The 65,884-nt window shown below is 55.6% G+C and overlaps 1 long non-coding RNA gene across 1 annotated transcript; it reads left to right on the forward strand.

The window, feature by feature from the left end:
• The first annotated feature begins 6,752 nt into the window (after positions 1 to 6,752).
• Positions 6,753 to 50,030, forward strand: LOC129525769 (uncharacterized). The gene is made up of 17 exons (XR_008670237.2): positions 6,753 to 6,896; positions 7,124 to 7,181; positions 7,275 to 7,507; positions 10,362 to 10,419; positions 10,513 to 10,745; positions 13,922 to 13,979; positions 14,073 to 14,305; positions 17,160 to 17,217; positions 17,311 to 17,543; positions 20,720 to 20,777; positions 20,871 to 21,103; positions 24,763 to 24,820; positions 24,914 to 25,146; positions 33,474 to 33,531; positions 33,625 to 33,857; positions 49,629 to 49,686; positions 49,780 to 50,030. It is a non-coding gene; the product is annotated as an uncharacterized lncRNA (long non-coding RNA).
• The last annotated feature ends 15,854 nt before the right edge of the window (positions 50,031 to 65,884 follow it).

The following is a 65,884-nucleotide window of genomic DNA, read 5'->3' on the forward strand; positions in this document are numbered from 1 at the left end:
GGTTAGGCTTGTTTTAGTGCCAGGGCCCAGGGTTAGGGTTGTTTTAGGGTCAGGGCCGGGGCCCTGGTTTAGGGTTGTTTTAGGTCAGGGCCAGGGCCGAGGGTTAGGGTTGTTTTAGGGTCAGGGCCAGGTCCCAGGGTTAGGGTTGTTTTAGGGTGAGGGCCAGGGCCCAGGGTTAGGTTTGTTTTAGTGTCAGGGCCAGGGCCCAGGTTTAGGCTTGTTTTAGGGTCAGGGCCAGGGCCCAGGGTTAGGCTTGTTTTAGGGTCAGGGCCAGGGACGAGCGTTAGGCTTGTTTTAGGGTCAGGGATAGGGCCCAGGGTTAGGGTTGTTTTAGGGTCAGGGCCAGGGCCCAGCGTTAGGGTTGTTTTAGGGTCGGGGCTAGGGCCCAGGGTTAGGGTTGTTTTGGGGGCAGGACCTGGGCCCAAGGTTAGCCTTGTTTTAGTGCCAGGGCGCAGGGTCAAGGTTGATTTAGGTCTGGGCCAGGGCCCAGCATTAGGGTTGTTTTAGGGTCAGGGGCAGGGCCCATGTTTAGGGGTGTTTTAGGGTCAGGGCCTGGGCCCAGGGTTAGGGTTGTTTTAGGTCAGGTCCAGGGCCAAGGGATACGTTTGTTTTAGGGTCAGGGCCAGGGCCCAGGGATAGGGTTGTTTTAGGGTCAGGGCCAGGGCCCAGGGTTAGGGTTGTTGTAGGGTCAGGGCCAGGGCCCAGGGTTAGGCTTGTTTTAGGGTCAGGGCCAGGGCCCAGGGTTAGGGTTGTTTTAGGGTCAGGGCTAGGGCCCAGGTTTAGGCTTGTTTTAGGGTCAGGGCCAGGGCCCAGTGTTAGGCTTGTTTTAGGGTCAGGGCCAGGGCCGAGCGTTAGGTTTGTTTTAGGGTCAGGGATAGGGCCCAGGGTTAGGGTTGTTTTAGGGTCAGGGCCAGGGCCCAGGGTTAGGCCTGTTTTAGGGTGTGGGCCTGGGCCCAGGGTTATGGTTGTTTTAGGGTCAGGGACAGGGCCCAGGGTTAGGGTTGTTTTATGGTCAGGGCCAGGGCCCAGGGTTAGGCTTGTTTTAGGGTCAGGGCCAGGGCCCAGGGTTAGGCTTGTTTTTGGGTCAGGGCCACGACCCAGGGTTAGGCTTGTTTTAGGGTCATGGCCAGGGCCCAGGATTTGTGTTGTTTTAGGGTCAGGGCCAGGGCCCAGGATTTGGGTTGTTTTAGGGTCAGGGCCAAGGCGCAGGGTTAGGGTCATTTTAGGCTCAGGACCTGGGCCCAGGGTTAGGCTTATTTTAGTGCCAGGGCCCAGGGTTAGGGTTCTTTTAGGGTCATGGCCAGGGCTCAGGGTCAGGGTTGTTTTAGGTCAGGGCCAGGGCCCAGCATCAGGGTTGTTTTAGGGTCAGGGACAGGGCCCAGGTTTAGGGGTGTTTTAGGGTCAGGGCCAGGGTCCAGGGTAAGGGTTGTTTCAGTGTCAGGGCCAGGGCCCAGGGTTAGGGTTGTTTTAGGGTTAGGGCCAGGGCCCAGGGTTATGGTTATTTTAGGGTCAGTACCCAGGGTTATGGATGTTTTAGGGTCAGTGCCCAGGGTTAGGGTTGTTTTAGGGTCAGGGTCAGGGCCCAGGGTTAGGCTTGTTTTAGGGTCAGGTCCAGGTCACAGGGTTAGGGTTGTTTTAGGGTCAGGGCCAGGGCCCAGGGTTAGGCTTGTTTCAGGGTCAGGTCCAGGGCCCAGGGTTAGGGTTGTTTTAGGGTCAGGGCCAGGGCCCAGGGTTAGGCTTGTTTTAGGATCAGGGCCAGGGCCCACGGTTAGGGTTGCTTTAGGGTCAGGGCCAGGGCCCAGGGTTAGGCTTCTTTTAGGGTCAGGGCCAGGGCCCAGGGTTAGTTTTGTTTTAGGGTCAGGGCCAGGGCCCAGGTTTAGGCTTGTTTTAGGGTCAGGGCCAGGGCCCAGGGTTAGGCTTGTTTTAGGGTCAGGGCCAGGGCCGAGCGTTAGGCTTGTTTTAGGGTCAGGGACAGGGCCCAGGGTTAGGGTTGTTTTAGGGTCAGGGCCAGGGCCCAGCGTTAGGGTTGTTTTAGGGTCAGGGCTAGGGCCCAGGGTTAGGGTTGTTTTAGGGGCAGGACCTGGGCCCAAGGTTAGCCTTGTTTTAGTGCCAGGGCCCAGGGTCAGGGTTGATTTAGGTCAGGGCCAGGGCCCAGCATTAGGGTTGTTTTAGGGTCAGGGCCAGGGCCCAGGTTTAGGGGTGTTTTAGGGTCAGGGCCAGGGCGAGGTTTAGGGTTGTTTTAGGTCAGGGCCAGGGCCAAGGGATACGTTTGTTTTAGGGTCAGGGCCAGGGCCCAGGGATAGGTTTGTTTTAGGGTCAGGTCCAGGGCCCAGGGTTAGGGTTGTTGTAGGGTCAGGGCCAGGGCCCAGGGTTAGGCTTGGTTTAGGGTCAGGGCCAGGGCCCAGGGTTAGGGTTGTTTTAGTGTGAGGTCCAGGGCCCACGGATACGCTTGTTTTAGGGTCAGGGCCAGGGCCCAGGATTAGGCTTGTTTTAGGGTCAAGGACAGGGCCCAGGGTTAGGGTTGTTTTAGGGTCAGGGCCAGGTCCCAGGGATAGGCTTGTTTTAGGGTCAGGGCCATGGCCCAGGGTTAGGCTTGTTTTAGGGTTAGGGCCAGGGCCCAGGGTTAGGGTTGTTTTAGGGTTAGGGCCAGGGCCCAGCGTTAGGGTTGTTTTAGGGTCAGGGCCAGGGCCCAGGGTTAGGGTTGTTTTAGGGTCAGGACCTGGGCCCAGGGTTAGGCTTGTTTCAGTGCCAGGGCCTAGGGTTCGGGTTGTTTTAGGGTCAAGGCCAGGGTCCAGGGTCAGGGTTGTTTTAGGTCAGGGCCAGGGCCCAGCATTAGGGTTGTTTTAGGGTCAGGGACAGGGCCCAGGTTTAAGGGTGTTTTAGGGTCAGGGCCAGGGCCCAGCGTTAGGGTTGTTTTAGGGTCAGGGCCAGGGCCCAGGGTTAGGCTTGTTTTAGGGTCAGGGCCACGTCCCAGGGTTAGGCTTGTTTTAGGGTCAGGGCCAGGGCCCAGGGTTAGGCTTGTTTTAGGGTCAGGGACAGGGCCCAGGGTTAGGGTTGTTTTAGGGTCAGGGCCAGGGCCCAGGGTTAGGCTTGTTTTAGGGTCATGGCCAGGGCCCAGGGTTAGGGTTGTTTTAGGGTCAGGGCCAGGGCCCAGGGTTAGGCTTGTTTTAGGATCAGGGCCAGGGCCCAGGGTTAGGGTTGTTTTAGGTTCAGGGCCAGGGTCCAGGGTCAGGGTTGTTTTAGGTCAGGGCCAGGGCCCAGCATTAGGGTTGTTTTAGGGTCAGGGACAGGGCCCAGGTTTAGGGGTGTTTTAGGGTCAGGGCCAGGGCCCAGCGTTAGGGTTGTTTTAGGGTCAGGGCCAGGGCCCAGGGTTAGGCTTGTTTTAGGGTCAGGGCCAGGTCCCAGGGTTAGGCTTGTTTTAGGGTCAGGGCCAGGGCCCAGGGTTAGGCTTGTTTTAGGGTCAGGGACAGGGCCCAGGGTTAGGGTTGTTTTAGGGTCAGGGCCAGGGCCCAGGGTTAGGCTTGTTTTAGGGTCATGGCCAGGGCCCAGGGTTAGGGTTGTTTTAGGGTCAGGGCCAGGGCCCAGGGTTAGGCTTGTTTTAGGGTCAGGGCGAGGGCCCAGGGATAGGGTTTTTTTAGGGTCAGGGCCAGGGCCCAGGGTTAGGGTTGTTTTAGGGTCAGGGTCAGGGCCCAGGGTTAGGCTTGTTTTAGGGTCAGGTCCAGGTCCCAGGGTTGGGGTTGTTTTAGGGTCAGGGCCAGGGCCCAGGGTTAGGCTTGTTTTAGGATCAGGGCCAGTGCCCAGGGTTAGGGTTGTTTTAGGGTCAGGGCCAGGGCTCAGGGGTTAGGCTTGTTTTAGGATCAGGGCCAGGGCCCACGGTTAGGGTTGCTTTAGGGTCAGGGCCAAGGCCCAGGCTTAGGCTTCTTTTAGGGTCAGGGCCAGGGCCCAGCGTTAGGGTTGTTGTAGGTTCAGGGCCAGGGCCCAGGATTAGGCTTGTTTTAGGGTCAAGGACAGGGCCCAGGTTTAGGGTTGTTTTAGGGTCAGGACCTGGGCCCAGGGTTAGGCTTGTTTTAGTGCCAGGGCCCAGGGTTAGGGTTGTTTTAGGGTCAGGGCCGGGGCCCAGGTTTAGGGTTGTTTTCGGTCAGGGCCAGGGCCGAGGGTTAGGGTTGTTTTAGGGTCAGGGTCAGGTCCCAGGGTTAGGGTTGTTTTAGGGTCAGGGCCAGGGCCCAGGGTTATGTTTGTTTTAGTGTCAGGGCCAGGGCCCAGGTTTAGGCTTGTTTTAGGGTCAGGGCCAGGGCCCAGGGTTAGGCTTGTTTTAGGGTCAGGGCCAGGGACGAGCGTTAGGCTTGTTTTAGGGTCAGGGATAGGGCCCTGGGTTAGGGTTGTTTTAGGGTCAGGGCCAGGGCCCAGCGTTAGGGTTGTTTTAGGGTCGGGGCTAGGGCCCAGGGTTAGGGTTGTTTTGGGGGCAGGACCTGGGCCCAAGGTTAGCCTTGTTTTAGTGCCAGGGCCCAGGGTCAAGGTTGATTTAGGTCAGGGCCAGGTCCCAGCATTAGGGTTGTTTTAGGGTCAGGGGCAGGGCCCAGGTTTTGGGGTGTTTTAGGGTCAGGGCCTGGGCCCAGGGTTAGGGTTGTTTTAGGTCAGGTCCAGGGCCAAGGGATACGTTTGTTTTAGGGTCAGGGCCAGGGCCCAGGGATAGGGTTGTTTTAGGGTCAGGGCCAGGGCCCAGGGTTAGGGTTGTTGTAGGGTCAGGGCCAGGGCCCAGGGTTAGGCTTGTTTTAGGGTCAGGGCCAGGGCCCAGGGTTAGGGTTGTTTTAGGGTCAGGGCCAGGGCCCAGGTTTAGGCTTGTTTTAGGGTCAGGGCCAGGGCCCAGGGTTAGGGTTGTTTTAGGGTCAGGGCCAGGGCCCAAGGTTAGGCTTGTTTTAGGGTCAGGGCCAGGGCCCAGCGTTTGGGTTGTTTTAGGTTCAGGGCCAGGGCCCAGGGTTAGGGTTGTTTTAGTGCCCGGGCCAAGGTTTAGGGTTTTTTTAGGGTCGGGGCCCAGGGTTAGGCTTGTTTTAGGATCAGGGCCCAGGGTTAGGGTTGTTTTAGGGTCAGGGCCCAGGGTTAGGTTTGTTTTAGGGTCAGGGCCCAGGGTTAGGGTTGTTTTAGGGTCAGGGCCCAGGGTTAGGGTTGTTTAAGGGTCAGGGCCAGGGCCCAGGGTTAGGGTTGTTATAGAGTCAGGGTCAGGGCCAGGGCCCAGGGTTGGTGTTGTTTTAGGGTCAGGACCAGGGCCCAGTGTTAGGTTTGTTTTAGGGTCAGGGCCAGGGCCCAGGGTTAGGGTTGTTTTAGGGTCAGGGCCCAAAGTTACGGTTTTAGGCTCAGGGCCAGGGCCTCGGGTTAGGGTTTTTGGCTCAGGGCCATGGCCCAGGGTTAGGGTTAATTAAGGGTCAGGGCCAGGGCCCAGGTTTAGGGTTGATTTAGGGTAAGGGCCAGGGCCCAGGTTTAGGGTTGTTGTACGGTCAGGACCAGGGCCCAGTGTTAGGGTTGTTTCAGGATCAGGGCCCTGAGTTAGGGTTGTTTCAGGGTCAGGGCCCAGGGTTAGGGTTTTTTCAGGGCGAGGGCCCAGGGTTTGGGTTGTTTTAGGGTCAGGGCCCAGGGTTAGGGTTGTTTTAGGGTCAGGGCCCAGGGATAGGGTTGTTTCAGGGTCAGGGACCAGGGTTAGGGTTGTTTCAGGGTCAGGGCCCAGGGTTAGGGTTGTTTCAGGGTCAGGGCCCTGGGTTAGGGTTGTTTCAGGGTCAGGGCCCAGGGTTAGGGTTGTTTTAGGTCAGGGCCAGGGCCCAGGGATAGGGTTGTTTTAGGGTCAGGGCCAGGGCCCACTTTTAGGGTTGTTTTAGGGTCAGGGCCAGGGCCTAGGGTTAGGCTTGTTTTAGGGTCAGGTCGAGCGCCCACGGTTAGGCTTGTTTTAGGGTCAGGGCCAGGGCCCAGTGTTAGGCTTGTTTTAGGGTCAGGGCTAGGGTCCAGGGTTAAGGTTGTTTTAGGGTCAGGACCTGGGCCCAGGCTTAGGCTTGTTTTAGTGCCAGGGCCCAGGGTTAGGCTTGTTTTAGGGTTAGGGCCAGGGCCCAGGGTTAGGCTTGTTGTAGGGTCAGGGCCAGGACCCAGGGATAGGGTTGTTTTAGGGTCAGGGCCAGGGCCAAGGGTTAGGGTTGTTTTAGGGTCAGGGCCAGGGCCCAGGGTTAGGCTTTTTTTAGGGTCAGGGCCAGGGCCCAGGGTTAGGGTTATTTAAGGGTCAGTGCCCAGGGGTAGTGTTGTTTTAGGGTCAGTGCCCAGGGTTAGGGTTGTTTTAGGGTCAGGTCCAGGGCCCAGGGTTAGGCGTGTTTTAGGGTCCGGGCCAGGGCCCAGGGTTAGGGTTGTTTTAGGGTCAGGGCTAGGTCCCAGGTTTAGGCTTGTTTTAGGGTCATGGCCAGGTCCCAGGGTTAGGGTTCTTTTAGGGCCAGGTCCCATGGTTAGGGTTTTACAGTCAGGGCCAGGGCCCACAGTTAGGGTATTAGGCTCAGCGCAAGGGCCCAGGGTTAGGGTTTTAGGCTCAGGGCCATGTCCCAGGGTTAGGGTTTTAGGGTCAGGGCCCAGGGTTAGGGTTTTAGGGTCAGGACCCAGTGTTAGAGTTTTAGGGTCATGGCCCAGGGTTAGGGTTTTAGGGTCAGGGCCCAGGGTTAGGGTGATTTCCAGGAAGTGACCTCACAGTGACTCAAGCTACCACTTACTGTTGATTGTGATGTAATGCCAGCTGAGGCACATGCCTTGGGAGCTAAGTGGTTGCTGCCCTTGACTACTATGAAGACTGGTGTGGGAAGGGTCGCTTTGGATGCACTTGAGCAGGGGTCCCCAATCCCTGAGCCATGGAGCCGTAAGGAGCCACACAGCAGGTGAGTGGTGTCGAGTGAGGGAGTGAGGGAAGCTTCGTCTGTATTTACAGCCACTCCCCTTTGCTCACATTCCCGCCTGAGCTCCACCTTCTCAGATGAGCAGCAGCATTAGATTCTCATAGGAGAACGCACCCTGTTGTGAACCGTGCATGTGAGGGATCTAGGTTGCGCTGTGCTTATGAGAATCTAATACCTATTGATCTGTCACTTTCTCCCATCACGCTCAGGTGGGACCATCCAGTTTCAGGAAAACAAGCTTAACACGCCCACTGATTCTACATTATGGTGAGTTCTATAATTATTTTATTATATATTCCAGTGTAATAATGGAAATGAAGTGCCTAATAAACGTAAATGTGCTTAAATCTTTTGGCCCAGCTCCTACCTCCCGGCAGCCTCGCCAGGCCCAGAACTCTCTCCAGTCAGCCTCTACAGACCAAGCTCATGACTCACAATGGCCTATTGAGGCCCATACCCTACCTCACGGCAGTCTCCGCAGATGAGCCTACTGCCTCACAACAGCCTCCACAGGCACAGCTCCATCGTTACAATGGCCTCTTTAGACCCAGCTCCTGCCGCCCAGCCTTCTCTCCAGGCCCTGAACTTTCTCCGTAAGTTGAGGTAGCTGGGACTGTAGGTATACATGACGATACTTGGCTAATTTTTAAATTGTTTTGCAGACATGGGGTCTCACTTTGTTGGCCAGGCTGGTGTCAAACTAATGGCCTCAAGTGACCCTTCCACCCCTGCCTCCCATCCTCGAGGTATGTGCCACCACAAGGAGCACTTGTTCAATTTTCTAAAGAAAAAATTTCTAAAGTAAGGCTGTGGGATGATGGCAGGAAGATAAAAGAAAAACAGAAGAATAAGTTAAAATGACTTATTCACACATATTCTTTTGACAGCAGGAAGAACTTTTAGTATATACATTCCTTACAAACAAACAAACGGCAGATAAACAATGTTGTATAGGAACTTCAACACACACTGTACAATATTCCCACTTTGCTGACATAAGTTATGGAAATTTCGTGGTTTCCTTGAGTGTCGCTACCAGTATTTTGCTTCTCTGATGATTTTTATCAACTTCCTCATCTGTTAACTTCTCTCCAAGGTATGTCATGTCACGACATACTGCCGCTGCACGAACACGGCCAGTGTCTTCCTATTAAACATGAAGAAAGCTTTCCTAATTTCTCTTTTTACTCTCTGTCTTTGTGTTCTGCATTTTCCTTACTTTTATTGTCAGAAACTCCAGAAAGTGAATCGTACTAATTTATCACGATTTGCTTTATTAATTTATACTATGCTTATATGGAATTTTGCCCAACAGACCTCATTACAATTTGGGCCAGGGCCCAGGGTTAGGGTTGTTTTAATGTCAGGGCCCAGAGTTAGGGTTGTTTTAGGGTCAGGGCCCAGGGTTAGGGTTGTTTTAGGGTCAGGGCCCAGGGTTAGGGTTGTTTAAGGGTCAGGGCCCAGGGTTAGGGTTGTTTTAGGGTCAGGGCCCAGGGTTAGTGTTGTTTTAGGGTCAGGGCCCAGGGTTAGTGTTGTTTTAGGGTCAGGGCCCAGTGTTAGGGTTGTTTTAGGGTCAGGGCCCAGGGTTGGGGTTGTTTTAGGGTCAGGGCCCAGGGTAGGGTTGTTTTAGGGTCAGGACCCACGATTAGATTTTTAGGATCAGGGTCAGGGCCGAGGGTTAGGGTTTTAGGGTAAGGGCCAGGGCCCAGGGTTAGGGTTTTAGGCTCAGGGCCAGGGCCCAGGGTTAGGGTTTTAGGCTCAGGGCTAGGGCCCAGGGTTAGGGTTTTAGGATCAGGGTCAGGGCCCAGGGTTAGGGTTTTAGGCTCAGGGCCAGGGCCCAGGGTTAGTGTTTTAGAGTCAGGGCCAGGGCCCAGGGTTAGGGTTGTTTTAGGCTCAGGGCCAGGGCCCATGGTTAGGGTTGTTTTAGGGTCAGGGCCAGGGCCCAGGGTTAGGGTTGTTATAGGGTCAGGGCCAGGGCCCAGGGTTAGGGTTGTTTTAGGGTCAGGGCCAGGGCCCAGGGTTAGGGTTGTTTTAGGGTCAGGGCCAGGGCCCAGTGTTAGGTTTGTTTTAGGGTCAGGGCCAGGGCCCAGGGTTAGGGTTGTTTTAGGGTCAGGGCCCAGAGTTAGGGTTTTAGGCTCAGGGCCAGGGCCTCGGGTTAGGGTTTTAGGCTCAGGTCCATGGCCCAGGGTTAGGGTTAATTAAGGGTCAGGGCCAGGGACCAGGTTTAGGGTTGATTTAGGGTCAGGGCCAGGGCCCAGGTTTAGGGTTGTTGTACGGTCAGGGCCAGGGCCCAGTGTTAGGGTTGTTTCAGGATCAGGGCCCTGAGTTAGGGTTGTTTTAGGGTCAGGGCCCAGGGATAGGGTTGTTTCAGGGTCAGGGACCAGGGTTAGGGTTGTTTCAAGGTCAGGGCCCAGGGTTAGGCTTGCTGTAGGGTCAGGGCCAGGGCCCAGGGATAGGGTTGTTTTAGGGTCAGGGCCAGGGCCAAGGGTTAGGGTTGTTTTAGGGTCAGGGCCAGGGCCCAGGGTTAGGCTTTTTTTAGGTTCAGGGCCAGGGCCCAGGGTTAGGGTTATTTTAGGGTCAGTGCCCAGGGTTAGTGTTGTTTTAGGGTCAGTGCCCAGGGTTAGGGTTGTTTTAGGGTCAGGTCCACGGCCCAGGGTTAGGAGTGTTTTAGGGTCAGGGCCAGGGCCCAGGGTTAGGGTTGTTTTAGGGTCAGGGCTAGGGCCCAGGTTTAGGCTTGTTTTAGGGTCACGGCCAGGTCCAAGGGTTAGGGTTCTTTTAGGGCCAGGTCCCATGGTTAGGGTTTTACAGTCAGGGCCAGGGCCCACAGTTAGGGTATTAGGCTCAGCGCAAGGGCCCAGGGTTAGGGTTTTAGGCTCAGGGCCATGTCCCAGGGTTAGGGTTTTAGGGTCAGGGCCTGGGCCCAGGGTTAGGTGTTTACGGTCAGGGCCCAGGGTTAGGGTTTTAGGGTCAGGGCCCAGGGTTAGGGTTTTAGGGTCAGGGCCCAGGGTTTGGGTGATTTCCAGGAAGTGACCTCACAGTGACTCAAGCTACCACTTACTGTTGATTGTGATGTAATGCCAGCTGAGGCACATGCCTTGGGAGCTAAGTGGTTGCTGCCCTTGACTACTATGAAGACTGGTGTGGGAAGGGTCGCTTTGGATGCACTTGAGCAGGGGTCCCCAATCCCTGAGCCATGGAGCCGTAAGGAGCCACACAGCAGGTGAGTGGTGTCGAGTGAGGGAGTGAGGGAAGCTTCGTCTGTATTTACAGCCACTCCCCTTTGCTCACATTCCCGCCTGAGCTCCACCTTCTCAGATGAGCAGCAGCATTAGATTCTCATAGGAGAACGCACCCTGTTGTGAACCGTGCATGTGAGGGATCTAGGTTGCGCTGTGCTTATGAGAATCTAATACCTATTGATCTGTCACTTTCTCCCATCACGCTCAGGTGGGACCATCCAGTTTCAGGAAAACAAGCTGAACACGCCCACTGATTCTACATTATGGTGAGTTCTATAATTATTTTATTATATATTCCAGTGTAATAATGGAAATGAAGTGCCTAATAAACGTAAATGTGCTTAAATCTTTTGGCCCAGCTCCTACCTCCCGGCAGCCTCGCCAGGCCCAGAACTCTCTCCAGTCAGCCTCTACAGACCAAGCTCATGACTCACAATGGCCTATTGAGGCCCATACCCTACCTCACGGCAGTCTCCGCAGATGAGCCTACTGCCTCACAACAGCCTCCACAGGCACAGCTCCATCGTTACAATGGCCTCTTTAGACCCAGCTCCTGCCGCCCAGCCTTCTCTCCAGGCCCTGAACTTTCTCCGTAAGTTGAGGTAGCTGGGACTGTAGGTATACATGACGATACTTGGCTAATTTTTAAATTGTTTTGCAGACATGGGGTCTCACTTTGTTGGCCAGGCTGGTGTCAAACTAATGGCCTCAAGTGACCCTTCCACCCCTGCCTCCCATCCTCGAGGTATGTGCCACCACAAGGAGCAATTGTTCAATTTTCTAAAGAAAAAATTTCTAAAGTAAGGCTGTGGGATGATGGCAGGAAGATAAAAGAAAAACAGAAGAATAAGTTAAAATGACTTATTCACATATATTCTTTTGACAGCAAGAAGAACTTTTAGTATATACATTCCTTACAAACAAACAAAGGGCAGATTAACAATGTTGTATAGGAACTTCAACACACACTGTACAATATTCCCACTTTGCTGACATAAGTTATGGAAATTTCGTGGTTTCCTTGAGTGTCGCTACCAGTATTTTGCTTCTCTGATGATTTTTATCAACTTCCTCATCTGTTAACTTCTTTCCAAGGTATGTCATGTCACGACATACTGCCGCTGCACGAACACGGCCGGTGTCTTCCTATTAAACATGAAGAAAGCTTTCCTAATTTCTCTTTTTACTCTCTGTCTTTGTGTTCTGCATTTTCCTTACTTTTATTGTCAGAAACTCCAGAAAGTGAATCGTACTAATTTATCACGATTTGCTTTATTAATTTATACTATGCTTATATGGAATTTTGCCCAACAGACCTCATTACAATTTGGGCCAGGGCCCAGGGTTAGGGTTGTTTTAATGTCAGGGCCCAGAGTTAGGGTTGTTTTAGGGTCAGGGCCCAGGGTTAGGGTTGTTTTAGGGTCAGGGCCCAGGGTTAGGGTTGTTTAAGGGTCAGGGCCCAGGGTTAGGGTTGTTTTAGGGTCAGGGCCCAGGGTTAGTGTTGTTTTAGGGTCAGGGCCCAGGGTTAGTGTTGTTTTAGGGTCAGGGCCCAGTGTTAGGGTTGTTTTAGGGTCAGGGCCCAGGGTTGGGGTTGTTTTAGGGTCAGGGCCCAGGGTAGGGTTGTTTTAGGGTCAGGACCCACGATTAGATTTTTAGGATCAGGGTCAGGGCCCAGGGTTAGGGTTTTAGGGTAAGGGCCAGGGCCCAGGGTTAGGGTTTTAGGCTCAGGGCCAGGGCCCAGGGTTAGGGTTTTAGGCTCAGGGCTAGGGCCCAGGGTTAGGGTTTTAGGATCAGGGTCAGGGCCCAGGGTTAGGGTTTTAGGCTCAGGGCCAGGGCCCAGGGTTAGTGTTTTAGAGTCAGGGCCAGGGCCCAGGGTTAGGGTTGTTTTAGGCTCAGGGCCAGGGCCCATGGTTAGGGTTGTTTTAGGGTCAGGGCCAGGGCCCAGGGTTAGGGTTGTTATAGGGTCAGGGCCAGGGCCCAGGGTTAGGGTTGTTTTAGGGTCAGGACCAGGGCCCAGGGTTAGGGTTGTTTTAGGGTCAGGGCCAGGGCCCAGTGTTAGGTTTGTTTTAGGGTTAGGGCCAGGGCCCAGGGTTAGGGTTGTTTTAGGGTCAGGGCCCAGAGTTAGGGTTTTAGGCTCAGGGCCAGGGCCTCGGGTTAGGGTTTTAGGCTCAGGGCCATGGCCCAGGGTTAGGGTTAATTAAGGGTCAGGGCCAGGGCCCAGGTTTAGGGTTGATTTAGGGTCAGGGCCAGGGCCCAGGTTTAGGGTTGTTGTACGGTCAGGGCCAGGGCCCAGTGTTAGGGTTGTTTCAGGATCAGGGCCCTGAGTTAGGGTTGTTTCAGGGTCAGGGCCCAGGGTTAGGGTTTTTTCAGGGTGAGGGCCCAGGGTTTTGGTTGTTTTAGGGTCAGGGCCCAGGGTTAGGGTTGTTTTAGGGTCAGGGCCCAGGGATAGGGTTGTTTCAGGGTCAGGGACCAGGGTTAGGGTTGTTTCAAGGTCAGGGCCCAGGGTTAGGGTTGTTTCAGGGTCAGGGCCCTGGGTTAGGGTTGTTTCAGGGTCAGGGCCCAGGGTTAGGGTTGTTTTAGGGTCAGGTCCTTGGCGCAGGTTTAGGGTTGATTTAGTGCAAGGGCCAAGGGTTAGGGTTGTTTTAGGGTCTGGCCAGGGCCCAGGGTTAGGGTTGTTTTAGGTCAGGGCCAGGGCCCAGGGATAGGGTTGTTTTAGGGTCAGGGCCAGGGCCCACGTTTAGGGTTGTTTTAGGGTCAGGGCCAGGGCCTAGGGTTAGGCTTGTTTTAGGGTCAGGTCGAGCGCCCACGGTTAGGCTTGTTTAAGGGTCAGGGCCAGGGCCCAGGGTTAGGCTTTCTTTAGGTTCAGGGCCAGGGCCCAGGGTTAGGGTTATTTTAGGGTCAGTGCCCAGGGTTAGTGTTGTTTTAGGGTCAGTGCCCAGGGTTAGGGTTGTTTTAGGGTCAGGTCCACGGCCCAGGGTTAGGAGTGTTTTAGGGTCAGGGCCAGGGCCCAGGGTTAGGGTTGTTTTAGGGTCAGGGCTAGGGCCCAGGTTTAGGCTTGTTTTAGGGTCACGGCCAGGTCCCAGGGTTAGGGTTCTTTTAGGGCCAGGTCCCATGGTTAGGGTTTTACAGTCAGGGCCAGTGCCCACAGTTAGGGTATTAGGCTCAGCGCAAGGGCCCAGGGTTAGGGTTTTAGGCTCAGGGCCATGTCCCAGGGTTAGGGTTTTAGGGTCAGGGCCTGGGCCCAGGGTTAGGTGTTTACGGTCAGGGCCCAGGGTTAGGGTTTTAGGGTCAGGGCCCAGGGTTAGGGTTTTAGGGTCAGGGCCCAGGGTTAGGGTGATTTCCAGGAAGTGACCTCACAGTGACTCAAGCTACCACTTACTGTTGATTGTGATGTAATGCCAGCTGAGGCACATGCCTTGGGAGCTAAGTGGTTGCTGCCCTTGACTACTATGAAGACTGGTGTGGGAAGGGTCGCTTTGGATGCACTTGAGCAGGGGTCCCCAATCCCTGAGCCATGGAGCCGTAAGGAGCCACACAGCAGGTGAGTGGTGTCGAGTGAGGGAGTGAGGGAAGCTTCGTCTGTATTTACAGCCACTCCCCTTTGCTCACATTCCCGCCTGAGCTCCACCTTCTCAGATGAGCAGCAGCATTAGATTCTCATAGGAGAACGCACCCTGTTGTGAACCGTGCATGTGAGGGATCTAGGTTGCGCTGTGCTTATGAGAATCTAATACCTATTGATCTGTCACTTTCTCCCATCACGCTCAGGTGGGACCATCCAGTTTCAGGAAAACAAGCTTAACACGCCCACTGATTCTACATTATGGTGAGTTCTATAATTATTTTATTATATATTCCAGTGTAATAATGGAAATGAAGTGCCTAATAAACGTAAATGTGCTTAAATCTTTTGGCCCAGCTCCTACCTCCCGGCAGCCTCGCCAGGCCCAGAACTCTCTCCAGTCAGCCTCTACAGACCAAGCTCATGACTCACAATGGCCTATTGAGGCCCATACCCTACCTCACGGCAGTCTCCGCAGATGAGCCTACTGCCTCACAACAGCCTCCACAGGCACAGCTCCATCGTTACAATGGCCTCTTTAGACCCAGCTCCTGCCGCCCAGCCTTCTCTCCAGGCCCTGAACTTTCTCCGTAAGTTGAGGTAGCTGGGACTGTAGGTATACATGACGATACTTGGCTAATTTTTAAATTGTTTTGCAGACATGGGGTCTCACTTTGTTGGCCAGGCTGGTGTCAAACTAATGGCCTCAAGTGACCCTTCCACCCCTGCCTCCCATCCTCGAGGTATGTGCCACCACAAGGAGCACTTGTTCAATTTTCTAAAGAAAAAATTTCTAAAGTAAGGCTGTGGGATGATGGCAGGAAGATAAAAGAAAAACAGAAGAATAAGTTAAAATGACTTATTCACACATATTCTTTTGACAGCAGGAAGAACTTTTAGTATATACATTCCTTACAAACAAACAAACGGCAGATAAACAATGTTGTATAGGAACTTCAACACACACTGTACAATATTCCCACTTTGCTGACATAAGTTATGGAAATTTCGTGGTTTCCTTGAGTGTCGCTACCAGTATTTTGCTTCTCTGATGATTTTTATCAACTTCCTCATCTGTTAACTTCTCTCCAAGGTATGTCATGTCACGACATACTGCCGCTGCACGAACACGGCCAGTGTCTTCCTATTAAACATGAAGAAAGCTTTCCTAATTTCTCTTTTTACTCTCTGTCTTTGTGTTCTGCATTTTCCTTACTTTTATTGTCAGAAACTCCAGAAAGTGAATCGTACTAATTTATCACGATTTGCTTTATTAATTTATACTATGCTTATATGGAATTTTGCCCAACAGACCTCATTACAATTTGGGCCAGGGCCCAGGGTTAGGGTTGTTTTAATGTCAGGGCCCAGAGTTAGGGTTGTTTTAGGGTCAGGGCCCAGGGTTAGGGTTGTTTTAGGGTCAGGGCCCAGGGTTAGGGTTGTTTAAGGGTCAGGGCCCAGGGTTAGGGTTGTTTTAGGGTCAGGGCCCAGGGTTAGTGTTGTTTTAGGGTCAGGGCCCAGGGTTAGTGTTGTTTTAGGGTCAGGGCCCAGTGTTAGGGTTGTTTTAGGGTCAGGGCCCAGGGTTGGGGTTGTTTTAGGGTCAGGGCCCAGGGTAGGGTTGTTTTAGGGTCAGGACCCACGATTAGATTTTTAGGATCAGGGTCAGGGCCGAGGGTTAGGGTTTTAGGGTAAGGGCCAGGGCCCAGGGTTAGGGTTTTAGGCTCAGGGCCAGGGCCCAGGGTTAGGGTTTTAGGCTCAGGGCTAGGGCCCAGGGTTAGGGTTTTAGGATCAGGGTCAGGGCCCAGGGTTAGGGTTTTAGGCTCAGGGCCAGGGCCCAGGGTTAGTGTTTTAGAGTCAGGGCCAGGGCCCAGGGTTAGGGTTGTTTTAGGCTCAGGGCCAGGGCCCATGGTTAGGGTTGTTTTAGGGTCAGGGCCAGGGCCCAGGGTTAGGGTTGTTATAGGGTCAGGGCCAGGGCCCAGGGTTAGGGTTGTTTTAGGGTCAGGGCCAGGGCCCAGGGTTAGGGTTGTTTTAGGGTCAGGGCCAGGGCCCAGTGTTAGGTTTGTTTTAGGGTCAGGGCCAGGGCCCAGGGTTAGGGTTGTTTTAGGGTCAGGGCCCAGAGTTAGGGTTTTAGGCTCAGGGCCAGGGCCTCGGGTTAGGGTTTTAGGCTCAGGTCCATGGCCCAGGGTTAGGGTTAATTAAGGGTCAGGGCCAGGGACCAGGTTTAGGGTTGATTTAGGGTCAGGGCCAGGGCCCAGGTTTAGGGTTGTTGTACGGTCAGGGCCAGGGCCCAGTGTTAGGGTTGTTTCAGGATCAGGGCCCTGAGTTAGGGTTGTTTTAGGGTCAGGGCCCAGGGATAGGGTTGTTTCAGGGTCAGGGACCAGGGTTAGGGTTGTTTCAAGGTCAGGGCCCAGGGTTAGGCTTGCTGTAGGGTCAGGGCCAGGGCCCAGGGATAGGGTTGTTTTAGGGTCAGGGCCAGGTCCAAGGGTTAGGGTTGTTTTAGGGTCAGGGCCAGGGCCCAGGGTTAGGCTTTTTTTAGGTTCAGGGCCAGGGCCCAGGGTTAGGGTTATTTTAGGGTCAGTGCCCAGGGTTAGTGTTGTTTTAGGGTCAGTGCCCAGGGTTAGGGTTGTTTTAGGGTCAGGTCCACGGCCCAGGGTTAGGAGTGTTTTAGGGTCAGGGCCAGGGCCCAGGGTTAGGGTTGTTTTAGGGTCAGGGCTAGGGCCCAGGTTTAGGCTTGTTTTAGGGTCACGGCCAGGTCCAAGGGTTAGGGTTCTTTTAGGGCCAGGTCCCATGGTTAGGGTTTTACAGTCAGGGCCAGGGCCCACAGTTAGGGTATTAGGCTCAGCGCAAGGGCCCAGGGTTAGGGTTTTAGGCTCAGGGCCATGTCCCAGGGTTAGGGTTTTAGGGTCAGGGCCTGGGCCCAGGGTTAGGTGTTTACGGTCAGGGCCCAGGGTTAGGGTTTTAGGGTCAGGGCCCAGGGTTAGGGTTTTAGGGTCAGGGCCCAGGGTTTGGGTGATTTCCAGGAAGTGACCTCACAGTGACTCAAGCTACCACTTACTGTTGATTGTGATGTAATGCCAGCTGAGGCACATGCCTTGGGAGCTAAGTGGTTGCTGCCCTTGACTACTATGAAGACTGGTGTGGGAAGGGTCGCTTTGGATGCACTTGAGCAGGGGTCCCCAATCCCTGAGCCATGGAGCCGTAAGGAGCCACACAGCAGGTGAGTGGTGTCGAGTGAGGGAGTGAGGGAAGCTTCGTCTGTATTTACAGCCACTCCCCTTTGCTCACATTCCCGCCTGAGCTCCACCTTCTCAGATGAGCAGCAGCATTAGATTCTCATAGGAGAACGCACCCTGTTGTGAACCGTGCATGTGAGGGATCTAGGTTGCGCTGTGCTTATGAGAATCTAATACCTATTGATCTGTCACTTTCTCCCATCACGCTCAGGTGGGACCATCCAGTTTCAGGAAAACAAGCTGAACACGCCCACTGATTCTACATTATGGTGAGTTCTATAATTATTTTATTATATATTCCAGTGTAATAATGGAAATGAAGTGCCTAATAAACGTAAATGTGCTTAAATCTTTTGGCCCAGCTCCTACCTCCCGGCAGCCTCGCCAGGCCCAGAACTCTCTCCAGTCAGCCTCTACAGACCAAGCTCATGACTCACAATGGCCTATTGAGGCCCATACCCTACCTCACGGCAGTCTCCGCAGATGAGCCTACTGCCTCACAACAGCCTCCACAGGCACAGCTCCATCGTTACAATGGCCTCTTTAGACCCAGCTCCTGCCGCCCAGCCTTCTCTCCAGGCCCTGAACTTTCTCCGTAAGTTGAGGTAGCTGGGACTGTAGGTATACATGACGATACTTGGCTAATTTTTAAATTGTTTTGCAGACATGGGGTCTCACTTTGTTGGCCAGGCTGGTGTCAAACTAATGGCCTCAAGTGACCCTTCCACCCCTGCCTCCCATCCTCGAGGTATGTGCCACCACAAGGAGCAATTGTTCAATTTTCTAAAGAAAAAATTTCTAAAGTAAGGCTGTGGGATGATGGCAGGAAGATAAAAGAAAAACAGAAGAATAAGTTAAAATGACTTATTCACATATATTCTTTTGACAGCAAGAAGAACTTTTAGTATATACATTCCTTACAAACAAACAAAGGGCAGATTAACAATGTTGTATAGGAACTTCAACACACACTGTACAATATTCCCACTTTGCTGACATAAGTTATGGAAATTTCGTGGTTTCCTTGAGTGTCGCTACCAGTATTTTGCTTCTCTGATGATTTTTATCAACTTCCTCATCTGTTAACTTCTTTCCAAGGTATGTCATGTCACGACATACTGCCGCTGCACGAACACGGCCGGTGTCTTCCTATTAAACATGAAGAAAGCTTTCCTAATTTCTCTTTTTACTCTCTGTCTTTGTGTTCTGCATTTTCCTTACTTTTATTGTCAGAAACTCCAGAAAGTGAATCGTACTAATTTATCACGATTTGCTTTATTAATTTATACTATGCTTATATGGAATTTTGCCCAACAGACCTCATTACAATTTGGGCCAGGGCCCAGGGTTAGGGTTGTTTTAATGTCAGGGCCCAGAGTTAGGGTTGTTTTAGGGTCAGGGCCCAGGGTTAGGGTTGTTTTAGGGTCAGGGCCCAGGGTTAGGGTTGTTTAAGGGTCAGGGCCCAGGGTTAGGGTTGTTTTAGGGTCAGGGCCCAGGGTTAGTGTTGTTTTAGGGTCAGGGCCCAGGGTTAGTGTTGTTTTAGGGTCAGGGCCCAGTGTTAGGGTTGTTTTAGGGTCAGGGCCCAGGGTTGGGGTTGTTTTAGGGTCAGGGCCCAGGGTAGGGTTGTTTTAGGGTCAGGACCCACGATTAGATTTTTAGGATCAGGGTCAGGGCCCAGGGTTAGGGTTTTAGGGTAAGGGCCAGGGCCCAGGGTTAGGGTTTTAGGCTCAGGGCCAGGGCCCAGGGTTAGGGTTTTAGGCTCAGGGCTAGGGCCCAGGGTTAGGGTTTTAGGATCAGGGTCAGGGCCCAGGGTTAGGGTTTTAGGCTCAGGGCCAGGGCCCAGGGTTAGTGTTTTAGAGTCAGGGCCAGGGCCCAGGGTTAGGGTTGTTTTAGGCTCAGGGCCAGGGCCCATGGTTAGGGTTGTTTTAGGGTCAGGGCCAGGGCCCAGGGTTAGGGTTGTTATAGGGTCAGGGCCAGGGCCCAGGGTTAGGGTTGTTTTAGGGTCAGGACCAGGGCCCAGGGTTAGGGTTGTTTTAGGGTCAGGGCCAGGGCCCAGTGTTAGGTTTGTTTTAGGGTTAGGGCCAGGGCCCAGGGTTAGGGTTGTTTTAGGGTCAGGGCCCAGAGTTAGGGTTTTAGGCTCAGGGCCAGGGCCTCGGGTTAGGGTTTTAGGCTCAGGGCCATGGCCCAGGGTTAGGGTTAATTAAGGGTCAGGGCCAGGGCCCAGGTTTAGGGTTGATTTAGGGTCAGGGCCAGGGCCCAGGTTTAGGGTTGTTGTACGGTCAGGGCCAGGGCCCAGTGTTAGGGTTGTTTCAGGATCAGGGCCCTGAGTTAGGGTTGTTTCAGGGTCAGGGCCCAGGGTTAGGGTTTTTTCAGGGTGAGGGCCCAGGGTTTTGGTTGTTTTAGGGTCAGGGCCCAGGGTTAGGGTTGTTTTAGGGTCAGGGCCCAGGGATAGGGTTGTTTCAGGGTCAGGGACCAGGGTTAGGGTTGTTTCAAGGTCAGGGCCCAGGGTTAGGGTTGTTTCAGGGTCAGGGCCCTGGGTTAGGGTTGTTTCAGGGTCAGGGCCCAGGGTTAGGGTTGTTTTAGGGTCAGGTCCTTGGCGCAGGTTTAGGGTTGATTTAGTGCAAGGGCCAAGGGTTAGGGTTGTTTTAGGGTCTGGCCAGGGCCCAGGGTTAGGGTTGTTTTAGGTCAGGGCCAGGGCCCAGGGATAGGGTTGTTTTAGGGTCAGGGCCAGGGCCCACGTTTAGGGTTGTTTTAGGGTCAGGGCCAGGGCCTAGGGTTAGGCTTGTTTTAGGGTCAGGTCGAGCGCCCACGGTTAGGCTTGTTTAAGGGTCAGGGCCAGGGCCCAGGGTTAGGCTTTCTTTAGGTTCAGGGCCAGGGCCCAGGGTTAGGGTTATTTTAGGGTCAGTGCCCAGGGTTAGTGTTGTTTTAGGGTCAGTGCCCAGGGTTAGGGTTGTTTTAGGGTCAGGTCCACGGCCCAGGGTTAGGAGTGTTTTAGGGTCAGGGCCAGGGCCCAGGGTTAGGGTTGTTTTAGGGTCAGGGCTAGGGCCCAGGTTTAGGCTTGTTTTAGGGTCACGGCCAGGTCCCAGGGTTAGGGTTCTTTTAGGGCCAGGTCCCATGGTTAGGGTTTTACAGTCAGGGCCAGTGCCCACAGTTAGGGTATTAGGCTCAGCGCAAGGGCCCAGGGTTAGGGTTTTAGGCTCAGGGCCATGTCCCAGGGTTAGGGTTTTAGGGTCAGGGCCTGGGCCCAGGGTTAGGTGTTTACGGTCAGGGCCCAGGGTTAGGGTTTTAGGGTCAGGGCCCAGGGTTAGGGTTTTAGGGTCAGGGCCCAGGGTTAGGGTGATTTCCAGGAAGTGACCTCACAGTGACTCAAGCTACCACTTACTGTTGATTGTGATGTAATGCCAGCTGAGGCACATGCCTTGGGAGCTAAGTGGTTGCTGCCCTTGACTACTATGAAGACTGGTGTGGGAAGGGTCGCTTTGGATGCACTTGAGCAGGGGTCCCCAATCCCTGAGCCATGGAGCCGTAAGGAGCCACACAGCAGGTGAGTGGTGTCGAGTGAGGGAGTGAGGGAAGCTTCGTCTGTATTTACAGCCACTCCCCTTTGCTCACATTCCCGCCTGAGCTCCACCTTCTCAGATGAGCAGCAGCATTAGATTCTCATAGGAGAACGCACCCTGTTGTGAACCGTGCATGTGAGGGATCTAGGTTGCGCTGTGCTTATGAGAATCTAATACCTATTGATCTGTCACTTTCTCCCATCACGCTCAGGTGGGACCATCCAGTTTCAGGAAAACAAGCTGAACACGCCCACTGATTCTACATTATGGTGAGTTCTATAATTATTTTATTATATATTCCAGTGTAATAATGGAAATGAAGTGCCTAATAAACGTAAATGTGCTTAAATCTTTTGGCCCAGCTCCTACCTCCCGGCAGCCTCGCCAGGCCCAGAACTCTCTCCAGTCAGCCTCTACAGACCAAGCTCATGACTCACAATGGCCTATTGAGGCCCATACCCTACCTCACGGCAGTCTCCGCAGATGAGCCTACTGCCTCACAACAGCCTCCACAGGCACAGCTCCATCGTTACAATGGCCTCTTTAGACCCAGCTCCTGCCGCCCAGCCTTCTCTCCAGGCCCTGAACTTTCTCCGTAAGTTGAGGTAGCTGGGACTGTAGGTATACATGACGATACTTGGCTAATTTTTAAATTGTTTTGCAGACATGGGGTCTCACTTTGTTGGCCAGGCTGGTGTCAAACTAATGGCCTCAAGTGACCCTTCCACCCCTGCCTCCCATCCTCGAGGTATGTGCCAACACAAGGAGCAATTGTTCAATTTTCTAAAGGAAAAATTTCTAAAGTAAGGCTGTGGGATGATGGCAGGAAGATAAAAGAAAAACAGAAGAATAAGTTAAAATGACTTATTCACACATATTCTTTTGACAGCAAGAAGAACTTTTAGTATATACATTCCTTACAAACAAACAAAGGGCAGATAAACAATGTTGTATAGGAACTTCAACACACACTGTACAATATTCCCACTTTGCTGACATAAGTTATGGAAATTTCGTGGTTTCCTTGAGTGTCGCTACCAGTATTTTGCTTCTCTGATGATTTTTATCAACTTCCTCATCTGTTAACTTCTCTCCAAGGTATGTCATGTCACGACATACTGCCGCTGCACGAACACGGCCAGTGTCTTCCTATTAAACATGAAGAAAGCTTTCCTAATTTCTCTTTTTACTCTCTGTCTTTGTGTTCTGCATTTTCCTTACTTTTATTGTCAGAAACTCCAGAAAGTGAATCGTACTAATTTATCACGATTTGCTTTATTAATTTATACTATGCTTATATGGAATTTTGCCCAACAGACCTCATTACAATTTGGGCCAGGGCCCAGGGTTAGGGTTGTTTTAATGTCAGGGCCCAGAGTTAGGGTTGTTTTAGGGTCAGGGCCCAGGGTTAGGGTTGTTTTAGGGTCAGGGCCCAGGGTTAGGGTTGTTTAAGGGTCAGGGCCCAGGGTTAGGGTTGTTTTAGGGTCAGGGCCCAGGGTTAGTGTTGTTTTAGGGTCAGGGCCCAGGGTTAGTGTTGTTTTAGGGTCAGGGCCCAGTGTTAGGGTTGTTTTAGGGTCAGGGCCCAGGGTTGGGGTTGTTTTAGGGTCAGGGCCCAGGGTAGGGTTGTTTTAGGGTCAGGACCCACGATTAGATTTTTAGGATCAGGGTCAGGGCCCAGGGTTAGGGTTTTAGGGTAAGGGCCAGGGCCCAGGGTTAGGGTTTTAGGCTCAGGGCCAGGGCCCAGGGTTAGGGTTTTAGGCTCAGGGCTAGGGCCCAGGGTTAGGGTTTTAGGATCAGGGTCAGGGCCCAGGGTTAGGGTTTTAGGCTCAGGGCCAGGGCCCAGGGTTAGTGTTTTAGAGTCAGGGCCAGGGCCCAGGGTTAGGGTTGTTTTAGGCTCAGGGCCAGGGCCCATGGTTAGGGTTGTTTTAGGGTCAGGGCCAGGGCCCAGGGTTAGGGTTGTTATAGGGTCAGGGCCAGGGCCCAGGGTTAGGGTTGTTTTAGGGTCAGGACCAGGGCCCAGGGTTAGGGTTGTTTTAGGGTCAGGGCCAGGGCCCAGTGTTAGGTTTGTTTTAGGGTCAGGGCCAGGGCCCAGGGTTAGGGTTGTTTTAGGGTCAGGGCCCAGAGTTAGGGTTTTAGGCTCAGGGCCAGGGCCTCGGGTTAGGGTTTTAGGCTCAGGGCCATGGCCCAGGGTTAGGGTTAATTAAGGGTCAGGGCCAGGGCCCAGGTTTAGGGTTGATTTAGGGTCAGGGCCAGGGCCCAGGTTTAGGGTTGTTGTACGGTCAGGGCCAGGGCCCAGTGTTAGGGTTGTTTCAGGATCAGGGCCCTGAGTTAGGGTTGTTTCAGGGTCAGGGCCCAGGGTTAGGGTTTTTTCAGGGTGAGGGCCCAGGGTTTTGGTTGTTTTAGGGTCAGGGCCCAGGGTTAGGGTTGTTTTAGGTTCAGGGCCCAGGGATAGGGTTGTTTCAGGGTCAGGGACCAGGGTTAGGGTTGTTTTAGGTCAGGGCCAGGGCCCAGGGTTAGGGTTGTTTTAGGTCAGGGCCAGGTCCCAGGGTTAGGGTTGTTTTAGGGTCAGGGCCCAGGGTTAGGATTGTTTTAGGGTTAGTGCCCATGGTTGGGTTTATTTTAGGCTCAGGGCCAGGGCCCAGGGTTAGTGTTTTAGAGTCAGGGCCAGGGCCCAGGGTTAGGGTTGTTTTAGGCTCAGGGCCAGGGCCCATGGTTAGGGTTGTTTTAGGGTCAGGGCCAGGGCCCAGGGTTAGGGTTGTTATAGGGTCAGGGCCAGGGCCCAGGGTTAGGGTTGTTTTAGGGTCAGGGCCAGGGCCCAGGGTTAGGGTGGTTTTAGGGTCAGGGCCAGGGCCCAGTGTTAGGTTTGTTTTAGGGTCAGGGCCAGGGCCCAGGGTTAGGGTTGTTTTAGGGTCAGGGCCCAGAGTTAGGGTTTTAGGCTCAGGGCCAGGGCCTCGGGTTAGGGTTTTAGGCTCAGGTCCATGGCCCAGGGTTAGGGTTAATTAAGGGTCAGGGCCAGGGCCCAGGTTTAGGGTTGATTTAGGGTCAGGGCCAGGGCCCAGGTTTAGGGTTGTTGTACGGTCAGGGCCAGGGCCCAGTGTTAGGGTTGTTTCAGGATCAGGGCCCTGAGTTAGGGTTGTTTTAGGGTCAGGGCCCAGGGATAGGGTTGTTTCAGGGTCAGGGACCAGGGTTAGGGTTGTTTCAAGGTCAGGGCCCAGGGTTAGGCTTGCTGTAGGGTCAGGGCCAGGGCCCAGGGATAGGGTTGTTTTAGGGTCAGGGCCAGGGCCAGGTCCAAGGGTTAGGGTTGTTTTAGGGTCAGGGCCAGGGCCCAGGGTTAGGCTTTTTTTAGGTTCAGGGCCAGGGCCCAGGGTTAGGGTTATTTTAGGGTCAGTGCCCAGGGTTAGTGTTGTTTTAGGGTCAGTGCCCAGGGTTAGGGTTGTTTTAGGGTCAGGTCCACGGCCCAGGGTTAGGAGTGTTTTAGGGTCAGGGCCAGGGCCCAGGGTTAGGGTTGTTTTAGGGTCAGGGCTAGGGCCCAGGTTTAGGCTTGTTTTAGGGTCACGGCCAGGTCCAAGGGTTAGGGTTCTTTTAGGGCCAGGTCCCATGGTTAGGGTTTTACAGTCAGGGCCAGGGCCCACAGTTAGGGTATTAGGCTCAGCGCAAGGGCCCAGGGTTAGGGTTTTAGGCTCAGGGCCATGTCCCAGGGTTAGGGTTTTAGGGTCAGGGCCTGGGCCCAGGGTTAGGTGTTTACGGTCAGGGCCCAGGGTTAGGGTTTTAGGGTCAGGGCCCAGGGTTAGGGTTTTAGGGTCAGGGCCCAGGGTTAGGGTGATTTCCAGGAAGTGACCTCACAGTGACTCAAGCTACCACTTACTGTTGCTTGTGATGTAATGCCAGCTGAGGCACATGCCTTGGGAGCTAAGTGGTTGCTGCCCTTGACTACTATGAAGACTGGTGTGGGAAGGGTCGCTTTGGATGCACTTGAGCAGGGGTCCCCAATCCCTGAGCCATGGAGCCGTAAGGAGCCACACAGCAGGTGAGTGGTGTCGAGTGAGGGAGTGAGGGAAGCTTCGTCTGTATTTACAGCCACTCCCCTTTGCTCACATTCCCGCCTGAGCTCCACCTTCTCAGATGAGCAGCAGCATTAGATTCTCATAGGAGAACGCACCCTGTTGTGAACCGTGCATGTGAGGGATCTAGGTTGCGCTGTGCTTATGAGAATCTAATACCTATTGATCTGTCACTTTCTCCCATCACGCTCAGGTGGGACCATCCAGTTTCAGGAAAACAAGCTGAACACGCCCACTGATTCTACATTATGGTGAGTTCTATAATTATTTTATTATATATTCCAGTGTAATAATGGAAATGAAGTGCCTAATAAACGTAAATGTGCTTAAATCTTTTGGCCCAGCTCCTACCTCCCGGCAGCCTCGCCAGGCCCAGAACTCTCTCCAGTCAGCCTCTACAGACCAAGCTCATGACTCACAATGGCCTATTGTGGCCCATACCCTACCTCACGGCAGTCTCCGCAGATGAGCCTACTGCCTCACAACAGCCTCCACAGGCACAGCTCCATCGTTACAATGGCCTCTTTAGACCCAGCTCCTGCCGCCCAGCCTTCTCTCCAGGCCCTGAACTTTCTCCGTAAGTTGAGGTAGCTGGGACTGTAGGTATACATGACGATACTTGGCTAATTTTTAAATTGTTTTGCAGACATGGGGTCTCACTTTGTTGGCCAGGCTGGTGTCAAACTAATGGCCTCAAGTGACCCTTCCACCCCTGCCTCCCATCCTCGAGGTATGTGCCACCACAAGGAGCAATTGTTCAATTTTCTAAAGAAAAAATTTCTAAAGTAAGGCTGTGGGATGATGGCAGGAAGATAAAAGAAAAACAGAAGAATAAGTTAAAATGACTTATTCACATATATTCTTTTGACAGCAAGAAGAACTTTTAGTATATACATTCCTTACAAACAAACAAAGGGCAGATAAACAATGTTGTATAGGAACTTCAACACACACTGTACAATATTCCCACTTTGCTGACATAAGTTATGGAAATTTCGTGGTTTCCTTGAGTGTCGCTAACAGTATTTTGCTTCTCTGATGATTTTTATCAACTTCCTCATCTGTTAACTTCTTTCCAAGGTATGTCATGTCACGACATACTGCCGCTGCACGAACACGGCCGGTGTCTTCCTATTAAACATGAAGAAAGCTTTCCTAATTTCTCTTTTTACTCTCTGTCTTTGTGTTCTGCATTTTCCTTACTTTTATTGTCAGAAACTCCAGAAAGTGAATCGTACTAATTTATCACGATTTGCTTTATTAATTTATACTATGCTTATATGGAATTTTGCCCAACAGACCTCATTACAATTTGGGCCAGGGCCCAGGGTTAGGGTTGTTTTAATGTCAGGGCCCAGAGTTAGGGTTGTTTTAGGGTCAGGGCCCAGGGTTAGGGTTGTTTTAGGGTCAGGGCCCAGGGTTAGGGTTGTTTAAGGGTCAGGGCCCAGGGTTAGGGTTGTTTTAGGGTCAGGGCCCAGGGTTAGTGTTGTTTTAGGGTCAGGGCCCAGGGTTAGTGTTGTTTTAGGGTCAGGGCCCAGTGTTAGGGTTGTTTTAGGGTCAGGGCCCAGGGTTGGGGTTGTTTTAGGGTCAGGGCCCAGGGTAGGGTTGTTTTAGGGTCAGGACCCACGATTAGATTTTTAGGATCAGGGTCAGGGCCCAGGGTTAGGGTTTTAGGGTAAGGGCCAGGGCCCAGGGTTAGGGTTTTAGGCTCAGGGCCAGGGCCCAGGGTTAGGGTTTTAGGCTCAGGGCTAGGGCCCAGGGTTAGGGTTTTAGGATCAGGGTCAGAGCCCAGGGTTAGGGTTTTAGGCTCAGGGTCAGGGCCCAGGGTTAGTGTTTTAGAGTCAGGGCCAGGGCCCAGGGTTAGGGTTGTTTTAGGCTCAGGGCCAGGGCCCATGGTTAGGGTTGTTTTAGGGTCAGGGCCAGGGCCCAGGGTTAGGGTTGTTTTAGGGTCAGGGCTAGGGCCCAGGTTTAGGCTTGTTTTAGGGTCAGGGCCAGGGCCCAGGTTTAGGGTTGTTTTAGGTCAGGGCCATGGCCCAGGGTTAGGGTTGTTTTAGGTCAGGGCCAGGTCCCAGGGTTAGGGTTGTTTTAGGGTCAGGGCCAGGGCCCAGGGTTTGGGTTGTTTTAGGGTCAGGGCTAGGGCCCAGGTTTAGGCTTGTTTTAGGGACAGGGCCAGGGCCCAGGGTTAGGCTTGTTTTAGGGTCAGGGCCAGGGCCGAGCGTTAGGCTTGTTTTAGGGTCCGGGACAGGGCCCAGGGTTAGGGTTGTTTTAGGGTCAGGACCTGGGCCCAGTGTTAGGCTTGTTTTAGGGTCAGGGACAGGGCCCAGGGTTAGGGTTGTTTTAGGGTCAGGGCCAGGGCCCAGGCTTAGGCTTGTTTTAGGGTCAGGGCCAGGGCCCAGGGTTAGGGTTGTTTTAGGGTCAGGACCTGGGCCCAGTGTTAGGCTTGTTTTAGTGCCAGGGCCCAGGGTTCGGGTTGTTTTAGGGTCAGGGCCAGGGCCCAGGGTCAGGGTTGTTTTAGGTCAGTGCCAGGGCCCATCATTAGGGTTGTTTTAAGGTCAGGGCCAGAGCCCAGGTTTAGGGGTGTTTTAGGGTCTGGGACAGGGCCCAGCGTTAGGGTTGTTTTACGGTCAGGGCAGGGCCCAGGGTTAGGCTTGTTTTAGGGTCAGGGCCAGGTCCCAGGGTTAGGCTTGTTTTAGGGTCAGGGCCAGGGCCCAGGGTTAGGGTTGTTTTAAGGTCAGGCCCAGGGCCCAGGGTTAGGGGTGTTTTAGGGTCAGGGCCAGGGCCCAGGGTTACGGTTGTTTTAGGGTCAGGATCTGGGCCCAGGTTTAGGCTTGTTTTAGTGCCAGGGCCCAGGGTTAGGGTTGTTTTAGGGTCAGGGCCAGGGCCCAGGGTTAGGGTTCTTTTAGGGTCAGGGCTAGGGCCCAGGGTTATGGTTGTTTTAGGGTCAGGGCTGAGGGTTAGGTTTGTTTTAGGGTCAGGGCCCAGGGTTAGGGTTGTTTTAGGGTCAGGGCCCAGTGTTAGGGTTGTTTTAGGGTCAGGGCCCAGGGTTATGTTTCTTTTAGGGTTAGGGCCCAGGGTTAGGGTTTTAGGCTCAGGGCCAGGGCCCAGGGTTAGGGTTTTAGGCTCAGGGCCAGGGTTAGGGTTAGGGTTGTTTTAGGGTCAGGGCACAGGGGTAGGGATGTTTTAAGGTCAGGGCCCAGGATTAGGGTTGTTTTAGGGTCAGGGCCCTCGGTTACGGTTGTTTTAGGGTCAGGGCCCAGGGTTAGGGTTGTTTTAGGGTCAGGGCCCAGGGTTAGGGTTGTTTTAAGGTCAGGGTCCAGGTTCAGGGTTGTTTTAGGGTCAGGGCCCAGGGTTAGGGTTGTTTTAGGGTCAGGGCCAGGGCCCAGGTTTAGGGTTGTTTTAGGGTCAGGGCCCAGGGTTAGGGTTGTTTTAGGGACAGGGCCCAGGGTTAGGGTTGTTTTGGGGTCAGGGCCCAGGGTTAGGGTTGTTTTAGGGTCAGGGCCCATGGTTAGGGTTGTTTTCAGGTCAGGGCCCAGGGTTAGGGTTGCTTTAGGGTCAGGGCCCAGGGTAGGGTTGTTTTAGGGTCAGGGTCCAGGTTTAGGGTTGTTTTAGGGTCAGGGCCCAGGGTTAGGGTTGTTTTAGGGTCAGGGCCAGGGCCCAGGTTTAGGGTTGTTTTAGGGTCAGGGCCCAGGGTTAGGGTTTTAGGCTCAGGTCCAGGGCCCAGGGATAGGGTTTTAGGCTCAGGTCCAGGGCCCAGGTTTAGGGTTGTTTTAGGGTCAGGTCCAGGGCTAAGGGTTAGGGTTGTTTTAGGGTCATGGCCAGGGCCCAGGGTTAGGGTTGTTTTAGGGTCAGGGTCAGGGCCCAGGGTTATCGTTGTTTTAGGGTCAGAGCCCAGGGTTAGGGTTGTTTTAGGGTCAGTGCCCAGGGTTGGGGTTGTTTTAGGGTCGGGGCCAAGGGTTAGGGTTGTTTTAGGGTCAGGGCCCATGGTTATGGTTGTTTTAGTGTTAGGTCCCAGGGTTAGGGTTTTAGGCTCAGGGCCAGGGCCCAGGGTTAGGGTTTTAGGCTCAGGGCCAGGGCCTAGGGTTAGTGTTTTATGCTCAGGGCCAGGGCCTAGGGTTGCGGTTTCAGGCTCAGGGCCAGAGCCCAAGGTTAGGGTTTTAGGCTCAGGGCCAGGTCCCAGGGTTAGGGTTTTAGGCTCAGGGCCAGGGCCCAGGGTTAGGGTTGTTTTAGGGTCAGGGCCCAGGGTTAGGGTTTTCGGCTCAGGGCCAGGGCCCAGGGTTAGGGTTTTAGGCTCAGGGTCAGGGCCCAAGGTTAGGGTTGTTTTAGGGTCAGGGCCCAGGGTTAGGGTTTTCGGCTCAGGGCCAGGGCCCAGGGTTAGGTTTTTCGGCTCAGGGCCAGGGCCCATGGTTAGGGTTTAGGCTCAGGGCCCCGGGCCCAGGGTTAGGGTTTTAGGGCCAGGGCCCGTGGCCCAGGGTTAGGGCTTTAGGGCCAGGGCCCAGGGCCCAGGGTTAGGGCTTTAGGGCCAGGGCCCGGGCCCGGGGCCCAGGGTTAGGGCTTTAGGGGCAGGGCCCGGGGCTCAGGGTTAGGGCTTTAGTGGCATGGCCCGGGGCCCAGGGTTAGGGCTTTAGGACCTGGGCCCGGGGCCCAGTGTTAGGGCTTTAGGGTCAGGGCCCGGGGCCCTGGGTTAGGGTTGTTTTAGGGTCAGGGCCCGGGGCTCTAAGTTAGGGTTGTTTTAGGGTCAGGGACCAGGGTTAGGGTTGTTTTAGGGTCAGGGCCAGGGCCCAAAGTTAGGGTTGTTTTAGGTTCGGGGCCCAGGGTTAGGGTTTTAGGCTCAGGTCCAGGGCCCAGGGTTAGGGTTTTAGGCTCAGGGCCAGGGCCCAGGTTTAGGGTTGTTTTAGAGTCAGGGCCAGGGCCTAGGGTTAGGGTTGTTTTAGGGTCATGGCCAGGTCCCAGGGTTAGGGTTCTTTTAGGGTCAGGGCTAGGGACCAGGGTTATGGTTGTTTTAGGGTCAGGGCTGAGGGTTAGGTTTGTTTTAGGGTCAGGGCCCAGGGTTAGGGTTGTTTTAGGGTCAGGGCCCAGGGTTAGGGTTGTTTTAGGGTCAGGGCCCAGGGTTATGGTTCTTTTAGGGTTAGGGCCCAGGGTTAGGGTTTTAGGCTCAGGGACAGGGCCCAGGGTTAGGGTTTTAGGCTCAGGGTCAGGGCCCAGGGTTAGGGTTTTAGGGTAAGGGCCAGGGCCCAGGATTGGGGTTTCAGGCTCAGGGCCAGAGCCCAAGGTTAGGGTTTTAGGCTCAGTGTCAGGGCCCAGGGTTAGGGTTGTTTTGGGGTCAGGGCACAGGGGTAGGGATGTTTTAAGTTCAGGGCCCAGGGTTAGGGTTGTTTTAGGGTCAGGGCCCTGGGTTACGGTTGTTTTAGGGTCAGGGCCCAGGGTTAGGGTTGTTTTAGGGTCAGGGCCCAGTTTTAGGGTTGTTTTAGGGTCAGGGCCCAGGGTTAGGGTTGTTTTAGGGACAGGGCCCGGGGTTAGTGTTGTTTTAGGGTCAGGGCCCGTGGTTAGGGTTGTTTTAGGGTCCCGTCCCAGGGTTAGGGTTGTTTTAGGGTCAGCGCCCAGGGTTAGGGTTGTTTTAGGGTCAGGGCCCAGGGTTAGGGTTGTTTTAGGGTCAGGGCCCAGGGTTAGGGTTGTTTTAGGGTCAGGGTCCAGGGTTAGGGTTGTTTTAGGGTCAGGGCCCAGGCTTAGGCTTGTTTTAGGGTCAGGGCCAGGGCCCAGGGTTAGGGTTGTTTTAGGGTCAGGACCTGGGCCCAGTGTTAGGCTTGTTTTAGTGCCAGGGCCCAGGGTTCGGGTTGTTTTAGGGTCAGGGCCAGGGCCCAGGGTCAGGGTTGTTTTAGGTCAGTGCCAGGGCCCATCATTAGGGTTGTTTTAAGGTCAGGGCCAGAGCCCAGGTTTAGGGGTGTTTTAGGGTCTGGGACAGGGCCCAGCGTTAGGGTTGTTTTACGGTCAGGGCAGGGCCCAGGGTTAGGCTTGTTTTAGGGTCAGGGCCAGGTCCCAGGGTTAGGCTTGTTTTAGGGTCAGGGCCAGGGCCCAGGGTTAGGCTTGTTTTAGGGTCAGGGCCAGGGCCCAGGGTTAGGCTTGTTTTAGGGTCAGGGCCAAGGCCCAGGGTTAGGCTTGTTTTAGGGTCAGGGCCAGGGCCCAGGGTTAGGCTTGTTTTAGGGTCAGGGCCAGGGCCCAGGGTTAGGGTTGTTTTAGGGTCAGGGCCAGGGCCCAGGGTTAGGCTTCTTTTAGGGTCAGGGCCAGGGCCCAGGGTTAGGGTTGTTTTAGGGTCAGGGCCAGGGCCCAGGGTTAGGCTTGTTTTAGGGTGAGGGACAGGGCCCAGGGTTAGGGTTGTTTTAGGGTCAGTGCCAGGGCCCAGGGTTAGGCTTGTTTTAGGGTCAGGGCCAGGGCCCAGCGTTAGGCTTGTTTTAGGTTCAGGGCCAGGACCCAGGGTTCGGGTTGTTTTAGGGTCAGGGCCAGGGCCCAGGGTTAGGGTTGTTTTAGGGTCAGGACCTGGGCCCAGGGTTAGGCTTGTTTTAGTGCCAGGGCCCAGGGTTAGGGTTGTTTTAGGGTCAGGACCCACGATTAGATTTTTAGGATCAGGGTCAGGGCCCAGGGTTAGGGTTTTAGGGTAAGGGCCAGGGCCCAGGGTTAGGGTTTTAGGCTCAGGGCCAGGGCCCAGGGTTAGGGTTTTAGGCTCAGGGCTAGGGCCCAGGGTTAGGGTTTTAGGATCAGGGTCAGAGCCCAGGGTTAGGGTTTTAGGCTCAGGGTCAGGGCCCAGGGTTAGTGTTTTAGAGTCAGGGCCAGGGCCCAGGGTTAGGGTTGTTTTAGGCTCAGGGCCAGGGCCCATGGTTAGGGTTGTTTTAGGGTCAGGGCCAGGGCCCAGGGTTAGGGTTGTTTTAGGGTCAGGGCTAGGGCCCAGGTTTAGGCTTGTTTTAGGGTCAGGGCCAGGGCCCAGGTTTAGGGTTGTTTTAGGTCAGGGCCATGGCCCAGGGTTAGGGTTGTTTTAGGTCAGGGCCAGGTCCCAGGGTTAGGGTTGTTTTAGGGTCAGGGCCAGGGCCCAGGGTTAGGGTTGTTTTAGGGTCAGGGCTAGGGCCCAGGTTTAGGCTTGTTTTAGGGACAGGGCCAGGGCCCAGGGTTAGGCTTGTTTTAGGGTCAGGGCCAGGGCCGAGCGTTAGGCTTGTTTTAGGGTCCGGGACAGGGCCCAGGGTTAGGGTGGTTTTAGGGTTAGTGCCCATGGTTGGGTTTATTTTAGGCTCAGGGCCAGGGCCCAGGGTTAGTGTTTTAGAGTCAGGGCCAGGGCCCAGGGTTAGGGTTGTTTTAGGCTCAGGGCCAGGGCCCATGGTTAGGGTTGTTTTAGGGTCAGGGCCAGGGCCCAGGGTTAGGGTTGTTATAGGGTCAGGGCCAGGGCCCAGGGTTAGGGTTGTTTTAGGGTCAGGGCCAGGGCCCAGGGTTAGGGTGGTTTTAGGGTCAGGGCCAGGGCCCAGTGTTAGGTTTGTTTTAGGGTCAGGGCCAGGGCCCAGGGTTAGGGTTGTTTTAGGGTCAGGGCCCAGAGTTAGGGTTTTAGGCTCAGGGCCAGGGCCTCGGGTTAGGGTTTTAGGCTCAGGTCCATGGCCCAGGGTTAGGGTTAATTAAGGGTCAGGGCCAGGGCCCAGGTTTAGGGTTGATTTAGGGTCAGGGCCAGGGCCCAGGTTTAGGGTTGTTGTACGGTCAGGGCCAGGGCCCAGTGTTAGGGTTGTTTCAGGATCAGGGCCCTGAGTTAGGGTTGTTTTAGGGTCAGGGCCCAGGGATAGGGTTGTTTCAGGGTCAGGGACCAGGGTTAGGGTTGTTTCAAGGTCAGGGCCCAGGGTTAGGCTTGCTGTAGGGTCAGGGCCAGGGCCCAGGGATAGGGTTGTTTTAGGGTCAGGGCCAGGGCCAGGTCCAAGGGTTAGGGTTGTTTTAGGGTCAGGGCCAGGGCCCAGGGTTAGGCTTTTTTTAGGTTCAGGGCCAGGGCCCAGGGTTAGGGTTATTTTAGGGTCAGTGCCCAGGGTTAGTGTTGTTTTAGGGTCAGTGCCCAGGGTTAGGGTTGTTTTAGGGTCAGGTCCACGGCCCAGGGTTAGGAGTGTTTTAGGGTCAGGGCCAGGGCCCAGGGTTAGGGTTGTTTTAGGGTCAGGGCTAGGGCCCAGGTTTAGGCTTGTTTTAGGGTCACGGCCAGGTCCAAGGGTTAGGGTTCTTTTAGGGCCAGGTCCCATGGTTAGGGTTTTACAGTCAGGGCCAGGGCCCACAGTTAGGGTATTAGGCTCAGCGCAAGGGCCCAGGGTTAGGGTTTTAGGCTCAGGGCCATGTCCCAGGGTTAGGGTTTTAGGGTCAGGGCCTGGGCCCAGGGTTAGGTGTTTACGGTCAGGGCCCAGGGTTAGGGTTTTAGGGTCAGGGCCCAGGGTTAGGGTTTTAGGGTCAGGGCCCAGGGTTAGGGTGATTTCCAGGAAGTGACCTCACAGTGACTCAAGCTACCACTTACTGTTGCTTGTGATGTAATGCCAGCTGAGGCACATGCCTTGGGAGCTAAGTGGTTGCTGCCCTTGACTACTATGAAGACTGGTGTGGGAAGGGTCGCTTTGGATGCACTTGAGCAGGGGTCCCCAATCCCTGAGCCATGGAGCCGTAAGGAGCCACACAGCAGGTGAGTGGTGTCGAGTGAGGGAGTGAGGGAAGCTTCGTCTGTATTTACAGCCACTCCCCTTTGCTCACATTCCCGCCTGAGCTCCACCTTCTCAGATGAGCAGCAGCATTAGATTCTCATAGGAGAACGCACCCTGTTGTGAACCGTGCATGTGAGGGATCTAGGTTGCGCTGTGCTTATGAGAATCTAATACCTATTGATCTGTCACTTTCTCCCATCACGCTCAGGTGGGACCATCCAGTTTCAGGAAAACAAGCTGAACACGCCCACTGATTCTACATTATGGTGAGTTCTATAATTATTTTATTATATATTCCAGTGTAATAATGGAAATGAAGTGCCTAATAAACGTAAATGTGCTTAAATCTTTTGGCCCAGCTCCTACCTCCCGGCAGCCTCGCCAGGCCCAGAACTCTCTCCAGTCAGCCTCTACAGACCAAGCTCATGACTCACAATGGCCTATTGTGGCCCATACCCTACCTCACGGCAGTCTCCGCAGATGAGCCTACTGCCTCACAACAGCCTCCACAGGCACAGCTCCATCGTTACAATGGCCTCTTTAGACCCAGCTCCTGCCGCCCAGCCTTCTCTCCAGGCCCTGAACTTTCTCCGTAAGTTGAGGTAGCTGGGACTGTAGGTATACATGACGATACTTGGCTAATTTTTAAATTGTTTTGCAGACATGGGGTCTCACTTTGTTGGCCAGGCTGGTGTCAAACTAATGGCCTCAAGTGACCCTTCCACCCCTGCCTCCCATCCTCGAGGTATGTGCCACCACAAGGAGCAATTGTTCAATTTTCTAAAGAAAAAATTTCTAAAGTAAGGCTGTGGGATGATGGCAGGAAGATAAAAGAAAAACAGAAGAATAAGTTAAAATGACTTATTCACATATATTCTTTTGACAGCAAGAAGAACTTTTAGTATATACATTCCTTACAAACAAACAAAGGGCAGATAAACAATGTTGTATAGGAACTTCAACACACACTGTACAATATTCCCACTTTGCTGACATAAGTTATGGAAATTTCGTGGTTTCCTTGAGTGTCGCTAACAGTATTTTGCTTCTCTGATGATTTTTATCAACTTCCTCATCTGTTAACTTCTTTCCAAGGTATGTCATGTCACGACATACTGCCGCTGCACGAACACGGCCGGTGTCTTCCTATTAAACATGAAGAAAGCTTTCCTAATTTCTCTTTTTACTCTCTGTCTTTGTGTTCTGCATTTTCCTTACTTTTATTGTCAGAAACTCCAGAAAGTGAATCGTACTAATTTATCACGATTTGCTTTATTAATTTATACTATGCTTATATGGAATTTTGCCCAACAGACCTCATTACAATTTGGGCCAGGGCCCAGGGTTAGGGTTGTTTTAATGTCAGGGCCCAGAGTTAGGGTTGTTTTAGGGTCAGGGCCCAGGGTTAGGGTTGTTTTAGGGTCAGGGCCCAGGGTTAGGGTTGTTTAAGGGTCAGGGCCCAGGGTTAGGGTTGTTTTAGGGTCAGGGCCCAGGGTTAGTGTTGTTTTAGGGTCAGGGCCCAGGGTTAGTGTTGTTTTAGGGTCAGGGCCCAGTGTTAGGGTTGTTTTAGGGTCAGGGCCCAGGGTTGGGGTTGTTTTAGGGTCAGGGCCCAGGGTAGGGTTGTTTTAGGGTCAGGACCCACGATTAGATTTTTAGGATCAGGGTCAGGGCCCAGGGTTAGGGTTTTAGGGTAAGGGCCAGGGCCCAGGGTTAGGGTTTTAGGCTCAGGGCCAGGGCCCAGGGTTAGGGTTTTAGGCTCAGGGCTAGGGCCCAGGGTTAGGGTTTTAGGATCAGGGTCAGAGCCCAGGGTTAGGGTTTTAGGCTCAGGGTCAGGGCCCAGGGTTAGTGTTTTAGAGTCAGGGCCAGGGCCCAGGGTTAGGGTTGTTTTAGGCTCAGGGCCAGGGCCCATGGTTAGGGTTGTTTTAGGGTCAGGGCCAGGGCCCAGGGTTAGGGTTGTTTTAGGGTCAGGGCTAGGGCCCAGGTTTAGGCTTGTTTTAGGGTCAGGGCCAGGGCCCAGGTTTAGGGTTGTTTTAGGTCAGGGCCATGGCCCAGGGTTAGGGTTGTTTTAGGTCAGGGCCAGGTCCCAGGGTTAGGGTTGTTTTAGGGTCAGGGCCAGGGCCCAGGGTTTGGGTTGTTTTAGGGTCAGGGCTAGGGCCCAGGTTTAGGCTTGTTTTAGGGACAGGGCCAGGGCCCAGGGTTAGGCTTGTTTTAGGGTCAGGGCCAGGGCCGAGCGTTAGGCTTGTTTTAGGGTCCGGGACAGGGCCCAGGGTTAGGGTTGTTTTAGGGTCAGGACCTGGGCCCAGTGTTAGGCTTGTTTTAGGGTCAGGGACAGGGCCCAGGGTTAGGGTTGTTTTAGGGTCAGGGCCAGGGCCCAGGCTTAGGCTTGTTTTAGGGTCAGGGCCAGGGCCCAGGGTTAGGGTTGTTTTAGGGTCAGGACCTGGGCCCAGTGTTAGGCTTGTTTTAGTGCCAGGGCCCAGGGTTCGGGTTGTTTTAGGGTCAGGGCCAGGGCCCAGGGTCAGGGTTGTTTTAGGTCAGTGCCAGGGCCCATCATTAGGGTTGTTTTAAGGTCAGGGCCAGAGCCCAGGTTTAGGGGTGTTTTAGGGTCTGGGACAGGGCCCAGCGTTAGGGTTGTTTTACGGTCAGGGCAGGGCCCAGGGTTAGGCTTGTTTTAGGGTCAGGGCCAGGTCCCAGGGTTAGGCTTGTTTTAGGGTCAGGGCCAGGGCCCAGGGTTAGGGTTGTTTTAAGGTCAGGCCCAGGGCCCAGGGTTAGGGGTGTTTTAGGGTCAGGGCCAGGGCCCAGGGTTACGGTTGTTTTAGGGTCAGGATCTGGGCCCAGGTTTAGGCTTGTTTTAGTGCCAGGGCCCAGGGTTAGGGTTGTTTTAGGGTCAGGGCCAGGGCCCAGGGTTAGGGTTCTTTTAGGGTCAGGGCTAGGGCCCAGGGTTATGGTTGTTTTAGGGTCAGGGCTGAGGGTTAGGTTTGTTTTAGGGTCAGGGCCCAGGGTTAGGGTTGTTTTAGGGTCAGGGCCCAGTGTTAGGGTTGTTTTAGGGTCAGGGCCCAGGGTTATGTTTCTTTTAGGGTTAGGGCCCAGGGTTAGGGTTTTAGGCTCAGGGCCAGGGCCCAGGGTTAGGGTTTTAGGCTCAGGGCCAGGGTTAGGGTTAGGGTTGTTTTAGGGTCAGGGCACAGGGGTAGGGATGTTTTAAGGTCAGGGCCCAGGATTAGGGTTGTTTTAGGGTCAGGGCCCTCGGTTACGGTTGTTTTAGGGTCAGGGCCCAGGGTTAGGGTTGTTTTAGGGTCAGGGCCCAGGGTTAGGGTTGTTTTAAGGTCAGGGTCCAGGTTCAGGGTTGTTTTAGGGTCAGGGCCCAGGGTTAGGGTTGTTTTAGGGTCAGGGCCAGGGCCCAGGTTTAGGGTTGTTTTAGGGTCAGGGCCCAGGGTTAGGGTTGTTTTAGGGACAGGGCCCAGGGTTAGGGTTGTTTTGGGGTCAGGGCCCAGGGTTAGGGTTGTTTTAGGGTCAGGGCCCATGGTTAGGGTTGTTTTCAGGTCAGGGCCCAGGGTTAGGGTTGCTTTAGGGTCAGGGCCCAGGGTAGGGTTGTTTTAGGGTCAGGGTCCAGGTTTAGGGTTGTTTTAGGGTCAGGGCCCAGGGTTAGGGTTGTTTTAGGGTCAGGGCCAGGGCCCAGGTTTAGGGTTGTTTTAGGGTCAGGGCCCAGGGTTAGGGTTTTAGGCTCAGGTCCAGGGCCCAGGGATAGGGTTTTAGGCTCAGGTCCAGGGCCCAGGTTTAGGGTTGTTTTAGGGTCAGGTCCAGGGCTAAGGGTTAGGGTTGTTTTAGGGTCATGGCCAGGGCCCAGGGTTAGGGTTGTTTTAGGGTCAGGGTCAGGGCCCAGGGTTATCGTTGTTTTAGGGTCAGAGCCCAGGGTTAGGGTTGTTTTAGGGTCAGTGCCCAGGGTTGGGGTTGTTTTAGGGTCGGGGCCAAGGGTTAGGGTTGTTTTAGGGTCAGGGCCCATGGTTATGGTTGTTTTAGTGTTAGGTCCCAGGGTTAGGGTTTTAGGCTCAGGGCCAGGGCCCAGGGTTAGGGTTTTAGGCTCAGGGCCAGGGCCTAGGGTTAGTGTTTTATGCTCAGGGCCAGGGCCTAGGGTTGCGGTTTCAGGCTCAGGGCCAGAGCCCAAGGTTAGGGTTTTAGGCTCAGGGCCAGGTCCCAGGGTTAGGGTTTTAGGCTCAGGGCCAGGGCCCAGGGTTAGGGTTGTTTTAGGGTCAGGGCCCAGGGTTAGGGTTTTCGGCTCAGGGCCAGGGCCCAGGGTTAGGGTTTTAGGCTCAGGGTCAGGGCCCAAGGTTAGGGTTGTTTTAGGGTCAGGGCCCAGGGTTAGGGTTTTCGGCTCAGGGCCAGGGCCCAGGGTTAGGTTTTTCGGCTCAGGGCCAGGGCCCATGGTTAGGGTTTAGGCTCAGGGCCCCGGGCCCAGGGTTAGGGTTTTAGGGCCAGGGCCCGTGGCCCAGGGTTAGGGCTTTAGGGCCAGGGCCCAGGGCCCAGGGTTAGGGCTTTAGGGCCAGGGCCCGGGCCCGGGGCCCAGGGTTAGGGCTTTAGGGGCAGGGCCCGGGGCTCAGGGTTAGGGCTTTAGTGGCATGGCCCGGGGCCCAGGGTTAGGGCTTTAGGACCTGGGCCCGGGGCCCAGTGTTAGGGCTTTAGGGTCAGGGCCCGGGGCCCTGGGTTAGGGTTGTTTTAGGGTCAGGGCCCGGGGCTCTAAGTTAGGGTTGTTTTAGGGTCAGGGACCAGGGTTAGGGTTGTTTTAGGGTCAGGGCCAGGGCCCAAAGTTAGGGTTGTTTTAGGTTCGGGGCCCAGGGTTAGGGTTTTAGGCTCAGGTCCAGGGCCCAGGGTTAGGGTTTTAGGCTCAGGGCCAGGGCCCAGGTTTAGGGTTGTTTTAGAGTCAGGGCCAGGGCCTAGGGTTAGGGTTGTTTTAGGGTCATGGCCAGGTCCCAGGGTTAGGGTTCTTTTAGGGTCAGGGCTAGGGACCAGGGTTATGGTTGTTTTAGGGTCAGGGCTGAGGGTTAGGTTTGTTTTAGGGTCAGGGCCCAGGGTTAGGGTTGTTTTAGGGTCAGGGCCCAGGGTTAGGGTTGTTTTAGGGTCAGGGCCCAGGGTTATGGTTCTTTTAGGGTTAGGGCCCAGGGTTAGGGTTTTAGGCTCAGGGACAGGGCCCAGGGTTAGGGTTTTAGGCTCAGGGTCAGGGCCCAGGGTTAGGGTTTTAGGGTAAGGGCCAGGGCCCAGGATTGGGGTTTCAGGCTCAGGGCCAGAGCCCAAGGTTAGGGTTTTAGGCTCAGTGTCAGGGCCCAGGGTTAGGGTTGTTTTGGGGTCAGGGCACAGGGGTAGGGATGTTTTAAGTTCAGGGCCCAGGGTTAGGGTTGTTTTAGGGTCAGGGCCCTGGGTTACGGTTGTTTTAGGGTCAGGGCCCAGGGTTAGGGTTGTTTTAGGGTCAGGGCCCAGTTTTAGGGTTGTTTTAGGGTCAGGGCCCAGGGTTAGGGTTGTTTTAGGGACAGGGCCCGGGGTTAGTGTTGTTTTAGGGTCAGGTCCCGTGGTTAGGGTTGTTTTAGGGTCCCGTCCCAGGGTTAGGGTTGTTTTAGGGTCAGCGCCCAGGGTTAGGGTTGTTTTAGGGTCAGGGCCCAGGGTTAGGGTTGTTTTAGGGTCAGGGCCCAGGGTTAGGGTTGTTTTAGGGTCAGGGTCCAGGGTTAGGGTTGTTTTAGGGTCAGGGCCCAGGCTTAGGCTTGTTTTAGGGTCAGGGCCAGGGCCCAGGGTTAGGGTTGTTTTAGGGTCAGGACCTGGGCCCAGTGTTAGGCTTGTTTTAGTGCCAGGGCCCAGGGTTCGGGTTGTTTTAGGGTCAGGGCCAGGGCCCAGGGTCAGGGTTGTTTTAGGTCAGTGCCAGGGCCCATCATTAGGGTTGTTTTAAGGTCAGGGCCAGAGCCCAGGTTTAGGGGTGTTTTAGGGTCTGGGACAGGGCCCAGCGTTAGGGTTGTTTTACGGTCAGGGCAGGGCCCAGGGTTAGGCTTGTTTTAGGGTCAGGGCCAGGTCCCAGGGTTAGGCTTGTTTTAGGGTCAGGGCCAGGGCCCAGGGTTAGGCTTGTTTTAGGGTCAGGGCCAGGGCCCAGGGTTAGGCTTGTTTTAGGGTCAGGGCCAAGGCCCAGGGTTAGGCTTGTTTTAGGGTCAGGGCCAGGGCCCAGGGTTAGGCTTGTTTTAGGGTCAGGGCCAGGGCCCAGGGTTAGGGTTGTTTTAGGGTCAGGGCCAGGGCCCAGGGTTAGGCTTCTTTTAGGGTCAGGGCCAGGGCCCAGGGTTAGGGTTGTTTTAGGGTCAGGGCCAGGGCCCAGGGTTAGGCTTGTTTTAGGGTGAGGGACAGGGCCCAGGGTTAGGGTTGTTTTAGGGTCAGTGCCAGGGCCCAGGGTTAGGCTTGTTTTAGGGTCAGGGCCAGGGCCCAGCGTTAGGCTTGTTTTAGGTTCAGGGCCAGGACCCAGGGTTCGGGTTGTTTTAGGGTCAGGGCCAGGGCCCAGGGTTAGGGTTGTTTTAGGGTCAGGACCTGGGCCCAGGGTTAGGCTTGTTTTAGTGCCAGGGCCCAGGGTTAGGGTTGTTTTAGGGTCAGGACCCACGATTAGATTTTTAGGATCAGGGTCAGGGCCCAGGGTTAGGGTTTTAGGGTAAGGGCCAGGGCCCAGGGTTAGGGTTTTAGGCTCAGGGCCAGGGCCCAGGGTTAGGGTTTTAGGCTCAGGGCTAGGGCCCAGGGTTAGGGTTTTAGGATCAGGGTCAGAGCCCAGGGTTAGGGTTTTAGGCTCAGGGTCAGGGCCCAGGGTTAGTGTTTTAGAGTCAGGGCCAGGGCCCAGGGTTAGGGTTGTTTTAGGCTCAGGGCCAGGGCCCATGGTTAGGGTTGTTTTAGGGTCAGGGCCAGGGCCCAGGGTTAGGGTTGTTTTAGGGTCAGGGCTAGGGCCCAGGTTTAGGCTTGTTTTAGGGTCAGGGCCAGGGCCCAGGTTTAGGGTTGTTTTAGGTCAGGGCCATGGCCCAGGGTTAGGGTTGTTTTAGGTCAGGGCCAGGTCCCAGGGTTAGGGTTGTTTTAGGGTCAGGGCCAGGGCCCAGGGTTAGGGTTGTTTTAGGGTCAGGGCTAGGGCCCAGGTTTAGGCTTGTTTTAGGGACAGGGCCAGGGCCCAGGGTTAGGCTTGTTTTAGGGTCAGGGCCAGGGCCGAGCGTTAGGCTTGTTTTAGGGTCCGGGACAGGGCCCAGGGTTAGGGTTGTTTTAGGGTCAGGACCTGGGCCCAGTGTTAGGCTTGTTTTAGGGTCAGGGACAGGGCCCAGGGTTAGGGTTGTTTTAGGGTCAGGGCCAGGGCCCAGGCTTAGGCTTGTTTTAGGGTCAGGGCCAGGGCCCAGGGTTAGGGTTGTTTTAGGGTCAGGACCTGGGCCCAGTGTTAGGCTTGTTTTAGTGCCAGGGCCCAGGGTTCGGGTTGTTTTAGGGTCAGGGCCAGGGCCCAGGGTCAGGGTTGTTTTAGGTCAGTGCCAGGGCCCATCATTAGGGTTGTTTTAAGGTCAGGGCCAGAGCCCAGGTTTAGGGGTGTTTTAGGGTCTGGGACAGGGCCCAGCGTTAGGGTTGTTTTACGGTCAGGGCAGGGCCCAGGGTTAGGCTTGTTTTAGGGTCAGGGCCAGGTCCCAGGGTTAGGCTTGTTTTAGGGTCAGGGCCAGGGCCCAGGGTTAGGGTTGTTTTAAGGTCAGGCCCAGGGCCCAGGGTTAGGGGTGTTTTAGGGTCAGGGCCAGGGCCCAGGGTTACGGTTGTTTTAGGGTCAGGATCTGGGCCCAGGTTTAGGCTTGTTTTAGTGCCAGGGCCCAGGGTTAGGGTTGTTTTAGGGTCAGGGCCAGGGCCCAGGGTTAGGGTTCTTTTAGGGTCAGGGCTAGGGCCCAGGGTTATGGTTGTTTTAGGGTCAGGGCTGAGGGTTAGGTTTGTTTTAGGGTCAGGGCCCAGGGTTAGGGTTGTTTTAGGGTCAGGGCCCAGTGTTAGGGTTGTTTTAGGGTCAGGGCCCAGGGTTATGTTTCTTTTAGGGTTAGGGCCCAGGGTTAGGGTTTTAGGCTCAGGGCCAGGGCCCAGGGTTAGGGTTTTAGGCTCAGGGCCAGGGTTAGGGTTAGGGTTGTTTTAGGGTCAGGGCACAGGGGTAGGGATGTTTTAAGGTCAGGGCCCAGGATTAGGGTTGTTTTAGGGTCAGGGCCCTCGGTTACGGTTGTTTTAGGGTCAGGGCCCAGGGTTAGGGTTGTTTTAGGGTCAGGGCCCAGGGTTAGGGTTGTTTTAAGGTCAGGGTCCAGGTTCAGGGTTGTTTTAGGGTCAGGGCCCAGGGTTAGGGTTGTTTTAGGGTCAGGGCCAGGGCCCAGGTTTAGGGTTGTTTTAGGGTCAGGGCCCAGGGTTAGGGTTGTTTTAGGGACAGGGCCCAGGGTTAGGGTTGTTTTGGGGTCAGGGCCCAGGGTTAGGGTTGTTTTAGGGTCAGGGCCCATGGTTAGGGTTGTTTTCAGGTCAGGGCCCAGGGTTAGGGTTGCTTTAGGGTCAGGGCCCAGGGTAGGGTTGTTTTAGGGTCAGGGTCCAGGTTTAGGGTTGTTTTAGGGTCAGGGCCCAGGGTTAGGGTTGTTTTAGGGTCAGGGCCAGGGCCCAGGTTTAGGGTTGTTTTAGGGTCAGGGCCCAGGGTTAGGGTTTTAGGCTCAGGTCCAGGGCCCAGGGATAGGGTTTTAGGCTCAGGTCCAGGGCCCAGGTTTAGGGTTGTTTTAGGGTCAGGTCCAGGGCTAAGGGTTAGGGTTGTTTTAGGGTCATGGCCAGGGCCCAGGGTTAGGGTTGTTTTAGGGTCAGGGTCAGGGCCCAGGGTTATCGTTGTTTTAGGGTCAGAGCCCAGGGTTAGGGTTGTTTTAGGGTCAGTGCCCAGGGTTGGGGTTGTTTTAGGGTCGGGGCCAAGGGTTAGGGTTGTTTTAGGGTCAGGGCCCATGGTTATGGTTGTTTTAGTGTTAGGTCCCAGGGTTAGGGTTTTAGGCTCAGGGCCAGGGCCCAGGGTTAGGGTTTTAGGCTCAGGGCCAGGGCCTAGGGTTAGTGTTTTATGCTCAGGGCCAGGGCCTAGGGTTGCGGTTTCAGGCTCAGGGCCAGAGCCCAAGGTTAGGGTTTTAGGCTCAGGGCCAGGTCCCAGGGTTAGGGTTTTAGGCTCAGGGCCAGGGCCCAGGGTTAGGGTTGTTTTAGGGTCAGGGCCCAGGGTTAGGGTTTTCGGCTCAGGGCCAGGGCCCAGGGTTAGGGTTTTAGGCTCAGGGTCAGGGCCCAAGGTTAGGGTTGTTTTAGGGTCAGGGCCCAGGGTTAGGGTTTTCGGCTCAGGGCCAGGGCCCAGGGTTAGGTTTTTCGGCTCAGGGCCAGGGCCCATGGTTAGGGTTTAGGCTCAGGGCCCCGGGCCCAGGGTTAGGGTTTTAGGGCCAGGGCCCGTGGCCCAGGGTTAGGGCTTTAGGGCCAGGGCCCAGGGCCCAGGGTTAGGGCTTTAGGGCCAGGGCCCGGGCCCGGGGCCCAGGGTTAGGGCTTTAGGGGCAGGGCCCGGGGCTCAGGGTTAGGGCTTTAGTGGCATGGCCCGGGGCCCAGGGTTAGGGCTTTAGGACCTGGGCCCGGGGCCCAGTGTTAGGGCTTTAGGGTCAGGGCCCGGGGCCCTGGGTTAGGGTTGTTTTAGGGTCAGGGCCCGGGGCTCTAAGTTAGGGTTGTTTTAGGGTCAGGGACCAGGGTTAGGGTTGTTTTAGGGTCAGGGCCAGGGCCCAAAGTTAGGGTTGTTTTAGGTTCGGGGCCCAGGGTTAGGGTTTTAGGCTCAGGTCCAGGGCCCAGGGTTAGGGTTTTAGGCTCAGGGCCAGGGCCCAGGTTTAGGGTTGTTTTAGAGTCAGGGCCAGGGCCTAGGGTTAGGGTTGTTTTAGGGTCATGGCCAGGTCCCAGGGTTAGGGTTCTTTTAGGGTCAGGGCTAGGGACCAGGGTTATGGTTGTTTTAGGGTCAGGGCTGAGGGTTAGGTTTGTTTTAGGGTCAGGGCCCAGGGTTAGGGTTGTTTTAGGGTCAGGGCCCAGGGTTAGGGTTGTTTTAGGGTCAGGGCCCAGGGTTATGGTTCTTTTAGGGTTAGGGCCCAGGGTTAGGGTTTTAGGCTCAGGGACAGGGCCCAGGGTTAGGGTTTTAGGCTCAGGGTCAGGGCCCAGGGTTAGGGTTTTAGGGTAAGGGCCAGGGCCCAGGATTGGGGTTTCAGGCTCAGGGCCAGAGCCCAAGGTTAGGGTTTTAGGCTCAGTGTCAGGGCCCAGGGTTAGGGTTGTTTTGGGGTCAGGGCACAGGGGTAGGGATGTTTTAAGTTCAGGGCCCAGGGTTAGGGTTGTTTTAGGGTCAGGGCCCTGGGTTACGGTTGTTTTAGGGTCAGGGCCCAGGGTTAGGGTTGTTTTAGGGTCAGGGCCCAGTTTTAGGGTTGTTTTAGGGTCAGGGCCCAGGGTTAGGGTTGTTTTAGGGACAGGGCCCGGGGTTAGTGTTGTTTTAGGGTCAGGGCCCGTGGTTAGGGTTGTTTTAGGGTCCCGTCCCAGGGTTAGGGTTGTTTTAGGGTCAGCGCCCAGGGTTAGGGTTGTTTTAGGGTCAGGGCCCAGGGGTAGGGATGTTTTAAGGTCAGGGCCCAGGATTAGGGTTGTTTTAGGGTCAGGGCCCTCGGTTACGGTTGTTTTAGGGTCAGGGCCCAGGGTTAGGGTTGTTTTAGGGTCAGGGCCCAGGGTTAGGGTTGTTTTAAGGTCAGGGTCCAGGTTCAGGGTTGTTTTAGGGTCAGGGCCCAGGGTTAGGGTTGTTTTAGGGTCAGGGCCAGGGCCCAGGTTTAGGGTTGTTTTAGGGTCAGGGCCCAGGGTTAGGGTTGTTTTAGGGACAGGGCCCAGGGTTAGGGTTGTTTTGGGGTCAGGGCCCAGGGTTAGGGTTGTTTTAGGGTCAGGGCCCATGGTTAGGGTTGTTTTCAGGTCAGGGCCCAGGGTTAGGGTTGCTTTAGGGTCAGGGCCCAGGGTAGGGTTGTTTTAGGGTCAGGGTCCAGGTTTAGGGTTGTTTTAGGGTCAGGGCCCAGGGTTAGGGTTGTTTTAGGGTCAGGGCCAGGGCCCAGGTTTAGGGTTGTTTTAGGGTCAGGGCCCAGGGTTAGGGTTTTAGGCTCAGGTCCAGGGCCCAGGGATAGGGTTTTAGGCTCAGGTCCAGGGCCCAGGTTTAGGGTTGTTTTAGGGTCAGGTCCAGGGCTAAGGGTTAGGGTTGTTTTAGGGTCATGGCCAGGGCCCAGGGTTAGGGTTGTTTTAGGGTCAGGGTCAGGGCCCAGGGTTATCGTTGTTTTAGGGTCAGAGCCCAGGGTTAGGGTTGTTTTAGGGTCAGTGCCCAGGGTTGGGGTTGTTTTAGGGTCGGGGCAAAGGGTTAGGGTTGTTTTAGGGTCAGGGCCCATGGTTATGGTTGTTTTAGTGTTAGGTCCCAGGGTTAGGGTTTTAGGCTCAGGGCCAGGGCCCAGGGTTAGGGTTTTAGGCTCAGGGCCAGGGCCTAGGGTTAGTGTTTTATGCTCAGGGCCAGGGCCTAGGGTTGCGGTTTCAGGCTCAGGGCCAGAGCCCAAGGTTAGGGTTTTAGGCTCAGGGCCAGGTCCCAGGGTTAGGGTTTTAGGCTCAGGGCCAGGGCCCAGGGTTAGGGTTGTTTTAGGGTCAGGGCCCAGGGTTAGGGTTTTCGGCTCAGGGCCAGGGCCCAGGGTTAGGGTTTTAGGCTCAGGGTCAGGGCCCAAGGTTAGGGTTGTTTTAGGGTCAGGGCCCAGGGTTAGGGTTTTCGGCTCAGGGCCAGGGCCCAGGGTTAGGTTTTTCGGCTCAGGGCCAGGGCCCATGGTTAGGGTTTAGGCTCAGGGCCCCGGGCCCAGGGTTAGGGTTTTAGGGCCAGGGCCAGGGCCCGTGGCCCAGGGTTAGGGCTTTAGGGCCAGGGCCCAGGGCCCAGGGTTAGGGCTTTAGGGCCAGGGCCCGGGCCCGGGGCCCAGGGTTAGGGCTTTAGGGGCAGGGCCCGGGGCTCAGGGTTAGGGCTTTAGTGGCATGGCCCGGGGCCCAGGGTTAGGGCTTTAGGACCTGGGCCCGGGGCCCAGTGTTAGGGCTTTAGGGTCAGGGCCCGGGGCCCTGGGTTAGGGTTGTTTTAGGGTCAGGGCCCGGGGCTCTAAGTTAGGGTTGTTTTAGGGTCAGGGACCAGGGTTAGGGTTGTTTTAGGGTCAGGGCCAGGGCCCAAAGTTAGGGTTGTTTTAGGTTCGGGGCCCAGGGTTAGGGTTTTAGGCTCAGGTCCAGGGCCCAGGGTTAGGGTTTTAGGCTCAGGGCCAGGGCCCAGGTTTAGGGTTGTTTTAGAGTCAGGGCCAGGGCCTAGGGTTAGGGTTGTTTTAGGGTCATGGCCAGGTCCCAGGGTTAGGGTTCTTTTAGGGTCAGGGCTAGGGACCAGGGTTATGGTTGTTTTAGGGTCAGGGCTGAGGGTTAGGTTTGTTTTAGGGTCAGGGCCCAGGGTTAGGGTTGTTTTAGGGTCAGGGCCCAGGGTTAGGGTTGTTTTAGGGTCAGGGCCCAGGGTTATGGTTCTTTTAGGGTTAGGGCCCAGGGTTAGGGTTTTAGGCTCAGGGACAGGGCCCAGGGTTAGGGTTTTAGGCTCAGGGTCAGGGCCCAGGGTTAGGGTTTTAGGGTAAGGGCCAGGGCCCAGGATTGGGGTTTCAGGCTCAGGGCCAGAGCCCAAGGTTAGGGTTTTAGGCTCAGTGTCAGGGCCCAGGGTTAGGGTTGTTTTGGGGTCAGGGCACAGGGGTAGGGATGTTTTAAGTTCAGGGCCCAGGGTTAGGGTTGTTTTAGGGTCAGGGCCCTGGGTTACGGTTGTTTTAGGGTCAGGGCCCAGGGTTAGGGTTGTTTTAGGGTCAGGGCCCAGTTTTAGGGTTGTTTTAGGGTCAGGGCCCAGGGTTAGGGTTGTTTTAGGGACAGGGCCCGGGGTTAGTGTTGTTTTAGGGTCAGGGCCCGTGGTTAGGGTTGTTTTAGGGTCCCGTCCCAGGGTTAGGGTTGTTTTAGGGTCAGCGCCCAGGGTTAGGGTTGTTTTAGGGTCAGGGCCCAGGGTTAGGGTTGTTTTAGGGTCAGGGCCCAGGGTTAGGGTTGTTTTAGGGTCAGGGTCCAGGGTTAGGGTTGTTTTAGGGTCAGGGCCCAGGCTTAGGCTTGTTTTAGGGTCAGGGCCAGGGCCCAGGGTTAGGGTTGTTTTAGGGTCAGGACCTGGGCCCAGTGTTAGGCTTGTTTTAGTGCCAGGGCCCAGGGTTCGGGTTGTTTTAGGGTCAGGGCCAGGGCCCAGGGTCAGGGTTGTTTTAGGTCAGTGCCAGGGCCCATCATTAGGGTTGTTTTAAGGTCAGGGCCAGAGCCCAGGTTTAGGGGTGTTTTAGGGTCTGGGACAGGGCCCAGCGTTAGGGTTGTTTTACGGTCAGGGCAGGGCCCAGGGTTAGGCTTGCTTTAGGGTCAGGGCCAGGTCCCAGGGTTAGGCTTGTTTTAGGGTCAGGGCCAGGGCCCAGGGTTAGGCTTGTTTTAGGGTCAGGGCCAGGGCCCAGGGTTAGGCTTGTTTTAGGGTCAGGGCCAAGGCCCAGGGTTAGGCTTGTTTTAGGGTCAGGGCCAGGGCCCAGGGTTAGGCTTGTTTTAGGGTCAGGGCCAGGGCCCAGGGTTAGGGTTGTTTTAGGGTCAGGGCCAGGGCCCAGGGTTAGGCTTCTTTTAGGGTCAGGGCCAGGGCCCAGGGTTAGGGTTGTTTTAGGGTCAGGGCCAGGGCCCAGGGTTAGGCTTGTTTTAGGGTGAGGGACAGGGCCCAGGGTTAGGGTTGTTTTAGGGTCAGTGCCAGGGCCCAGGGTTAGGCTTGTTTTAGGGTCAGGGCCAGGGCCCAGCGTTAGGCTTGTTTTAGGTTCAGGGCCAGGACCCAGGGTTCGGGTTGTTTTAGGGTCAGGGCCAGGGCCCAGGGTTAGGGTTGTTTTAGGGTCAGGACCTGGGCCCAGGGTTAGGCTTGTTTTAGTGCCAGGGCCCAGGGTTAGGGTTGTTTTAGGGTCAGGACCCACGATTAGATTTTTAGGATCAGGGTCAGGGCCCAGGGTTAGGGTTTTAGGGTAAGGGCCAGGGCCCAGGGTTAGGGTTTTAGGCTCAGGGCCAGGGCCCAGGGTTAGGGTTTTAGGCTCAGGGCTAGGGCCCAGGGTTAGGGTTTTAGGATCAGGGTCAGAGCCCAGGGTTAGGGTTTTAGGCTCAGGGTCAGGGCCCAGGGTTAGTGTTTTAGAGTCAGGGCCAGGGCCCAGGGTTAGGGTTGTTTTAGGCTCAGGGCCAGGGCCCATGGTTAGGGTTGTTTTAGGGTCAGGGCCAGGGCCCAGGGTTAGGGTTGTTTTAGGGTCAGGGCTAGGGCCCAGGTTTAGGCTTGTTTTAGGGTCAGGGCCAGGGCCCAGGTTTAGGGTTGTTTTAGGTCAGGGCCATGGCCCAGGGTTAGGGTTGTTTTAGGTCAGGGCCAGGTCCCAGGGTTAGGGTTGTTTTAGGGTCAGGGCCAGGGCCCAGGGTTAGGGTTGTTTTAGGGTCAGGGCTAGGGCCCAGGTTTAGGCTTGTTTTAGGGACAGGGCCAGGGCCCAGGGTTAGGCTTGTTTTAGGGTCAGGGCCAGGGCCGAGCGTTAGGCTTGTTTTAGGGTCCGGGACAGGGCCCAGGGTTAGGGTGGTTTTAGGGTTAGTGCCCATGGTTGGGTTTATTTTAGGCTCAGGGCCAGGGCCCAGGGTTAGTGTTTTAGAGTCAGGGCCAGGGCCCAGGGTTAGGGTTGTTTTAGGCTCAGGGCCAGGGCCCATGGTTAGGGTTGTTTTAGGGTCAGGGCCAGGGCCCAGGGTTAGGGTTGTTATAGGGTCAGGGCCAGGGCCCAGGGTTAGGGTTGTTTTAGGGTCAGGGCCAGGGCCCAGGGTTAGGGTGGTTTTAGGGTCAGGGCCAGGGCCCAGTGTTAGGTTTGTTTTAGGGTCAGGGCCAGGGCCCAGGGTTAGGGTTGTTTTAGGGTCAGGGCCCAGAGTTAGGGTTTTAGGCTCAGGGCCAGGGCCTCGGGTTAGGGTTTTAGGCTCAGGTCCATGGCCCAGGGTTAGGGTTAATTAAGGGTCAGGGCCAGGGCCCAGGTTTAGGGTTGATTTAGGGTCAGGGCCAGGGCCCAGGTTTAGGGTTGTTGTACGGTCAGGGCCAGGGCCCAGTGTTAGGGTTGTTTCAGGATCAGGGCCCTGAGTTAGGGTTGTTTTAGGGTCAGGGCCCAGGGATAGGGTTGTTTCAGGGTCAGGGACCAGGGTTAGGGTTGTTTCAAGGTCAGGGCCCAGGGTTAGGCTTGCTGTAGGGTCAGGGCCAGGGCCCAGGGATAGGGTTGTTTTAGGGTCAGGGCCAGGGCCAGGTCCAAGGGTTAGGGTTGTTTTAGGGTCAGGGCCAGGGCCCAGGGTTAGGCTTTTTTTAGGTTCAGGGCCAGGGCCCAGGGTTAGGGTTATTTTAGGGTCAGTGCCCAGGGTTAGTGTTGTTTTAGGGTCAGTGCCCAGGGTTAGGGTTGTTTTAGGGTCAGGTCCACGGCCCAGGGTTAGGAGTGTTTTAGGGTCAGGGCCAGGGCCCAGGGTTAGGGTTGTTTTAGGGTCAGGGCTAGGGCCCAGGTTTAGGCTTGTTTTAGGGTCACGGCCAGGTCCAAGGGTTAGGGTTCTTTTAGGGCCAGGTCCCATGGTTAGGGTTTTACAGTCAGGGCCAGGGCCCACAGTTAGGGTATTAGGCTCAGCGCAAGGGCCCAGGGTTAGGGTTTTAGGCTCAGGGCCATGTCCCAGGGTTAGGGTTTTAGGGTCAGGGCCTGGGCCCAGGGTTAGGTGTTTACGGTCAGGGCCCAGGGTTAGGGTTTTAGGGTCAGGGCCCAGGGTTAGGGTTTTAGGGTCAGGGCCCAGGGTTAGGGTGATTTCCAGGAAGTGACCTCACAGTGACTCAAGCTACCACTTACTGTTGCTTGTGATGTAATGCCAGCTGAGGCACATGCCTTGGGAGCTAAGTGGTTGCTGCCCTTGACTACTATGAAGACTGGTGTGGGAAGGGTCGCTTTGGATGCACTTGAGCAGGGGTCCCCAATCCCTGAGCCATGGAGCCGTAAGGAGCCACACAGCAGGTGAGTGGTGTCGAGTGAGGGAGTGAGGGAAGCTTCGTCTGTATTTACAGCCACTCCCCTTTGCTCACATTCCCGCCTGAGCTCCACCTTCTCAGATGAGCAGCAGCATTAGATTCTCATAGGAGAACGCACCCTGTTGTGAACCGTGCATGTGAGGGATCTAGGTTGCGCTGTGCTTATGAGAATCTAATACCTATTGATCTGTCACTTTCTCCCATCACGCTCAGGTGGGACCATCCAGTTTCAGGAAAACAAGCTGAACACGCCCACTGATTCTACATTATGGTGAGTTCTATAATTATTTTATTATATATTCCAGTGTAATAATGGAAATGAAGTGCCTAATAAACGTAAATGTGCTTAAATCTTTTGGCCCAGCTCCTACCTCCCGGCAGCCTCGCCAGGCCCAGAACTCTCTCCAGTCAGCCTCTACAGACCAAGCTCATGACTCACAATGGCCTATTGTGGCCCATACCCTACCTCACGGCAGTCTCCGCAGATGAGCCTACTGCCTCACAACAGCCTCCACAGGCACAGCTCCATCGTTACAATGGCCTCTTTAGACCCAGCTCCTGCCGCCCAGCCTTCTCTCCAGGCCCTGAACTTTCTCCGTAAGTTGAGGTAGCTGGGACTGTAGGTATACATGACGATACTTGGCTAATTTTTAAATTGTTTTGCAGACATGGGGTCTCACTTTGTTGGCCAGGCTGGTGTCAAACTAATGGCCTCAAGTGACCCTTCCACCCCTGCCTCCCATCCTCGAGGTATGTGCCACCACAAGGAGCAATTGTTCAATTTTCTAAAGAAAAAATTTCTAAAGTAAGGCTGTGGGATGATGGCAGGAAGATAAAAGAAAAACAGAAGAATAAGTTAAAATGACTTATTCACATATATTCTTTTGACAGCAAGAAGAACTTTTAGTATATACATTCCTTACAAACAAACAAAGGGCAGATAAACAATGTTGTATAGGAACTTCAACACACACTGTACAATATTCCCACTTTGCTGACATAAGTTATGGAAATTTCGTGGTTTCCTTGAGTGTCGCTAACAGTATTTTGCTTCTCTGATGATTTTTATCAACTTCCTCATCTGTTAACTTCTTTCCAAGGTATGTCATGTCACGACATACTGCCGCTGCACGAACACGGCCGGTGTCTTCCTATTAAACATGAAGAAAGCTTTCCTAATTTCTCTTTTTACTCTCTGTCTTTGTGTTCTGCATTTTCCTTACTTTTATTGTCAGAAACTCCAGAAAGTGAATCGTACTAATTTATCACGATTTGCTTTATTAATTTATACTATGCTTATATGGAATTTTGCCCAACAGACCTCATTACAATTTGGGCCAGGGCCCAGGGTTAGGGTTGTTTTAATGTCAGGGCCCAGAGTTAGGGTTGTTTTAGGGTCAGGGCCCAGGGTTAGGGTTGTTTTAGGGTCAGGGCCCAGGGTTAGGGTTGTTTAAGGGTCAGGGCCCAGGGTTAGGGTTGTTTTAGGGTCAGGGCCCAGGGTTAGTGTTGTTTTAGGGTCAGGGCCCAGGGTTAGTGTTGTTTTAGGGTCAGGGCCCAGTGTTAGGGTTGTTTTAGGGTCAGGGCCCAGGGTTGGGGTTGTTTTAGGGTCAGGGCCCAGGGTAGGGTTGTTTTAGGGTCAGGACCCACGATTAGATTTTTAGGATCAGGGTCAGGGCCCAGGGTTAGGGTTTTAGGGTAAGGGCCAGGGCCCAGGGTTAGGGTTTTAGGCTCAGGGCCAGGGCCCAGGGTTAGGGTTTTAGGCTCAGGGCTAGGGCCCAGGGTTAGGGTTTTAGGATCAGGGTCAGAGCCCAGGGTTAGGGTTTTAGGCTCAGGGTCAGGGCCCAGGGTTAGTGTTTTAGAGTCAGGGCCAGGGCCCAGGGTTAGGGTTGTTTTAGGCTCAGGGCCAGGGCCCATGGTTAGGGTTGTTTTAGGGTCAGGGCCAGGGCCCAGGGTTAGGGTTGTTTTAGGGTCAGGGCTAGGGCCCAGGTTTAGGCTTGTTTTAGGGTCAGGGCCAGGGCCCAGGTTTAGGGTTGTTTTAGGTCAGGGCCATGGCCCAGGGTTAGGGTTGTTTTAGGTCAGGGCCAGGTCCCAGGGTTAGGGTTGTTTTAGGGTCAGGGCCAGGGCCCAGGGTTTGGGTTGTTTTAGGGTCAGGGCTAGGGCCCAGGTTTAGGCTTGTTTTAGGGACAGGGCCAGGGCCCAGGGTTAGGCTTGTTTTAGGGTCAGGGCCAGGGCCGAGCGTTAGGCTTGTTTTAGGGTCCGGGACAGGGCCCAGGGTTAGGGTTGTTTTAGGGTCAGGACCTGGGCCCAGTGTTAGGCTTGTTTTAGGGTCAGGGACAGGGCCCAGGGTTAGGGTTGTTTTAGGGTCAGGGCCAGGGCCCAGGCTTAGGCTTGTTTTAGGGTCAGGGCCAGGGCCCAGGGTTAGGGTTGTTTTAGGGTCAGGACCTGGGCCCAGTGTTAGGCTTGTTTTAGTGCCAGGGCCCAGGGTTCGGGTTGTTTTAGGGTCAGGGCCAGGGCCCAGGGTCAGGGTTGTTTTAGGTCAGTGCCAGGGCCCATCATTAGGGTTGTTTTAAGGTCAGGGCCAGAGCCCAGGTTTAGGGGTGTTTTAGGGTCTGGGACAGGGCCCAGCGTTAGGGTTGTTTTACGGTCAGGGCAGGGCCCAGGGTTAGGCTTGTTTTAGGGTCAGGGCCAGGTCCCAGGGTTAGGCTTGTTTTAGGGTCAGGGCCAGGGCCCAGGGTTAGGGTTGTTTTAAGGTCAGGCCCAGGGCCCAGGGTTAGGGGTGTTTTAGGGTCAGGGCCAGGGCCCAGGGTTACGGTTGTTTTAGGGTCAGGATCTGGGCCCAGGTTTAGGCTTGTTTTAGTGCCAGGGCCCAGGGTTAGGGTTGTTTTAGGGTCAGGGCCAGGGCCCAGGGTTAGGGTTCTTTTAGGGTCAGGGCTAGGGCCCAGGGTTATGGTTGTTTTAGGGTCAGGGCTGAGGGTTAGGTTTGTTTTAGGGTCAGGGCCCAGGGTTAGGGTTGTTTTAGGGTCAGGGCCCAGTGTTAGGGTTGTTTTAGGGTCAGGGCCCAGGGTTATGTTTCTTTTAGGGTTAGGGCCCAGGGTTAGGGTTTTAGGCTCAGGGCCAGGGCCCAGGGTTAGGGTTTTAGGCTCAGGGCCAGGGTTAGGGTTAGGGTTGTTTTAGGGTCAGGGCACAGGGGTAGGGATGTTTTAAGGTCAGGGCCCAGGATTAGGGTTGTTTTAGGGTCAGGGCCCTCGGTTACGGTTGTTTTAGGGTCAGGGCCCAGGGTTAGGGTTGTTTTAGGGTCAGGGCCCAGGGTTAGGGTTGTTTTAAGGTCAGGGTCCAGGTTCAGGGTTGTTTTAGGGTCAGGGCCCAGGGTTAGGGTTGTTTTAGGGTCAGGGCCAGGGCCCAGGTTTAGGGTTGTTTTAGGGTCAGGGCCCAGGGTTAGGGTTGTTTTAGGGACAGGGCCCAGGGTTAGGGTTGTTTTGGGGTCAGGGCCCAGGGTTAGGGTTGTTTTAGGGTCAGGGCCCATGGTTAGGGTTGTTTTCAGGTCAGGGCCCAGGGTTAGGGTTGCTTTAGGGTCAGGGCCCAGGGTAGGGTTGTTTTAGGGTCAGGGTCCAGGTTTAGGGTTGTTTTAGGGTCAGGGCCCAGGGTTAGGGTTGTTTTAGGGTCAGGGCCAGGGCCCAGGTTTAGGGTTGTTTTAGGGTCAGGGCCCAGGGTTAGGGTTTTAGGCTCAGGTCCAGGGCCCAGGGATAGGGTTTTAGGCTCAGGTCCAGGGCCCAGGTTTAGGGTTGTTTTAGGGTCAGGTCCAGGGCTAAGGGTTAGGGTTGTTTTAGGGTCATGGCCAGGGCCCAGGGTTAGGGTTGTTTTAGGGTCAGGGTCAGGGCCCAGGGTTATCGTTGTTTTAGGGTCAGAGCCCAGGGTTAGGGTTGTTTTAGGGTCAGTGCCCAGGGTTGGGGTTGTTTTAGGGTCGGGGCCAAGGGTTAGGGTTGTTTTAGGGTCAGGGCCCATGGTTATGGTTGTTTTAGTGTTAGGTCCCAGGGTTAGGGTTTTAGGCTCAGGGCCAGGGCCCAGGGTTAGGGTTTTAGGCTCAGGGCCAGGGCCTAGGGTTAGTGTTTTATGCTCAGGGCCAGGGCCTAGGGTTGCGGTTTCAGGCTCAGGGCCAGAGCCCAAGGTTAGGGTTTTAGGCTCAGGGCCAGGTCCCAGGGTTAGGGTTTTAGGCTCAGGGCCAGGGCCCAGGGTTAGGGTTGTTTTAGGGTCAGGGCCCAGGGTTAGGGTTTTCGGCTCAGGGCCAGGGCCCAGGGTTAGGGTTTTAGGCTCAGGGTCAGGGCCCAAGGTTAGGGTTGTTTTAGGGTCAGGGCCCAGGGTTAGGGTTTTCGGCTCAGGGCCAGGGCCCAGGGTTAGGTTTTTCGGCTCAGGGCCAGGGCCCATGGTTAGGGTTTAGGCTCAGGGCCCCGGGCCCAGGGTTAGGGTTTTAGGGCCAGGGCCCGTGGCCCAGGGTTAGGGCTTTAGGGCCAGGGCCCAGGGCCCAGGGTTAGGGCTTTAGGGCCAGGGCCCGGGCCCGGGGCCCAGGGTTAGGGCTTTAGGGGCAGGGCCCGGGGCTCAGGGTTAGGGCTTTAGTGGCATGGCCCGGGGCCCAGGGTTAGGGCTTTAGGACCTGGGCCCGGGGCCCAGTGTTAGGGCTTTAGGGTCAGGGCCCGGGGCCCTGGGTTAGGGTTGTTTTAGGGTCAGGGCCCGGGGCTCTAAGTTAGGGTTGTTTTAGGGTCAGGGACCAGGGTTAGGGTTGTTTTAGGGTCAGGGCCAGGGCCCAAAGTTAGGGTTGTTTTAGGTTCGGGGCCCAGGGTTAGGGTTTTAGGCTCAGGTCCAGGGCCCAGGGTTAGGGTTTTAGGCTCAGGGCCAGGGCCCAGGTTTAGGGTTGTTTTAGAGTCAGGGCCAGGGCCTAGGGTTAGGGTTGTTTTAGGGTCATGGCCAGGTCCCAGGGTTAGGGTTCTTTTAGGGTCAGGGCTAGGGACCAGGGTTATGGTTGTTTTAGGGTCAGGGCTGAGGGTTAGGTTTGTTTTAGGGTCAGGGCCCAGGGTTAGGGTTGTTTTAGGGTCAGGGCCCAGGGTTAGGGTTGTTTTAGGGTCAGGGCCCAGGGTTATGGTTCTTTTAGGGTTAGGGCCCAGGGTTAGGGTTTTAGGCTCAGGGACAGGGCCCAGGGTTAGGGTTTTAGGCTCAGGGTCAGGGCCCAGGGTTAGGGTTTTAGGGTAAGGGCCAGGGCCCAGGATTGGGGTTTCAGGCTCAGGGCCAGAGCCCAAGGTTAGGGTTTTAGGCTCAGTGTCAGGGCCCAGGGTTAGGGTTGTTTTGGGGTCAGGGCACAGGGGTAGGGATGTTTTAAGTTCAGGGCCCAGGGTTAGGGTTGTTTTAGGGTCAGGGCCCTGGGTTACGGTTGTTTTAGGGTCAGGGCCCAGGGTTAGGGTTGTTTTAGGGTCAGGGCCCAGTTTTAGGGTTGTTTTAGGGTCAGGGCCCAGGGTTAGGGTTGTTTTAGGGACAGGGCCCGGGGTTAGTGTTGTTTTAGGGTCAGGTCCCGTGGTTAGGGTTGTTTTAGGGTCCCGTCCCAGGGTTAGGGTTGTTTTAGGGTCAGCGCCCAGGGTTAGGGTTGTTTTAGGGTCAGGGCCCAGGGTTAGGGTTGTTTTAGGGTCAGGGCCCAGGGTTAGGGTTGTTTTAGGGTCAGGGTCCAGGGTTAGGGTTGTTTTAGGGTCAGGGCCCAGGCTTAGGCTTGTTTTAGGGTCAGGGCCAGGGCCCAGGGTTAGGGTTGTTTTAGGGTCAGGACCTGGGCCCAGTGTTAGGCTTGTTTTAGTGCCAGGGCCCAGGGTTCGGGTTGTTTTAGGGTCAGGGCCAGGGCCCAGGGTCAGGGTTGTTTTAGGTCAGTGCCAGGGCCCATCATTAGGGTTGTTTTAAGGTCAGGGCCAGAGCCCAGGTTTAGGGGTGTTTTAGGGTCTGGGACAGGGCCCAGCGTTAGGGTTGTTTTACGGTCAGGGCAGGGCCCAGGGTTAGGCTTGTTTTAGGGTCAGGGCCAGGTCCCAGGGTTAGGCTTGTTTTAGGGTCAGGGCCAGGGCCCAGGGTTAGGCTTGTTTTAGGGTCAGGGCCAGGGCCCAGGGTTAGGCTTGTTTTAGGGTCAGGGCCAAGGCCCAGGGTTAGGCTTGTTTTAGGGTCAGGGCCAGGGCCCAGGGTTAGGCTTGTTTTAGGGTCAGGGCCAGGGCCCAGGGTTAGGGTTGTTTTAGGGTCAGGGCCAGGGCCCAGGGTTAGGCTTCTTTTAGGGTCAGGGCCAGGGCCCAGGGTTAGGGTTGTTTTAGGGTCAGGGCCAGGGCCCAGGGTTAGGCTTGTTTTAGGGTGAGGGACAGGGCCCAGGGTTAGGGTTGTTTTAGGGTCAGTGCCAGGGCCCAGGGTTAGGCTTGTTTTAGGGTCAGGGCCAGGGCCCAGCGTTAGGCTTGTTTTAGGTTCAGGGCCAGGACCCAGGGTTCGGGTTGTTTTAGGGTCAGGGCCAGGGCCCAGGGTTAGGGTTGTTTTAGGGTCAGGACCTGGGCCCAGGGTTAGGCTTGTTTTAGTGCCAGGGCCCAGGGTTAGGGTTGTTTTAGGGTCAGGACCCACGATTAGATTTTTAGGATCAGGGTCAGGGCCCAGGGTTAGGGTTTTAGGGTAAGGGCCAGGGCCCAGGGTTAGGGTTTTAGGCTCAGGGCCAGGGCCCAGGGTTAGGGTTTTAGGCTCAGGGCTAGGGCCCAGGGTTAGGGTTTTAGGATCAGGGTCAGAGCCCAGGGTTAGGGTTTTAGGCTCAGGGTCAGGGCCCAGGGTTAGTGTTTTAGAGTCAGGGCCAGGGCCCAGGGTTAGGGTTGTTTTAGGCTCAGGGCCAGGGCCCATGGTTAGGGTTGTTTTAGGGTCAGGGCCAGGGCCCAGGGTTAGGGTTGTTTTAGGGTCAGGGCTAGGGCCCAGGTTTAGGCTTGTTTTAGGGTCAGGGCCAGGGCCCAGGTTTAGGGTTGTTTTAGGTCAGGGCCATGGCCCAGGGTTAGGGTTGTTTTAGGTCAGGGCCAGGTCCCAGGGTTAGGGTTGTTTTAGGGTCAGGGCCAGGGCCCAGGGTTAGGGTTGTTTTAGGGTCAGGGCTAGGGCCCAGGTTTAGGCTTGTTTTAGGGACAGGGCCAGGGCCCAGGGTTAGGCTTGTTTTAGGGTCAGGGCCAGGGCCGAGCGTTAGGCTTGTTTTAGGGTCCGGGACAGGGCCCAGGGTTAGGGTTGTTTTAGGGTCAGGACCTGGGCCCAGTGTTAGGCTTGTTTTAGGGTCAGGGACAGGGCCCAGGGTTAGGGTTGTTTTAGGGTCAGGGCCAGGGCCCAGGCTTAGGCTTGTTTTAGGGTCAGGGCCAGGGCCCAGGGTTAGGGTTGTTTTAGGGTCAGGACCTGGGCCCAGTGTTAGGCTTGTTTTAGTGCCAGGGCCCAGGGTTCGGGTTGTTTTAGGGTCAGGGCCAGGGCCCAGGGTCAGGGTTGTTTTAGGTCAGTGCCAGGGCCCATCATTAGGGTTGTTTTAAGGTCAGGGCCAGAGCCCAGGTTTAGGGGTGTTTTAGGGTCTGGGACAGGGCCCAGCGTTAGGGTTGTTTTACGGTCAGGGCAGGGCCCAGGGTTAGGCTTGTTTTAGGGTCAGGGCCAGGTCCCAGGGTTAGGCTTGTTTTAGGGTCAGGGCCAGGGCCCAGGGTTAGGGTTGTTTTAAGGTCAGGCCCAGGGCCCAGGGTTAGGGGTGTTTTAGGGTCAGGGCCAGGGCCCAGGGTTACGGTTGTTTTAGGGTCAGGATCTGGGCCCAGGTTTAGGCTTGTTTTAGTGCCAGGGCCCAGGGTTAGGGTTGTTTTAGGGTCAGGGCCAGGGCCCAGGGTTAGGGTTCTTTTAGGGTCAGGGCTAGGGCCCAGGGTTATGGTTGTTTTAGGGTCAGGGCTGAGGGTTAGGTTTGTTTTAGGGTCAGGGCCCAGGGTTAGGGTTGTTTTAGGGTCAGGGCCCAGTGTTAGGGTTGTTTTAGGGTCAGGGCCCAGGGTTATGTTTCTTTTAGGGTTAGGGCCCAGGGTTAGGGTTTTAGGCTCAGGGCCAGGGCCCAGGGTTAGGGTTTTAGGCTCAGGGCCAGGGTTAGGGTTAGGGTTGTTTTAGGGTCAGGGCACAGGGGTAGGGATGTTTTAAGGTCAGGGCCCAGGATTAGGGTTGTTTTAGGGTCAGGGCCCTCGGTTACGGTTGTTTTAGGGTCAGGGCCCAGGGTTAGGGTTGTTTTAGGGTCAGGGCCCAGGGTTAGGGTTGTTTTAAGGTCAGGGTCCAGGTTCAGGGTTGTTTTAGGGTCAGGGCCCAGGGTTAGGGTTGTTTTAGGGTCAGGGCCAGGGCCCAGGTTTAGGGTTGTTTTAGGGTCAGGGCCCAGGGTTAGGGTTGTTTTAGGGACAGGGCCCAGGGTTAGGGTTGTTTTGGGGTCAGGGCCCAGGGTTAGGGTTGTTTTAGGGTCAGGGCCCATGGTTAGGGTTGTTTTCAGGTCAGGGCCCAGGGTTAGGGTTGCTTTAGGGTCAGGGCCCAGGGTAGGGTTGTTTTAGGGTCAGGGTCCAGGTTTAGGGTTGTTTTAGGGTCAGGGCCCAGGGTTAGGGTTGTTTTAGGGTCAGGGCCAGGGCCCAGGTTTAGGGTTGTTTTAGGGTCAGGGCCCAGGGTTAGGGTTTTAGGCTCAGGTCCAGGGCCCAGGGATAGGGTTTTAGGCTCAGGTCCAGGGCCCAGGTTTAGGGTTGTTTTAGGGTCAGGTCCAGGGCTAAGGGTTAGGGTTGTTTTAGGGTCATGGCCAGGGCCCAGGGTTAGGGTTGTTTTAGGGTCAGGGTCAGGGCCCAGGGTTATCGTTGTTTTAGGGTCAGAGCCCAGGGTTAGGGTTGTTTTAGGGTCAGTGCCCAGGGTTGGGGTTGTTTTAGGGTCGGGGCCAAGGGTTAGGGTTGTTTTAGGGTCAGGGCCCATGGTTATGGTTGTTTTAGTGTTAGGTCCCAGGGTTAGGGTTTTAGGCTCAGGGCCAGGGCCCAGGGTTAGGGTTTTAGGCTCAGGGCCAGGGCCTAGGGTTAGTGTTTTATGCTCAGGGCCAGGGCCTAGGGTTGCGGTTTCAGGCTCAGGGCCAGAGCCCAAGGTTAGGGTTTTAGGCTCAGGGCCAGGTCCCAGGGTTAGGGTTTTAGGCTCAGGGCCAGGGCCCAGGGTTAGGGTTGTTTTAGGGTCAGGGCCCAGGGTTAGGGTTTTCGGCTCAGGGCCAGGGCCCAGGGTTAGGGTTTTAGGCTCAGGGTCAGGGCCCAAGGTTAGGGTTGTTTTAGGGTCAGGGCCCAGGGTTAGGGTTTTCGGCTCAGGGCCAGGGCCCAGGGTTAGGTTTTTCGGCTCAGGGCCAGGGCCCATGGTTAGGGTTTAGGCTCAGGGCCCCGGGCCCAGGGTTAGGGTTTTAGGGCCAGGGCCCGTGGCCCAGGGTTAGGGCTTTAGGGCCAGGGCCCAGGGCCCAGGGTTAGGGCTTTAGGGCCAGGGCCCGGGCCCGGGGCCCAGGGTTAGGGCTTTAGGGGCAGGGCCCGGGGCTCAGGGTTAGGGCTTTAGTGGCATGGCCCGGGGCCCAGGGTTAGGGCTTTAGGACCTGGGCCCGGGGCCCAGTGTTAGGGCTTTAGGGTCAGGGCCCGGGGCCCTGGGTTAGGGTTGTTTTAGGGTCAGGGCCCGGGGCTCTAAGTTAGGGTTGTTTTAGGGTCAGGGACCAGGGTTAGGGTTGTTTTAGGGTCAGGGCCAGGGCCCAAAGTTAGGGTTGTTTTAGGTTCGGGGCCCAGGGTTAGGGTTTTAGGCTCAGGTCCAGGGCCCAGGGTTAGGGTTTTAGGCTCAGGGCCAGGGCCCAGGTTTAGGGTTGTTTTAGAGTCAGGGCCAGGGCCTAGGGTTAGGGTTGTTTTAGGGTCATGGCCAGGTCCCAGGGTTAGGGTTCTTTTAGGGTCAGGGCTAGGGACCAGGGTTATGGTTGTTTTAGGGTCAGGGCTGAGGGTTAGGTTTGTTTTAGGGTCAGGGCCCAGGGTTAGGGTTGTTTTAGGGTCAGGGCCCAGGGTTAGGGTTGTTTTAGGGTCAGGGCCCAGGGTTATGGTTCTTTTAGGGTTAGGGCCCAGGGTTAGGGTTTTAGGCTCAGGGACAGGGCCCAGGGTTAGGGTTTTAGGCTCAGGGTCAGGGCCCAGGGTTAGGGTTTTAGGGTAAGGGCCAGGGCCCAGGATTGGGGTTTCAGGCTCAGGGCCAGAGCCCAAGGTTAGGGTTTTAGGCTCAGTGTCAGGGCCCAGGGTTAGGGTTGTTTTGGGGTCAGGGCACAGGGGTAGGGATGTTTTAAGTTCAGGGCCCAGGGTTAGGGTTGTTTTAGGGTCAGGGCCCTGGGTTACGGTTGTTTTAGGGTCAGGGCCCAGGGTTAGGGTTGTTTTAGGGTCAGGGCCCAGTTTTAGGGTTGTTTTAGGGTCAGGGCCCAGGGTTAGGGTTGTTTTAGGGACAGGGCCCGGGGTTAGTGTTGTTTTAGGGTCAGGGCCCGTGGTTAGGGTTGTTTTAGGGTCCCGTCCCAGGGTTAGGGTTGTTTTAGGGTCAGCGCCCAGGGTTAGGGTTGTTTTAGGGTCAGGGCCCAGGGGTAGGGATGTTTTAAGGTCAGGGCCCAGGATTAGGGTTGTTTTAGGGTCAGGGCCCTCGGTTACGGTTGTTTTAGGGTCAGGGCCCAGGGTTAGGGTTGTTTTAGGGTCAGGGCCCAGGGTTAGGGTTGTTTTAAGGTCAGGGTCCAGGTTCAGGGTTGTTTTAGGGTCAGGGCCCAGGGTTAGGGTTGTTTTAGGGTCAGGGCCAGGGCCCAGGTTTAGGGTTGTTTTAGGGTCAGGGCCCAGGGTTAGGGTTGTTTTAGGGACAGGGCCCAGGGTTAGGGTTGTTTTGGGGTCAGGGCCCAGGGTTAGGGTTGTTTTAGGGTCAGGGCCCATGGTTAGGGTTGTTTTCAGGTCAGGGCCCAGGGTTAGGGTTGCTTTAGGGTCAGGGCCCAGGGTAGGGTTGTTTTAGGGTCAGGGTCCAGGTTTAGGGTTGTTTTAGGGTCAGGGCCCAGGGTTAGGGTTGTTTTAGGGTCAGGGCCAGGGCCCAGGTTTAGGGTTGTTTTAGGGTCAGGGCCCAGGGTTAGGGTTTTAGGCTCAGGTCCAGGGCCCAGGGATAGGGTTTTAGGCTCAGGTCCAGGGCCCAGGTTTAGGGTTGTTTTAGGGTCAGGTCCAGGGCTAAGGGTTAGGGTTGTTTTAGGGTCATGGCCAGGGCCCAGGGTTAGGGTTGTTTTAGGGTCAGGGTCAGGGCCCAGGGTTATCGTTGTTTTAGGGTCAGAGCCCAGGGTTAGGGTTGTTTTAGGGTCAGTGCCCAGGGTTGGGGTTGTTTTAGGGTCGGGGCAAAGGGTTAGGGTTGTTTTAGGGTCAGGGCCCATGGTTATGGTTGTTTTAGTGTTAGGTCCCAGGGTTAGGGTTTTAGGCTCAGGGCCAGGGCCCAGGGTTAGGGTTTTAGGCTCAGGGCCAGGGCCTAGGGTTAGTGTTTTATGCTCAGGGCCAGGGCCTAGGGTTGCGGTTTCAGGCTCAGGGCCAGAGCCCAAGGTTAGGGTTTTAGGCTCAGGGCCAGGTCCCAGGGTTAGGGTTTTAGGCTCAGGGCCAGGGCCCAGGGTTAGGGTTGTTTTAGGGTCAGGGCCCAGGGTTAGGGTTTTCGGCTCAGGGCCAGGGCCCAGGGTTAGGGTTTTAGGCTCAGGGTCAGGGCCCAAGGTTAGGGTTGTTTTAGGGTCAGGGCCCAGGGTTAGGGTTTTCGGCTCAGGGCCAGGGCCCAGGGTTAGGTTTTTCGGCTCAGGGCCAGGGCCCATGGTTAGGGTTTAGGCTCAGGGCCCCGGGCCCAGGGTTAGGGTTTTAGGGCCAGGGCCAGGGCCCGTGGCCCAGGGTTAGGGCTTTAGGGCCAGGGCCCAGGGCCCAGGGTTAGGGCTTTAGGGCCAGGGCCCGGGCCCGGGGCCCAGGGTTAGGGCTTTAGGGGCAGGGCCCGGGGCTCAGGGTTAGGGCTTTAGTGGCATGGCCCGGGGCCCAGGGTTAGGGCTTTAGGACCTGGGCCCGGGGCCCAGTGTTAGGGCTTTAGGGTCAGGGCCCGGGGCCCTGGGTTAGGGTTGTTTTAGGGTCAGGGCCCGGGGCTCTAAGTTAGGGTTGTTTTAGGGTCAGGGACCAGGGTTAGGGTTGTTTTAGGGTCAGGGCCAGGGCCCAAAGTTAGGGTTGTTTTAGGTTCGGGGCCCAGGGTTAGGGTTTTAGGCTCAGGTCCAGGGCCCAGGGTTAGGGTTTTAGGCTCAGGGCCAGGGCCCAGGTTTAGGGTTGTTTTAGAGTCAGGGCCAGGGCCTAGGGTTAGGGTTGTTTTAGGGTCATGGCCAGGTCCCAGGGTTAGGGTTCTTTTAGGGTCAGGGCTAGGGACCAGGGTTATGGTTGTTTTAGGGTCAGGGCTGAGGGTTAGGTTTGTTTTAGGGTCAGGGCCCAGGGTTAGGGTTGTTTTAGGGTCAGGGCCCAGGGTTAGGGTTGTTTTAGGGTCAGGGCCCAGGGTTATGGTTCTTTTAGGGTTAGGGCCCAGGGTTAGGGTTTTAGGCTCAGGGACAGGGCCCAGGGTTAGGGTTTTAGGCTCAGGGTCAGGGCCCAGGGTTAGGGTTTTAGGGTAAGGGCCAGGGCCCAGGATTGGGGTTTCAGGCTCAGGGCCAGAGCCCAAGGTTAGGGTTTTAGGCTCAGTGTCAGGGCCCAGGGTTAGGGTTGTTTTGGGGTCAGGGCACAGGGGTAGGGATGTTTTAAGTTCAGGGCCCAGGGTTAGGGTTGTTTTAGGGTCAGGGCCCTGGGTTACGGTTGTTTTAGGGTCAGGGCCCAGGGTTAGGGTTGTTTTAGGGTCAGGGCCCAGTTTTAGGGTTGTTTTAGGGTCAGGGCCCAGGGTTAGGGTTGTTTTAGGGACAGGGCCCGGGGTTAGTGTTGTTTTAGGGTCAGGGCCCGTGGTTAGGGTTGTTTTAGGGTCCCGTCCCAGGGTTAGGGTTGTTTTAGGGTCAGCGCCCAGGGTTAGGGTTGTTTTAGGGTCAGGGCCCAGGGTTAGGGTTGTTTTAGGGTCAGGGCCCAGGGTTAGGGTTGTTTTAGGGTCAGGGTCCAGGGTTAGGGTTGTTTTAGGGTCAGGGCCCAGGCTTAGGCTTGTTTTAGGGTCAGGGCCAGGGCCCAGGGTTAGGGTTGTTTTAGGGTCAGGACCTGGGCCCAGTGTTAGGCTTGTTTTAGTGCCAGGGCCCAGGGTTCGGGTTGTTTTAGGGTCAGGGCCAGGGCCCAGGGTCAGGGTTGTTTTAGGTCAGTGCCAGGGCCCATCATTAGGGTTGTTTTAAGGTCAGGGCCAGAGCCCAGGTTTAGGGGTGTTTTAGGGTCTGGGACAGGGCCCAGCGTTAGGGTTGTTTTACGGTCAGGGCAGGGCCCAGGGTTAGGCTTGCTTTAGGGTCAGGGCCAGGTCCCAGGGTTAGGCTTGTTTTAGGGTCAGGGCCAGGGCCCAGGGTTAGGCTTGTTTTAGGGTCAGGGCCAGGGCCCAGGGTTAGGCTTGTTTTAGGGTCAGGGCCAAGGCCCAGGGTTAGGCTTGTTTTAGGGTCAGGGCCAGGGCCCAGGGTTAGGCTTGTTTTAGGGTCAGGGCCAGGGCCCAGGGTTAGGGTTGTTTTAGGGTCAGGGCCAGGGCCCAGGGTTAGGCTTCTTTTAGGGTCAGGGCCAGGGCCCAGGGTTATGGTTGTTTTAGGGTCAGGGCCAGGGCCCAGGGTTAGGCTTGTTTTAGGGTGAGGGACAGGGCCCAGGGTTAGGGTTGTTTTAGGGTCAGTGCCAGGGCCCAGGGTTAGGCTTGTTTTAGGGTCAGGGCCAGGGCCCAGCGTTAGGCTTGTTTTAGGTTCAGGGCCAGGACCCAGGGTTCGGGTTGTTTTAGGGTCAGGGCCAGGGCCCAGGGTTAGGGTTGTTTTAGGGTCAGGACCTGGGCCCAGGGTTAGGCTTGTTTTAGTGCCAGGGCCCAGGGTTAGGGTTGTTTTAGGGTCAGGGCCAGGGCCCAGGGTTAGGGTTGTTTTAAGTCAGGGCCAGGGCCCAGCGTTAGGGTTGTTTTAGGTCAGGGCCAGGTCCCAGGGTTAGGCTTGTTTTAGGGTCAGGGCCAGGGCCCAGGGTTAGGGTTGTTTTAGGTCAGGGCCAGGGCCCAGGGTTAGGGTTGTTTTAGGTCAGGGCCAGGTCCCAGGGTTAGGGTTGTTTTAGGGTCAGGGCCCAGGGTTAGGATTGTTTTAGGGTTAGTGCCCATGGTTGGGTTTATTTTAGGGTCAGGGTCAGGGCCCAGAGTTAGGTTTGTTTTAGGGTCAGTGTCAGGGCCCAGGGTTAGGGTTGTTTTAGGGTCAGGGCCAGGGCCCAGGGTTAGGCTTGTTTTAGGGTCAGGGCCAGGGCCCAGGGTTAGGGTTGTTTTAGGATCAGGGACAGGGCCAAGGTTTAGGGTTGTTTTAGGGTAAGGTCCAGGGCCCAGGGTTAGGGTTGTTTTAAATTCAGGGCCAGGGCCCAGGGTTAGGGTTGTTTTAGGGTCAGGGCCAGGGCCCAGGGTTAGGATTGTTTTAGGGTCAGGACCTGGGCCCAGGGTTAGGCTTGTTTTAGGGTCAGGGCCAGGGCCCAGGGTTAGGCTTGTTTTAGGGTCAGAGCCAGGTCCCAGGGTTAGGGTTGTTTTAGGGTCAGGGTTAGGGCCAGGGCCCAGGGTTAGGGTTTTTTTAGGGTCGGGGCGAGGGCCCAGGGTTAGGCTTGTTTTAGGGTCAGGGCCAGGGCCCAGGTTTAGGGTTGTTTTAGGTCAGGGCCATGGCCCAGGGTTAGGGTTGTTTTAGGTCAGGGCCAGGTCCCAGGGTTAGGGTTGTTTTAGGGTCAGGGCCAGGGCCCAGGGTTAGGGTTGTTTTAGGGTCAGGGCTAGGGCCCAGGTTTAGGCTTGTTTTAGGGACAGGGCCAGGGCCCAGGGTTAGGCTTGTTTTAGGGTCAGGGCCAGGGCCGAGCGTTAGGCTTGTTTTAGGGTCAGGGCCAGGGCCCAGGGTTAGGGTTGTTTTAGGGTCAGGGCCAGGGCCCAGGGTTAGGGTTGTTTGAGGGTCAGGACCTGGGCCCAGTGTTAGGCTTGTTTTAGTGCCAGGGCCCAGGGTTCGGGTTGTTTTAGGGTCAGGGCCAGGGCCCAGGGTTAGGGTTGTTTTAGGGTCAGGGCTAGGGCCCAGGTTTATGCTTGTTTTAGGGACAGGGCCAGGGCCCAGGGTTAGGCTTGTTTTAGGGTCAGGGCCAGGGCCGAGCGTTTGGCTTGTTTTAGGGTCAGGGACAGGGCCCAGGGTTAGGGTTGTTTTAGGGTCAGGGCCAGGGCCCAGGCTTAGGCTTGTTTTAGGGTCAGGGCCAGGGCCCAGGGTTAGGGTTGTTTTAGGGTCAGGACCTGGGCCCAGTGTTAGGCTTGTTTTAGTTCCAAGGCCCAGGTTTACGGTTGTTTTAGGGTCAGGGACAGGGTCCAGGTTTAGGGTTGTTTTAGGTCAGGGCCAGGGTCCAGGATTAGGGTTGTTTTAGAGTCAGTGCCCGGGCCCAGGGTTAGGGTTGTTTTAAGGTCAGGGCCAGGGTCCAGGGTAAGGGTTGTTTCCGTGTCAGGGCCAGGGACCAGGGTTAGGGTTGTTTTAGGGTTAGGGCCAGGGCCCGGGGTTATGGTTATTTTAGGGTCAGTGCCCAGGGTTAGGGTTGTTTTAGGACATGGCCAGGGCCCAGGGATAGGGTTGTTTTAGGGTCAGGGCCAGGGCCCAGGGTTAGGGTTGTTTTAGGGTCAGGGTCAGGGCCCAGGGTTAGGCTTGTTTTAGGGTCAGGTCCTGGGCCCACGGTTAGGCTTGTTTTAGGGTCAGGGCCAGGGCCCAGGATTAGGCTTGTTTTAGGGTCAAGGACAGGGCCCAGGGTTAGGGTTGTTTTAGGGTCAGGCCCAGGGCCCAGGGTTAGGGGTGTTTTAGGGTCAGGGCCAGGGCCCAGGGTTACGGTTGTTTTAGGGTCAGGATCTGGGCCCAGGTTTAGGCTTGTTTTAGTGCCAGGGCCCAGGGTTAGGGTTGTTTTAGGGTCAGGGCCAGGGCCCAGGGTTAGGGTTGTTTTAGGGTCAGGGCCAGGTCCCAGGGTTAGGCTTGTTTTAGGGTCAGGGCCAGGGCCCAGGGTTAGGGTTGTTTTAGGGTCAGGGCCAGGGCCGAGGGTTAGGTTTGTTTTAGGGTCAGGGCCAGGGCCCACGGTTAGGGTTGTTTTAGGGTGAGGGCCAGGGACCAGGGTTAGGCTTGTTTTAGGGTCAGGGCCAGGGCCCAGCGTTAGGGTTGTTGTAGGTTCAGGGCCAGGGCCCAGGATTAGGCTTGTTTTAGGGTCAGGTCCAGGGCCCAGGGTTAGGCTTGTTTTAGTGCCAGGTCCCAGGGTTAGGGTTGTTTTAGGGTCAGGGCCAGG

Source organism: Gorilla gorilla, chromosome 10 (genome assembly GCF_029281585.2).
Source record: "Gorilla gorilla gorilla isolate KB3781 chromosome 10, NHGRI_mGorGor1-v2.1_pri, whole genome shotgun sequence".
NCBI classification, from domain to species: Eukaryota; Metazoa; Chordata; class Mammalia; order Primates; family Hominidae; genus Gorilla; species Gorilla gorilla.